This window comes from Rosa chinensis, chromosome 4 (genome assembly GCF_002994745.2).
Source record: "Rosa chinensis cultivar Old Blush chromosome 4, RchiOBHm-V2, whole genome shotgun sequence".
In the NCBI taxonomy this organism is placed as follows: domain Eukaryota; kingdom Viridiplantae; phylum Streptophyta; class Magnoliopsida; order Rosales; family Rosaceae; genus Rosa; species Rosa chinensis.
In genome coordinates this window covers 23448715-23519025 of record NC_037091.1, presented here as the reverse complement: position 1 = coordinate 23519025, position 70311 = coordinate 23448715, and the positions used below count along the sequence as shown (strand labels likewise).

The 70311-nt window shown below is 42.8% G+C and overlaps 5 protein-coding genes and 2 long non-coding RNA genes across 18 annotated transcripts; all 7 read right to left on the bottom strand.

Annotated features, from left to right (window-relative positions):
- Positions 1–12932: 12932 nt before the first annotated feature.
- LOC121053011 lies at positions 12933–16275 on the bottom strand. Of its 3 annotated transcripts, none has more exons than XM_040519309.1 (3): positions 14851–16275; positions 14623–14766; positions 12933–14546 (listed from the first exon to the last, which is right to left on the bottom strand). In XM_040519309.1, the coding sequence occupies exons 1-3, from the start codon at positions 15371–15373 to the stop codon at positions 13417–13419; spliced, it is 1797 nt and encodes a 598-aa protein (XP_040375243.1). In that variant the 5' UTR covers positions 15374–16275; the 3' UTR covers positions 12933–13416. The 3 variants fall into 3 exon arrangements, with proteins under 3 accessions (XP_040375243.1, XP_040375244.1, XP_040375242.1); XM_040519310.1 differs by having other exon boundaries at positions 14854–16275; XM_040519308.1 differs by having other exon boundaries at positions 14623–15743; positions 16045–16275.
- A 1739-nt stretch (positions 16276–18014) lies between these two features.
- Positions 18015–19477, bottom strand: LOC121052752 (glutamate receptor 2.9-like). Of its 5 annotated transcripts, none has more exons than XM_040518578.1 (2): positions 18384–19477; positions 18015–18247 (listed from the first exon to the last, which is right to left on the bottom strand). In XM_040518578.1, the coding sequence occupies exons 1-2, from the start codon at positions 18690–18692 to the stop codon at positions 18134–18136; spliced, it is 423 nt and encodes a 140-aa protein (XP_040374512.1). In that variant the 5' UTR covers positions 18693–19477; the 3' UTR covers positions 18015–18133. The 5 variants fall into 5 exon arrangements, with proteins under 5 accessions (XP_040374512.1, XP_040374513.1, XP_040374511.1 ...); XM_040518579.1 differs by having other exon boundaries at positions 18926–19475; XM_040518577.1 differs by lacking the exon at positions 18015–18247 and having other exon boundaries at positions 18401–18813; positions 18926–19476.
- Positions 19478–31076: 11599 nt separating this feature from the next.
- Positions 31077–33056, bottom strand: LOC112197566 (putative clathrin assembly protein At5g35200). Its single transcript, XM_024338301.2, has 6 exons — positions 32623–33056; positions 32454–32528; positions 31819–31965; positions 31632–31707; positions 31375–31478; positions 31077–31194 (listed from the first exon to the last, which is right to left on the bottom strand). Exons 2-6 carry the CDS (start codon positions 32502–32504, stop codon positions 31093–31095), a joined length of 480 nt encoding a protein of 159 aa, XP_024194069.1. The 5' UTR covers positions 32505–32528; positions 32623–33056; the 3' UTR covers positions 31077–31092.
- Positions 33057–35424: 2368 nt separating this feature from the next.
- On the bottom strand, positions 35425–37349 carry LOC112197567. The gene is made up of 4 exons (XR_002935698.2): positions 37284–37349; positions 37057–37120; positions 35991–36107; positions 35425–35739 (listed from the first exon to the last, which is right to left on the bottom strand). It is a non-coding gene; the product is annotated as an uncharacterized LOC112197567 (long non-coding RNA).
- A 290-nt stretch (positions 37350–37639) lies between these two features.
- Positions 37640–39777, bottom strand: LOC112197568. Of its 2 annotated transcripts, XR_005810336.1 has the most exons (6): positions 39508–39774; positions 39282–39305; positions 38682–39060; positions 38247–38368; positions 38006–38071; positions 37640–37700 (listed from the first exon to the last, which is right to left on the bottom strand). It is a non-coding gene; the product is annotated as an uncharacterized LOC112197568 (long non-coding RNA). The 2 variants fall into 2 exon arrangements; XR_002935700.2 differs by having other exon boundaries at positions 38682–39305; positions 39508–39777.
- A 1221-nt stretch (positions 39778–40998) lies between these two features.
- LOC112197565 (nudix hydrolase 14, chloroplastic) lies at positions 40999–46004 on the bottom strand. Of its 5 annotated transcripts, none has more exons than XM_040518318.1 (9): positions 44890–46004; positions 44620–44703; positions 44278–44334; positions 43934–44174; positions 43731–43836; positions 43567–43644; positions 43376–43468; positions 43114–43206; positions 40999–41317 (listed from the first exon to the last, which is right to left on the bottom strand). In XM_040518318.1, the coding sequence occupies exons 4-9, from the start codon at positions 44125–44127 to the stop codon at positions 41204–41206; spliced, it is 678 nt and encodes a 225-aa protein (XP_040374252.1). In that variant the 5' UTR covers positions 44128–44174; positions 44278–44334; positions 44620–44703; positions 44890–46004; the 3' UTR covers positions 40999–41203. The 5 variants fall into 5 exon arrangements, with proteins under 5 accessions (XP_040374252.1, XP_040374253.1, XP_040374251.1 ...); XM_040518319.1 differs by having other exon boundaries at positions 43934–44146; XM_040518317.1 differs by having other exon boundaries at positions 43934–44334; positions 44890–45397; positions 45602–46004.
- A 289-nt stretch (positions 46005–46293) lies between these two features.
- Positions 46294–49658, bottom strand: LOC112199013 (glutamate receptor 2.9). The gene is made up of 5 exons (XM_040518780.1): positions 49313–49658; positions 48002–49198; positions 47561–47873; positions 47016–47422; positions 46294–46880 (listed from the first exon to the last, which is right to left on the bottom strand). Exons 1-5 carry the CDS (start codon positions 49622–49624, stop codon positions 46347–46349), a joined length of 2763 nt encoding a protein of 920 aa, XP_040374714.1. The 5' UTR covers positions 49625–49658; the 3' UTR covers positions 46294–46346.
- Positions 49659–70311: the final 20653 nt, after the last annotated feature.

Here is a 70311-nt window from a genome sequence, read left to right as displayed (position 1 = left end):
TTTAATTTTTTAACCTATCTAATAGGTTTTTATTTTAATTACAACCTAAAGATTAGACGCGTATGTTTAGCTAACCTCACTTTTAGGAATTTTCATATCAACATCTTTCTTAGGTATTCTATCATTGAGTTGACCATGTTTCTTAGGTCAAAAATCTCTAACTTATCCCTATATGCATATATCTATCGATTAGGTAACATTTGAGAATGAACAATGATGAAATTAATATGACAATATACAAAAGGAAAAGTTCAAATCTAGAACAAAATAATTTACCATAAGAAAATTCATGGTACAATGATGAGAAAATTAAAGAAAAGATCTGAAAAACTAAATCTCATGAATAACATACCTTATTGGTAAATACCATACTTTCGAAAGAGAATATGGTCATCAATGCATAGGTGACACACAAGATCACAACAACAAATTTGAACTTCTTTCTTATGGTCTACAGGAACTGAACTAGTATTTGTATAGTTTGAAATCATGGTGCTATATATAAAAGTTTTTCTCAATGAAAATTTGAAATCAAAGCATGCAAGAATTAAGCCATAAATCACATACTTTTCAAAATATACATCAACATTCTGTAAGGAAGATTGCCCAAGGGTAAATCAGGCATAGAGAAAAACAAGAAAAAAATATTAATTATACATCAATACTCTACAAGTAATGTTGCCTACGTGGGTTGGGTGTAGATTGATAGAAAAATATGCATGGGCTTTTCCTAGTACCTATTTAGAAAATTAAGTTTATATCTAATTTTGTCATAAAAATAAAAGACGTATCTATGACCCAAAATATATAGCTGTAGAGAATAGAGGCTTCGTATGTTACCTTCAAATGCTGCCGAAACAACATCATTCTTTGAATCCCTGGTGAGAAGGGAAAGCCTTGTTTGATAATGAGCATGCTTAGCATAAAAATCATCAAGTGCCATGGTCATGCACTTCTCTGCCATAGCTCCCACTGAGAAATTTAAGTTAAGAACAACTCCTACTGGTACTCGTATCACTTCTTTCGTCGTTGAAGGCTCGATCCCACGGCTCAACAAAATAATGAAGATGAACCAGAGGAAGCGCTTTTGGTTTGCCATGGTCTAGTTACGTGGAATTGTTTAAGTCTTTGCATTCTCATATATAGATACCTTTACTATTCCAGTTTTTCCACCCAACTGGTGCAAGTTTCTACACTAAGAAATGTCAATAAATTTAGGTCACAAGTCAATAGTCATTCTCAATAGGGCCCTGCCTTCCAAGCAAGACATGCAGAACACCCTTTTCCTTGCAGTCTCTACTTTCTAGATATAAACAAACCAACGTATCAATCTAGTTTATTACCGACAGCAACCCCATAGAAGTTCCAAAGAAAAGCAACCTATGCTTCTCTTGTTGGGGTGGGCTAATTGATAAAGGACATTCCCGGAAGGAGATAAGGTACTTCTTAACGATATGCACGGTTTCTCATGCAACGAACCTAGTAAACCAAGTCTTCAATATCCTAGTTCAGACTGATGTAGACCACAGTGATCAATATATATGTGATCAAAATGGGAGAGAAGTGAGAACAAGCAATTAACAATATACATATGAGACAAACATAAATATCTTTGTAATGTACGCATACCAGACAAAGCTTGAAATGGAGGTGTTGGTGGCCAAAACAGCTGCCATGGACGATGACCTCGCCTTTGCAAAGACACACCATCAAGGGGACCTTCAGCTCCATTGGTGCGAGGGATGGCTAGTTTTAGGCCTCATCTAAAAGCCCGCGGATCAAGTGGGCCGATGGAGGCCCGCCGGCCCGGAGGGCTTTTAGCCCGGCCCGGCCCGTCAAAAAACCCGCAAAAGCCCGCCTTGGTGGGCCGAGGGCCGGCCCGCCTAAAGCCCGCAAAAACCCGGCCCGGCCCGTAAAAGCCCGTAAAATATTATATATATATATATATTTGTAGTTATGTGTGTGTGTGTGTGTTTATATATATATGTATATATATTTATATATGTGTGTGTGTTTATATATATGTATATATATATATTTATATATGTGTGTGTGTTTATATATATAATATATATAGAGATATATATATATATATATGTGTGTGTGTGTGTGTTTATATATATGTATATATATATTTATATATGTGTGTGTGTTTATATATATGTATATATATATTTATATATGTGTGAGTGTTTATATATATAATATATATATATAGAGATATATATATATATGTGTGTGTGTGTGTGTGTTTATATAGAGGATATATATATAGAGATATATATATATATATATATATGTGTGTGTGTGTGTGTGTGTTTGTTTATATATATAATATATATATAGAGATATATATATATGTGTGTGTGTGTTTATATATATGTATATATATTTATATATGTGTGTGTTTATATATATAATATAATAATATATATAGAGATATATATATATATATATATATGTGTGTGTGTGTGTGTGTGTGTGGAAGTTCTTATACTTCTATTATTCTATATAGAATATGTGCATATATATATATTCTACATATCGGTAATCGGTTGACCAATTAGATCGGGTTCAAAACTATGGTGAAATTGACTAAATTTTTAACCACACGCATAATTTATTGTAATAAACTCATCCAACGGTCGGTTTTTCCATTTTCTTTGAATTGATAGGGGTTGCTCTTTGGAGTGTATGATATATAAATATAGGTTTATAAGAGTAACTAAATTTGACCTAGTTGATCGAATTCGAAACAATAACGAAATTGGCTAGATTTTCTACAATCACCATAAAACATTACAATCTCTCCATCGAGCGGTTGGTTTCTCCGAATTCATTTTCTACTTCATGGTTGCTTTAGAATGAACCTAAACAATTTAAATGCAATGTATAAGTCATACAACTAAAGGAATAAAATTGGTATACACCAATGTGTTTGTAATTAAAATTTTTTTTTTTTATCTTATGTCCACGCACATCCATCGATGGAATATATACAAACGTGATGTGAAAAAATAAGCACGTTTCGCGGTTGCCACGCCATCGGTCAACCAATAAAACATATAAGTGACTACGGTTGACCAATCCGATCGGATTCTAAAATATGGTGAAATTGGCTAAATTTTTTACCATACTCATAATTTATTGTAATAAACTCATCCAACGGTCGGTTTTTCCATTTTCTTTGAATTGATAGGGGTTGCTCTTTGGAGTGTATGATATATAAATATAGGTTTATAAGAGTAACTACGTTTGACCTAGTTGATCGAATTCGAAACAATAACGAAATTGGCTAGATTTTCTACAATCACCATAAAACATTACAATCTCTCCATCGAGCGGTTGGTTTCTCCGAATTCATTTTCTACTTCGTGGTTGCTTTAGAATGAACCTAAACAATTTAAATGCAATGTATAAGTCATACAACTAAAGGAATAAAATTGGTATACACCAATGTGTTTGTAATTAAAATTAATTAATTTTTATCTTATGTCCACGCACATCCATCGATGGAATATATACAAACGTGATGTGAAAAAATAAGCACGTTTCGCGGTTGCCACGCCATCGGTCAACCAATAAAACATATAAGTGACTACGGTTGACCAATCCGATCGGATTCGAAAATATGGTGAAATTGGCTAAATTTTTTACCACACTCATAATTTATTGTAATAAACTCATCCAACGGTCGGTTTTTTCATTTTCTTTGAATTGATAGGGGTTGCTCTTTGGAGTGTATGATATATAAATATAGGTTTATAAGAGTAACTACGTTTGACCTAGTTGATCGAATTCGAAACAATAACGAAATTGGCTAGATTTTCTACAATCACCATAAAACATTACAATCTCTCCATCGAGCGGTTGATTTCTCCGAATTCATTTTCTACTTCATGGTTGCTTTAGAATGAACCTAAACAATTTAAATGCAATGTATAAGTCATACAACTAAAGGAATAAAATTGGTATACACCAATGTGTTTGTAATTAAAATTAATTTTTTTATCTTATGTCCACGCACATCCATCGATGGAATATATACAAACGTGATGTGAAAAAATAAGCACGTTTCGCGGTTGCCACGCCATCGGTCAAACAATAAAACATATAAGTTACTACGGTTGACCAATCCGATCGGATTCTAAAATATGGTGAAATTGGCTAAATTTTTTACCATACTCATAATTTATTGTAATAAACTCATCCAACGGTCGGTTTTTCCATTTTCTTTGAATTGATAGGGGTTGCTCTTTGGAGTGTATGATATATAAATATAGGTTTATAAAAAATTAGTGTCTTTAAAAATTCATTTATCAATAAATTAGTATCTATATATAAATATAGATTTTTTTTGGTACAATATAGTTATATAGATCTATTATCTTTGGTTGTATTTGATCATTATCCATTGAATTTCCAAATCTTGATTAAAAAAAAAAAACTTGTGTCTTTAAATATTTATTTATAAATAAAGCCAGCAAGGCCCGGCCCAAAAAAGCCCGCAAGGCCAAGCCCGGCCCGGCCCGGCCCGAAAAAGCCCGCAAGGCCCGCTTTATATGGACGGGCTTGGATCCTTTGATTTTTAATAAAGCCCGGCCCGGCCCGGCCCGGCCCGCAATTATTTAAAAATATGGCAAGGCCCGGTCCGGCCCGGCCCGTTGACGACCCCTAGCTAGTTTGAATTAGGAGCAGTGGCATAGGCAGAAATCATATTAAGGAGAGTCGAATATGATCGAAATAGCTTTTTTTTTTTTTTTTATCAAAGAAGAACTTCATTAATAATAAACTACTTACAACGAGTTTTAGACGACATCTATTACACATAAATGACCACTAGACTTCACACTGGAAATCTATAATGACTGACTCCAAACTTGCAGTACAACTATATGGCAAAGACAAAAAGCACAGGAGCAGTGAATCATTGACATCTCACCTCTTGTCCAGCCAGCAAGAACTCTAAACTAGACGACTTACTTGTGTCAACACTAACTCACCAACCAGAATCCTCTTGACCAGCTTTGATCGACCAAGTCGACAATCGTTGTGACCTAAACTCGACCAAAAGGATTGCCAGACATTCAGACCTAAATAGCTTAGTGTCTGTATATACAAAAGAACTAAATTTTCGTGGTAAATAATAAATAATAGTTTTATGGTTTGTTCATATGTTTGTGGCTTAAATCTATTGGAACTTGGATGATTTCCTAAAATGTAAACATAAAAAATAATGAAAAGTGATAGAATTTGAAAGAGGTAAAAGAGGACCTCTTGAGTTTACAAGCTATGTGAAATCAAAAACATCACATAACGTCATAACCAGAACATAAAAGCTAAAGCCAAAGGGTTCAATTGACCCTCCTCTACTACCCCTAGCTACGGTTAGGAGGCAGGGGAGAGAAAAACAGGCCATTGGCAATATTAATATGTAGCAGTTATTTTATTATTATTATCATTTTTTTTTTTAGAGAGGGGACTGAATGCCCAAACAAAGAATACCAAGCCCGAACAGCTAGAAGCTTAGAATTCTTCCTTAGAAAAATACAAGTTCCTAAAGAATTGGCAACACTGATGTTCGTAAATTGTCGAAGAAACCCAGAATGGTTGCCTTAAACTAAATGCTAGTACATCGATCTTATGGTATTTTTGGGCTGGAATTATGCAACAAATTAAACAATTAATAAATTATCCACATGCATGTACTGATATTCTTGCTTTTAATTCCACAAGTTAAGAGCAATTACCCTCTGTCAAGGAGACACTAGCCCAACAAATAGAAACTAAATTCTGGGTAAAATGGCCAATGGTTCAAAACACTGGACAGAAATAAATTAGTAGAGGAATTTGAGAAAATAGCATTAAATTTACAACAGAAATGAAAATGATGCTTATGATGAGTCCAGTACAGGCATAGATGAATCCGTATGCCCTGATGAAAGATTTTCATTTTCATTCATGTCCAAGATTGTTCTCCACTGTTATGTGAGTTCCTGCTGAGTTGTTTTGCATATCATTAGCACCCGGTGCAGCTGCTAGACCTTCACCAGGAGTGTCTAAAGCATGTACACTTCATTCTCTTCGCTTAAATTGATGTGGATTGAGATCTTTCTTGTCAAAATGCTTTGCCACTTCAATCAATTTCTCCCAAAATGTGCTGTCAGAAGAACTAATGGTTTGCAAAGCTGGCCAATGAGAGCAAAGGAAGTGATACATGTACATCAAAAGAGCAACCATGGAGGCCACACCTGTGATGATGAAGAGGCCTCCGAAGCTGTAGACACAAGACTTGGACCCTCTGAAGAAATTTTGGCACTTTGATCGTCACAGGCAGGTTGGTTATCAATGTAATTGTACATACATGTGCATTTGCAAGCATAATTAGCTATAATGAGCCACGCTCATTGTACCGCCAGGGGTACCGACGCCCACCATATGAGTGACTGGCGTAAAGACAGCTAGCCGGGTTACCGCTTGAGCCCCGGATCAACCCCAAAGCACCGCCGACGCGCCACCACGCGCCGTGTCAAGTTAGCATCAGAAGCTACTGAAACTGGGAACTGAAGCACATCAGTCCCACATCGAAAACAAGGAGAAGATCATCCTCTTCCTCACCTATAAAAGGTCCTCTCCTCTCTCCTCATTAATTACGTATTTTACTACTCATTATTGTTATGCTGCCTATATGCATTGACTGACTTAGGCATCGGAGAGTTGAAGACCGCCCAGCGCGGTCTCCCTCTAACGCCCTGTCTTGTGTTTGGCGGCTAGCAGTAATCGTCAGAGCGGCAGAGTAGCGGTCCGCCTGCCGGACCAGCGTTAGACCAAGGTTTGGTTACCGCCAGACTTTTGAGCATTAACATTGGCACCGTCTGCGGGAAACCTTGAACAAAAAGTCATCCCATCACAATTACCATGACTAACGATAGCGGGGGAAATGTCGAGAAGCAGGCAGACCAGTCCGCCGTTCCCCAACCCGCCCACCCAGCGGTAAGCATCAACCGCGCACTATTCAGCACCCCGGTCAACCCTGGCGGTGAAACAAATCCAAGCGGCAGCCGCCCCCCAGGTCAGGACCTCACCGCCTTGTATGAGCTGGCGCTGGCGGACCTCCACAAAGCAAACAGAGAGCGCGAGCAGGAACGCAAGGAAAAGGCTGAGGCCCAGGAGCAGGTGGCCACGCTGATGACACGTTTCGACGAGCTAAAGCGGGCGCTGGACGCAAACGCCAACCCAGCACGAAGTGAGCAGTCACACAGCACCAGACACAGCTGGCCTACCGCTGGTATAGGACCCATTGTGCAAATGCAGGTACCGCTAAACCCACCTGAGCTGGCAGGAATGGGACCACCCCCTGTCCCCCAACTGTTGGAGCAGGAGGCGGAGTCATCGCTGCGCACCCACCCCTCGAGGACTAGAGCAAGGACTGAGGGCAATCTACCCATTCCCGGGCGAGGGTCAGTTCCGCGGAGCGCCCGAGCAGGCCCCGCTGGCAACGCAACCGCCCAAATTTTGGAGAGGATACAGCAGTTAGAACAGAGGCTAATCCTGGCGGAGGCAGGCACCCCGGCGCCAGCCCCAAACCCACTCTTCGCGTTCAGGCCAGGACCATTCACCGCTACAATTTTGCAAGCCGTCAGACCAGCGTTTGCAAAGACCCCAAAAATGTCACATTATAGCGGTAAGACCGATCCCTTCGTCCACATGGACACGTTCAAGAAGGTCACCAACAACAAGGGATTTGATGACGCCACCCTGTGCCACTTGTTCAGCGAAACGCTGGATAGTGAGGCAATGAGTTGGTTTTTCGAGTGTCCGCCAGGGTCCATCGGCTCATTCCAGGCGTTATCTCATGCTTTCCTCTCTCGATTCATCTTGTTGTCCGCCGGTCATCACAACACGAGCCAGTTGTTTGGCGTCCGGCAGGGAGAGGACGAATCATTGAAGGCATTCGTCACAAGATGGCGGGCGGCAGCATCTCAGTGCCGCGATCTCGACAAAACAATGGCTTCGGCGGCTTTCAAGCAGGGACTCCTCAAGGGACCATTCCTCTATCACCTCAACTACAATCATCCAAACGCGGCGTATGATCACCTTATGAGTGAGGCGGTCATTCATGCCCAGGCAGAGTTTATCACATATGGAGAAACCCCACCGCCACCAGCAACACCAACAAAATCATCTCAACCCTCCTCCAGCCACCAGGAGACCGCCAGCAAGGCCCCCACTGCACCGCCAGCTGACAAGAAGAGGGAGTGGCAACATGGCAGTTATCAAAGCAAGAGGCAGAAAGACAACCACTACAAGGGCAACCGCCCATCCCATGGGGACAATCGCAACAAGCAGACGGAGTCCTCTCAGCGGTATGCAGTATTCACGGTCCTCACAGCCTCGTACGAGGAAATTTACAATCAGTGCAAGGATCAGATACCACCGCCACCCTCACCGAAATTCCCCAAAAAGGGCAAGCCAAGAAACACCGGCATGTGGTGCAAATACCACGAGGATAGCGGTCACAATACCAACAGTTGCAACGCTCTCAAAACGGCCATTGAGACCCTGTACCGTGACGGCAAGATGGATCAATTCAAGGTGCGCCAACCGCCACCTGTAATTGCCAACATTGAGCCACTGGGCCGCATCAACACCATCGATGGCGGGGCTCTAATCACCAACATGTCTCACAGGGCAAGAAAGCGTTACGCACGCGCCAATCACCCAAAGGAAGTCTGTAACATCCGCTACGAGAGATCCGCCAAACTCCCAAAGTCTGGTTGGGAGCCCATCACCTTCTCAGAGGAGGAGGAGCGCGGAGTACATCTACCCTATGACGACCCATTTCTGATCGATGCCATTCTCGATAGATGGTCAGTGGGAAGAATCCTGGTGGATAGCGGATCTGCTGTCAATGTCATATTCAGCTGTTGTTACAACAACCTTAAGCGGAACAAGAAACTACTGCAAGACCATGAGCCATTGCTTAGCTTCTCCGGCGATATCACTCAACCGCTGGGTTCTGACTACATGCGGTTAACCATCGGCTCCAGTCCATGTATGGCGGAGGTACATACTGAATTTATAATTGTGGATTGTTTCAGTTCGTATAACGCCATCATAGGACGGCCGACACTCAACAAGCTCAAATGCATCATCGCCGGATACATGCTTCTCATGAAGTTCCCCACACCCAACGGCACGGGCTGTGTCAAGGGAAGTCAGCAATTGGCAAGAGAGTGCTACTCAACCACCATTGCGCGGTCAACCCGCCGCCACGAAATCCTAACGGTAGGAAATCAGGCACCGCAACCAGATATCTTCGAGGATCCTAGGGATGAGGAGAAGAAATATGTGAAGAAGGAACCGGTCAATCCAGAAACATCGTTGAAGGTCATCGGCATCTCCGACGAGCACCCAGAGCGGACAGTCCGCATAGGAGCTCAGCTAGACCCAGAGGTGGCGGCAGAACTCACTCAATTCCTACTGGACAACGCCGCCGTCTTCGCATGGTCATATGCAGACATGCCAGGTATCTCTCCTGAAATCATCACACACAAGCTAACCATCAAGCCATCCTTCTATCCTATCAAGCAGAAGCGAAGGGCCTTTGACGAGGAGAAATACCGCGCCATAGGAGAGGAGGTCGCCAAGCTCCAGGGCATGGGATTCATCCGCCAGGTAGTCTATCCCCAGTGGATCTCCAACCTGGTCATGGTCAAGAAGCCTAGCGGCAAGTGGCGGATGTGTGTCGACTTCAAAAATCTCAACAAGGCGTGCCCAAAGGACAGTTTCCCTCTACCACGCATTGATCAGCTGGTTGACGCAACAGCCGGGCATGAACTCCTCAGCATGATGGACGCTTTCTCCTGCTACAATCAGATCAAGATGCATCCCAGCGATCAGGAGTGTACCACCTTCACCACCGACAAAGGCCTGTACTGCTACAATGTTATGCCTTTCGGTCTGAAGAACGCCGGTGCAACTTATCAGCGGCTGATGAATGCTATGTTCGCTGAACATTTGGGCAAGATAATCGAAGTCTACGTGGACGACATGTTGGTCAAGAGTATAAAGGCCAGCGGACATGTGGCAAACCTCAAGATCATAGTTACCATCCTCCTGGCCTATGGCATGCGCCTCAACCCAGAAAAATGCTTCTTTGGCGTCACCGCCAGCAAATTTCTGGGTTATATCGTCAGTGAACGAGGAATCGAGGCTAACCCGGACAAGGTACAGGCCATACTCGACCTGGCGGACCCTGAGTATAAGGTACATGTCCAGTGCCTCCAAGGCAAGTTAACCGCCCTTTCTCGATTCATCTCCAGGCTCACTGACAGGTGTGCCCCATTTTTCAAACTCCTCAAAACGACTCACAAGAAAGTCATCAACTGGAACCCAGAATGTCAGACGGCGTTTCAGGGCTTGAAGGATTACCTAGCGGCAGTCCCACTACTCTCTATCCCTGTGCAAGGAGAGACACTGTTCATATACCTAGCGGTATCGATATCAGCGGTGAGTTGCACCATTGTCCGGCGGGAGGGACAGGATGAGCTCCCAGTTTTCTACGTCGGCAGAGGCATGAACGGGGCGGAAACAAGATACCCACCCTTGGAGCAGCTAGCTCTCGCACTCATCGTTGCCGCCAGGCGCCTCCGCCAATATTTTCAAGCACACACAATCCATGTGCTAACTAATCAACCGCTGAGACAGGTGATGCAGAACCCTGAACATTCAGGGCTCCTCAGCAAGTGGGCCATCGAGCTCAGTGAATTTGACATAGATTACAAGCCAAGAACCGCCATGAAGGGCCAGGCGGTAGCGGACTTCATCGCTGAGCTCACCGAGCGTCAGCCCAATCCCGGCACGGAGGCTGAGCCCGGGACGGAAATGGTAACCGCTGAGGAGCCAGCTCCCCTACAGTCAGATTGGAACCTGCATGTGGACGGCTCCGCCAGCGCCAAGGCCAGCGGCGCCGGAGTCATCCTGACAGGACCAGGGGGGCTGAACGTGGAATACGCATTGAAATTCAACTTCAAGGCCTCCAACAATATGGCGGAGTACGAAGCACTCATTGCCGGCTTACTCCTCGCCATCGATTCAGGGGCTGACAGTGTCAACATCTTCAGTGATTCCCAGTTGGTCGTTAACCAGGTCAATAGCAGCTTCCAGGCCAAGGACCAACTTGGGGTACGTTAAGACACTCCTCAAGAAATTCAAATTTCATAACATCACACAAATCCCCAGGGAAAAGAACGCCAAGGCTGATTCACTGGCAAGACTGGCAACCGCCCAGCCACATCAAAGTCCAGCGGACACAAGAGTGAAGTGTCTTGACAAGCCAAGTATCACAAAAACCCTGGCGGAGATCTTCAACATTGAGGTCAATACCAGCTGGATGGACGAAGTCATTGAGTACAAGCGCAACGGCACATTGCCGGAAGACAAAGTTAAGGCGCGACAACTCAAGCGGAGGGCAACCCGCTACAACATCCAGAACGGCAAGCTGTACCGCCAGGGATTCACCCATCCCAACCTCCGCTGCCTAACCCCAGAGGAGGGAAAGGTTGTTATGGCGGCAATTCATAGCGGAGAATGCGGAAACCACTCAGGCGCCAGATCCTTAGCCAATCGCACAATGCGGCAAGGCTATTTTTGGCCTACTCTCGGCGATGATGCCCGCCAGATGTCGAGATCATGCCACAAATGCCAACAATTTGCTGATCTCCCATATGCACCGGCGGAACCACTATCGGTCATCATCGCTCCATGGATTCACTCAACTTGGGGCCTGGATCTGATGGGAAAATTTCGAACAGCCAAGGGCCAGTTCAAGTACATCATAGTTGCTATCGACTACAACAGCAAGTGGATAGAGGCGGAGCCACTAACGGCAATAACTACCGCCAAGGTAATTCACTTCCTCTGGAAGAACATCTACTGCCGTTACGGTGTCCCACAGACAACGGCACACAGTTCAACAACAAGGAGCTCATCTCTTTCACCGCCAACTTGGGTACCAAGATGAGTTTTGCATCTGTCGCCCACCCCCAGACCAACGGTCAGGTCGAAGCAGCAAACAAGATAATCAAAAAGCTGCTGAAGAAAAAACTCGACAAAGCAAAGGGTCTATGGGCGGAGAAACTCCCGGAAGTTCTATGGGCCATCAGAACAACCCCAACTTCCGCAACTGGTGAAACTCCTTTTTGCATGATGTTCGGAACGGAGGCTGTCCTGCCTATTGAGGTTACTCAACCTACCGCCAGAGTCGAGGGCTACCGCCCAGAAACCAACACTGACGGCATCAACCTGGACAAGGACCTCCTGGAGGAAAAGCGACACAAGGCCCACTTATGCAACCTGCAAAACAAGCAGCGGGTATCGCGTTTCTACAACGCTAGAGTCAAAGCCCGGAACCTCCAACTGGGGGACTGGGTAATGAAGGAAGTCATTCCACCGCCAACAAAGCTTCGCCCAACTTGGGAAGGTCCATACAAAATTGTGGAAGTCGTTAGCCCAGGCACCTTCTACTTAATGGACAAGGATGGCGTCACAACGACCCACCCTTGGAATACCGAACACCTTCGGTATTATTACAAATAGTCATGCCGCTACCCAAAGGCATCTTGACTTAGCTAAATTTTTGTTCAATATTTAGCTAAGGGAAGCTACCCAACGGGTACTACCCCTCTTTTGTAAACGCTGATCAGTCAGCTATCAATGAAACGAGGAATTATTCAAACCATTGTTACCAAGTCTAGCACTGAGGGCAACTGGCAACGCCAGGAATCGTCAGCGGACCACGTCCGCTACGTTGTGCACTTGGACCAATTTTAATTCCTTTAATGTTTCATTGCTTGGCAAAAGAAAAATCTCTAAGTCAAAACTCTAGCGGTACAAACATATCATGACAAACATCAAACTTTGAAATTTCATTTCAGGGCTGAGACTCCCCACCCAAAGTTGTTCATTACTTCAAAATGTCGAAACTCAGCCAACAACAAAAAAAAAAAAAATAAAAAAAAAAACAACACATGTAGGAGCTCAGCTCTTCGGGTTGGCTTCAACATCTCCACCTTCCGCAGGCGGCTGTGGTTGTGCGCGGCTTGTCTGGTCAGACCCTCTGGCGGTAGGACTTGGAGTCTCTATGGTGCCATCCGGACGAGTGTGTACCGCCAGGAAACCGGCACGGGACACCTCCGACTGGGTAGGCAGAGGAGTCTGCTGAGAACCATCCGCGGGCTGTGCACCACTTTCCCCGCTTCCCAAGCGAACACCTTCAGGCTGGACAGGAACCGCAGCTTGCACCGGCGGAGCATTTTGGACTGGCAGAACAGGTGGCTGGGACACCTTCGCAAAGTCAATGGCGCCCCTCTGCTTCAGCATCTCCACGTTGGCTAGGGCGCCGGCCTTCGCCGATTAAGTCATCGCCTTTTTGTACTCCGCCGACTGTTTGAATTTCTCCACAGCGGCGGCAGCGGCACGGGTCCCTTCGTCCCGCAGGCGAGCTACCTCAGCCTCCAGTTTCGTCACCGCTGCTTGCTTGGCCGCAGACTCCCGCTGCAGGATATCAATTTTTTTCTCCTTAGCGGCCACCCGCTCCTGCAGCAGAGACATGTCTTGTTCCATCCTGGAGATGTGGTTGTTCCGTTCCACGTCCCGCCGGATTGCCACTTCCAACTTGCCGCGAGCATCCGCGGCGTCGCAATCCGCCTTCGTCAGGCGCCGCTCCACATCCGCCAGCCTGTCCTTGGCGTCCCCCAGCTCCCTCTCGAGACCGCTGATCTCGTCCCTGAGCTGCCGCTCAACCCCGAGCTGCTTCTGCGCCGCCATGAACATCTCATGCAGCCCAATTGAAAGGTGACCAAAAGCTGAACTGAAGGGTGACCCGTCAATCGCCGTTGGGCGGGAAATCCCCGCCAGACCACCAAACCCCAGTATCTCGCAGAGGAGGTAGAGAAATCCCCGTTCATTGTCAGTCATGAACTCGGCATAGGCGGCAAACGTGTCCAGGTCACTCGCAGGCGCCTCTTCTGCAGCGGCCACTGGCGCCTTCAGCGGAGCTTGGCGGGCCTTCTTTCGCTGGCGGACCCCGATAACCTCAGCATCATCATCATCCTCCTCGTCGGAGTCATTCTGCCGACGCTTCCGCAACAACCGCGTCTGTCCAGCGGCCGCAGGCCGTGGCCCCCGTTGTTGTTGACCCACCGTGGCGGCAGCCCCCGCCGGCCGCACCACCTTCTGTGGCCCACGTCGCACGTTGGGCACTCTCTCTGTCTGCGGCGCGGCGCCAGACCCCTCCTTTCCACCCCCCACATTGGCACCCGTCTGAGCAACGGGTAGGCCGTCGGCGCCAAGGTGGGAGTGCAGCGGCATTGGCAGCACCACCGGAACCTCGGATGGGCTCACCGCCAGTGTCACCGGGTCTATCACTGTCTTTTGAGCCGCATCCCCTAAGGCATACATGGCCTCCAAAAAGTTGTCAATCTCCGCGCGGTCCATGGCTTTGGCAAAGGCGTCACGGCTCCTAGCGTTACCTGGTGGCGTCTCTAAACAAACAGAAAGCAACTCAGTCAACCACAGGGCCAAATTAACTAAGTGTACAAGGTAGCGAAGATTTCTTACCAACGGCGCGGGTCAATCGTTGATCGACCAACAGCTCCCAACCGGTAAGTAGGCGAAAGTCCAACAAATTGCGATTCCACCAGCAACCTTGAATGCGCGCCACACGACACTCTTCTTCACGAGTCAGGTTGTAGCGCAAGCCCACTGAAAAACAAGGGTAAACGTTAGCAAGATTCAAGACTAGGCACAACGTAAACCGCCAGCAATATTCAGCGGAGACCGACAAACCACCTCGGATAGGTTGGAACTCTGACTTAATCCTAAACGCCTGTTCCCCGTCATTGGATTCCGCCTGATATTCCCACCCCGTCGTGGCAACGCAAAAGGTGTCCCGCCAATACGACATAGAATCCCTCAGGTTCTCTATCAACTTGGGGGCTCCCTGGCGGCGACTTAGGTTCACTTGACCTCCGCAGCCCTGACGCTTCACATACGTCAGCTCATAGAAATGCAGCACCTCCGCCACGGTTGGTCCCTCACAGCCGGACAACCGCCACAGCGAAGTCATCGCCAACATCAATCGCCACATGTTGGGGCAGACTTGCCCAAAGGCTAGGCCTAACTCGCACACCAAGATCTGAAGACTGGGCACGAGCGGTAGTGTTACTCCCTGGCGGAATATTGCCTCATGCACAGCGACAAACCCCGGGCGAAGAATTGAAGCCTTTTCATCCACCGTCGGTGGACGCAGTTTAACCGCGCCGGGCAACCGAAACATCCGCTTTATCCGGTTGACATTGGCAAGGGTCATCCGCCCTCCCGCCTCGTCAACAGGAATCCCATCCGGAAGAACCCATGCCGATTCGGTATCCTCCCTGTCGCATCTCCCCCGTCAGCGGAGCCACTGGCAGCGCTGTTACTTGCCAACCGCTCCTCACGCCTATTCTGAGCAGCGGCGGCCTCCCTGGCCCTAGAACTCTCGGGGCGCGAAGCACGACCCATTACTATTTCCCAGGGTATGGTTTGTAGCGGCTCGATGTCTAGCGGTTCTGGCAGTGAGGTTCCTGAACGGGCAGACGAACGCAACGAGTCAATAAAATTCCTATCCGTCGCGCTGAATGACACGTCAGACCCGGAATCCTCACTGCTCGAAATCTCTACGACGCTAGCCATCCCAAACCCTAAAACCCAAACCGGTCAGTTTACACAAGATTTAGCCTTTACCTATATTCGTTTAGTGCAAAAACATCAAGGACAATTACCCAGAAAAATACCAAAACAAGAACAAACGCACACTCAACCCAGATTTGACCATCTAGCAAAACCCCAACTCTCTGTCAAACACCATAACCTCCCTCAAATCTCTCTCTACACCCTCAGAGAACACCAAAGAAGCAACATCACACCATTAACAGAAGTAGCAAAACCCAGAAACCACCATCGCAGATTCAATGAAACAGGAAAAGGATTCGAAATACCAACCTCACATCGAACCTGTGGCGTGCAACTCGTCTTCACTGACAGATATTTCATCCTCTCGAGTTCGACAGCTCCACGCAAACCGGGGAATCTTCTTCGCAATTCACAGACGAACAAGGCTCGAAGGAGGCGACTCAGATTTGAAGATTTTCCAGAAGTGTCGAAACTCGCTGAGTTCCCTCCCTTTTATGTCAACATCAGGCAATCCTGAGCCGTCCGCTAGAAAACGACATCACGTAGCAACCGTACACGTGTCCCACGTCTTCACTAACTCCCCGGATTAACCGAGGCGTCGCCTCGGTTACGAAATCCATCATTACTCGCATTAATGACGAGAAGACGGCTAGGCTTAGGAGACAAGCCTCCAGACGCTAACCCTCTAGGAGTTGGCCACGTGTCAACCGTCGTCTCCTTTAGCTTCCAAGGGAAGTAACCACTTGAGAAGAAAACCCCCAACCAAGTGGAGTCTCCGCTGAGCGAACCCCGCCAGCGGATCTTCACTTGTCATCCTCCAAGTGGAGTCTCCGCTGAGCGAACCCCGCCAGCGGATCTTCACTTGTCATCCTCCAAGCGGAGTCTCCGCTGAGCGAAACCCCGCCAACGGATCTTCACTTGTCATTCTCCAAGTGACGGAGTCTCCGCTGAGCGAAACCCCGCCAGTGGATCTTCACTTGTCATCCTCCATGTGGAGTCTCCGCTGAGCGAAACCCCGCCAGCGGATCTTCACGTGTCATTCTCCAAGTGACGGAGTCTCCGCTGAGCGAAACCCCGCCAGCGGATCTTCACTTGTCATCCTCCAAGTGGAGTCTCCGCTGAGCGAAACCCCGCCAGCAGATTTTCTCACTTGTCATCTCCCAGGTGACAGTCCACTGAGCGAAACCCCGCCAGCAGATTTTCTCACTTGTCATCTCCCAGGTGACAGTCTACTGAGCGAAACCCCGCCAGCGGAACTTCTCTTGTCACCATCGAAGTCTCCAACGGAACTTCTCTCGTCATTCGGTAAACGGGGCGTCCTCCGCTACACAGCAAACCGCTAGCGGACCCCCCCTTTCTCATCTGACAAGCTGCGTACTTTATTCAGCGCAATACCGCTCAATAAAATACCACCAAGCACGTCTACTTGACGCTGCTTCCTGCTACATCTAGCGGGGGGACTTTCGCCAGCGGCGGATCCCGAGGCCACGCCTCTCTGACAACGCCGCCACGCGGAGTTACGGTCAGAATGTCCCTACGGGACACGGGGACTAGTCAACAGTCTACGACAGCCCTGATCAGGTACGTTGACCCCCGTCACTTGGGTGCTAAGATTGGGCTCGCAACCCAACACCCTCTGCTCCGTGCAGCTCCCCCTCAACAAACAATAATAGCGACCATCCGGAGGTCCATCTTAGCCGGGGAGTGGGGGACTCCCTAGGGGGCCTAGCAGGGGCCCACCCGAAAGGGCACAAAGCGTTTGCTCAGTAAATCCATGGTTGACGACGCACTGACGCTAATTATGCTTCTGCAAAGTCTAGCGGGAGAAACGCTTCAAACCGCCGATCAACTCCCCAACCAAGATTGCCCTCCTTGACTGGGGATTTGGGGGACTTGTACATACATGTGCATTTGCAAGCATAATTAGCTATAATGAGCCACGCTCATTGTATCGCCAGGGGTACCAACGCCCACCATATGAGTGACTGGCGTAAAGACAGCTAGCCGGGTTACCGCTTGAGCCCCGGATCAACCCCAAAGCACCGCCGACGCGCCACCACGTGCCGTGTCAAGTTAGCATCAGAAGCTACTGAAACTGGGAACTGAAGCACATCAGTCCCACATCGAAAACAAGGAGAAGATCATCCTCTTCCTCACCTATAAAAGGTCCTCTCCTCTCTCCTCATTAATTACGTATTTTACTACTCATTATTGTTATGCTGCCTATATGCATTGACTGACTTAGGCATCGGAGAGTTGAAGACCGCCCAGCGCGGTCTCCCTCTAACGCCCTGTCTTGTGTTTGGCGGCTAGCAGTAATCCTCAGAGCGGCAGAGTAGCGGTCCGCCTGCCGGACCAGCGTTAGACCAAGGTTTGGTTACCGCCAGACTTTTGAGCATTAACAGTAATCAAAGTAAGTCGACTGAATTTTATCCATCTCATTTTTATCTTGAGTCACGTTGAAGATTGCCCTTGACATGTAGGATACCAGCGAGGACCTTGATGGGAAAGCCTGTTATGCAAGAAGACATGTTAATAAACTAAAGAAAAAGAAAACATTAAACATTACTGCACATATCATGTTTAGTTTATTATAAAAATTATCTAACAGGAAAATGAAAATCCAAGCAAATTAAGATAGAACTCACAAAGCCAAATCCATCAGTTTTGTAGGTTGGTCCAACCATGGTGTACTTGGAACAGTTCTTTTTAAGGAACAACTTGAGGCAAGGGACTTCATCTAAAATGGCAGCAACTCTATTCTTGTTTCCTCTAGATAGTGCCTCATGATAATCCGGAATGGTTACCAATGGCACCAAATTGGCCTCAGCAAAATGCAAATGTTCCACGAGAAACCCTTTAATAAAGGAACTATTTTGATATCCTACTTTGTAACCATTTCTTTGTATCTCTTTTCTATCAGTGAATGCAGGCTGCAACTTCTGTACTGTTAACATTGAGGCTAATCTTGCAGTGTAACTCTGTTGGGATCAGTACCACAAAAACCCATATAATCAGCACAAACCTTGACCAATTGTTCACCACTTTCACTCGTATGACATTGGAAATAGCATCGATCTTAATTAGTATACATAATACATTGTTAAATAATCATGTTCAATCACATATTCTGATTTGCTGTTGTTAAGAAAAACTCACAGAAATGCTTGCCAAGGACAAGAGAACTTACTGTGTGCAAAGACGAGGGTTGAAAACGAGAACCAGAATATCATGCCAAGTTGTTGCTGTGCAGGACTTCTGAACTCGGTGTTTTCCCGGTGCTCAAGAAGCCATATTACAAAACCTGTAAATATGAAGGCTACGCCGGTTGTCAACCAAAGATCCAAGCTTAGTGGCTTCAAGAAAATCCAAAGACTATTCCTCTCACTGTCCTCTGTCAAAACTATCATGGAAACTCCTGATTCAGAATAAGGCAACGTAAAATCTACATATAATGAGCAATCAGCTATAATTGTTGTGTCTCCCACCACAGCGTCATATTTCTGCATTTCAACTGTTAGAATTTGTGGCTTTGATACCACTGTTGGAATTTGGTGCGGAAGCTTTAGTATTAGTGAGTTAGGGCAATGTGTTTAGGACTTTAATTTTGGGAGCAAGAATTTGGGAGGAGTTAAAAACAGAGGAGGTTGTTCAATTAAAACAGAGGAGGCTTGTCAACTATTGATTGATTGGTTAATTGATTGGCTGCTTAGTTTATTGCTTAATTAGAAGAGTACATGCAGATACATATTTATAGAGATGGTCAGCCGACTTCATTACTAGCCCACCGACTTTCTTTACTTCCACCGACTCAACTTACAATTATCAATTACATTCTAGACTTTTCTACAGCTTGATTATATTCCAACTTGCATGATTCTTCTAGATACTTGCTGTAATAACTTGATAATTCTAGATCAATCTAGCAACTCTTGAACTTCTATTAGTTGCTCTAGACTTCTCTAGATTGATGTAGATTATTTTAGATGATCAATGTGCATTAACTTTCAACATCAACTCATGAAAAAATAATAATAATAAGAGACATTAACCAAAAAAATAAAGGAGTATGAGTGTTAGACAGACATGATTAATATCGTTAATTAACTCAGTAGTTTGTAATTAAAACTTGCCTGAAGATAAATTTGATAAAGAAGTTCATCATAAGTCCCCGAAAAGTTAGAAAACTCATATGAAAGGGAAAATGGCAGTTGCTTTACTGCAGCAAAGAATATATCAGCAGAGAATCCTGATATATGGTGGTTGTTTTCGAATTTTAGGAATTCATTAAAACCCTGTTTCAAGGGAACTCCAATCTTCAATTTCTTTGTTGGAGGGATGTCTGTAGTGTACCCTGGCCAGATTGGTTTCTCAAGTGTCTTCCTTTTATCCAAGTCTGTTGCTCCATTCAGCTTTCGCGAAAGTCCTTTCTTTTGGTTCCAATATCCAATTATTCTTTCTTTTCCGCCAATCACATTAAATACCTCAAAGGTTGAAGCTTCCTACTGTCCCTTAACCAACCGGAAATTCCCACTGAGGTTTTCAAATTTTAAATCTAGGATAGCTTCAAGAAGATTCTGACCAGTTCCCAAACTTGCAGGATCAACGCTGCTTGCTATTCCAACCTTCTCCACTGCCATTGCTAATGCCCAAACTGTATCATATGCCCACAACCCAAAGAGGTTTACACCAGAAATCTTGCTTGATTTTCTGAACCTGAATCTTTTCATTCGCAACACCAAGTCTTCAAGTTCTTTTGACATTGGTATATATGGCCTTACCATTGAGTCCATGGTTCTTGAACCCACAGGATCTAATAAAGTCGATAACCCTTCTGTAACAATCCATCCTTACCCTTCGGTCATCATCCCTGGCTTATTTGCTAATAAAAACAATTTAGACCCGAGGAAAGCAGTCATATGGACCAAAAATATTCTTGCTCGAGTTGATTTCAAGTGGTTAAGCTCCTTTAAAATTTCTCTATCATTATAATGAGGAGGAATGACACTTCTATGAGGTACTCGAGCTCCCACTTATCATTTTTTATTCCTACTAATGATCGAGCTGTATTCAAGAGGAATTCGAGGTCGAGTTCTTGTCAAGTGGAGGAGACTGATGTAGGACGAGATTTCAGCCAATTTCAACAAAGAACCTCGAAAAGAAATAAGCGTCTCTACATTAAGAAGAATGATTTGAATATTGGAAATTGGTATTCATAAATTACTCTTTTAGATGAACATTGCTATGGATCCCAAATTATTATACCAAAATTGTATCCCAAATGACATGTCAACTGCCATGTAATTACTTTTGACTAGATAATTTTCTATGTGTATTTATGAAAATTAAGTCTTCAAGGAAAAAATTATTAGAAATAGTATTGTGAATTAAATCTCTAATTGGCCAAACGAAGAAGATGAAGAACTAAATATGCCCTGCTATCAAGTAATCAAATTCCCCACAATCCCAATACTCAACCCTAGAATCACAAGCCATCATCATCCGTCTTTGATACAACGTACTCTTCAATTTGGATTGCCTCCAATAGGAAGAGATAACGTGAAAACCACATTTGGGATAATTAGATCTAAAAGGAGACTGATCTCACTGGGTATTCCAATGGTGAGACCTAGGTCTATGAATTCTTTGGAAAGAGAGATTGGGTGAGAGATTTTCCTTTATTAGATTTCTTTGATGGTTTTCACTCACTTCAAGGAAATTTTAGTCTCCTTCCAAAATCAAGTGGATTAATTACCTGGGAATGTACCGGTAATGATGGCTTAGGGTTTCAAAACAATGTTTTTTTATTTGTTAAGAAAAAAATAATAATACAAACTAAAAGTAATTATTGGAGACAAGTGGAAATTACAAAGTGATGATATGGCAGTTGCCATGTCATTTGGTATGTGAGTTTGGTAGAAAAATTTGGGATCTCTAGCATTTTTCCTTTTGGATATATCGGGATTTTCGAGCAAAATTTTGGTTGGGATTCCAAATACTTATTTGCGTAATATTCTTTAGTATCTAGGATTCTATTTTTGATTTTAATTTAATGAGGTGTAATTAGGTTTCCTAGTTTTAGTCTATAATAAATTGTTCTTTTTGTTTTCTAGTTGCATTAGGTTTATGCTATGTATCCTATAAAAGGCACCTCTTAGATTGTAATTTTCATTCAAGTTATCAATAAAAAAAAAATATTAGAGAAGTTTCTCTATGTTTCTTACGGCTGTGCTCGTAATTGCAAGTGGACTCTAGCTCATCTCATATGGTTTTTGATGCTTGACAGAACCTCTTACCATCGTGTTCACGCTTCCCGCATCAAAAAGCTGTCTCAATGAAATATGAGCTATTAGATGGAGAAAAATATGGACTAGTGGCAGAAAATGAAATAATCGGAACATGATTCCTTCTTCCCAGCTCTATCACAAACTTTGCTTCTGCTGAACTTTGAGGTCTGATAATGGCACTCACTCTTTCGATGTTTATCAAGTGTTGTGTTGTTTCAATAGATTAATGAGAGAAATATATTACCTCATAGATAAAAATAAAAGACGTGTGTGTGACCCAAAATATATAGCTACAGAGAACAGAGGGTTTGTGTGTTACCTTCAAATGTTGCTGAAACAACATCATTCTTTGAATCCCTGGTGAGAAAGAAAAGCCTTGTTTGATAATGAGCATGCTTAGCATAAAAATCATCAAGTGTCATGCAGTTCTCGTCCATAGCTCCAATTGAGGAATTTAAGTTAAGAACAACTCCTACTGGTACTCGTATCACCTCTTTTGTCGTTGAAGTGCCTGAACAACTCCTACTTGTACTTGTAATTTCTCAAAATGTTAGTGAAAATGAGATTGTTGAAGCTGAGCAGTTTAATGCAATGTAATCACAAACTTCCACCAACACTATTCAGCAACTAGAGGTAACATTTTGTGAGATTTTTACTTTATGTCAAGCATCAGTTTCAACAAACATAATGAATAGCTCTAAATGTTTTAGAAATGTTGTTTTCATTGTAATCCACAGCCATAGGCCTCTTCCAAGCCTTTGTTCTCATAAAAGAGGTACAAATCGTCAGTAAGAAGAATCAAACCACCAAAGAAGCTTGCACATGGTTCTACTTCTGGCACAAGCTCTGGGACTGCAGTTGAAAACCCCACAAGGAAGTACTAAGTGAAGCCCTTTAATTTATACCTTGCTTAGAATGTGTTATTGCTGAAAAACAAAAAAATAAAAAACTGAGTTCAAACATATGTATAACTAATTGTTTGCTTGGCGTTTACTTTTGCTTTTGAAATATTGAAAAAAGTCATACATGTTGCTTCTTATTGACTTATTGTAAGCATTTTGTTGTAACAAATGGTTGTTGGATTTTGAGCATGTTTAGGATGCAATAAGCAGGTTTATTTTGTTAGCAATCTATTGTATTTTTCCCTGTTGTGGTAATTTAGGATGTGCAATTATTTTGGATGGAATCAGTTGTGGTAATTTATCATATTTTATTATTATTGTTGTGTAACTACTTTGGGAGGGAATTAGTTTTTGGCGGGAAATGGCTCACCTGAAGAGCTGCTAGTTAACATTGACAACAAAGAACAAGGGGATGGAATTACCCCTTAAAGTATGCCATGTGGCTACCTAGTTGACGCTGTTATGGATGCATATATGAAAGTTAGGTCGGGTTGGAAACTCTAGGTACTAATGTGATAGTTTCAAAAATTCGGTCAAGAATGCTTAGAATGCGTCTTACTTCGGGTATTGTTTGTAATTTTTTTTTGTCAATAAATTATATCAAAATATATCACCGAAACACATTTTCACTATATTTTGTCTCAACTAAACTGGTATTTCCCACCTGCCACGTCACATATGTATCAACACTATGTCACACACTCTTATGGATAGGATATATATATATATATATATATAGAGCGGAGCTCCGCTTTAAAATTAAAGTGCGGATTTAGAGTTTAGGGTCACTTTTCGATCGCATATCCATATCTCAACCATTCAATTTTTAGGTACTAATGTATAGATCATGTATGTAAATTTTCAGCTAAATTAATTATTTTTAAGGTATCTAACTCGCTTAAACCAATGGACGAACTGAATTTGTTCAACCTACGAACCGTACTAGCTAGATTTAAGACAGTTATCAATACCATATGAGAGGGAAAAACAAAAATTGAGAGAGAAATGAGAACATGCAATTAACTATATATATGAGACAAACAAAAATATCTTTGTAATGTACATACTAGACACACTACTACAATTATGGCCCCAGACATCGGCCAAAAAAACCGATGAGAAACAAAAACCCGACCGATGTCTTTGTGGGTGATGAGAAAGATCCGGAAAATGCAGACATCGGTTTTTAGCCGATGTCTAGTATTCGTGTAGACATCGGTTCCTAATTATAAATCGATGTAAATAGGTTTAAATGATAACAAACTTACATGTTTTACTATTGTTAAACCCACATTTTATTGTATTTAATGCTTGAAGAAATATAGATTACACAACACAAGTTTGCGTTTTAACATCGTTATTGATTTAAGAACCGATGACTGATACTGTTAGAGACATCGGTTCCCATTTTGGAACTGATGTCTGGTACTCAGTAACATATCGGTTTCGATAAAAAATCGATATCTGTATATTTTAGTAACATCGATTTCCATTTTGGAACTGATGTCTGGTACTCAGTAACATATCATTTTTGACAAAAAATCGATGTCTGTATATTTCAGTAACATCGATTTCCATTTTGGAACTGATATCTGGTACTCAGTAACATATCGTTTTCGACAAAAAATCGATGTCTGTATATTTCAGTAACATCGATTTTCATTTTGGAACTGATGTATCTGTATTACTAGACATCAGTTTTTATGGTTAAAACTGATTTCAACTTTATATCTAGACATCATACTAGAAAGTACGTCCGCGCGATGCTGTGGGTTTAGGCGATAAGAGTAGTAGTCACAATCTTATAATGTTTGCCGAATATGCTATCGTTTTACATATCATAAAAGCTGGTTCACAAACTTTTTCACTAACTCTTACAAACTCTCTCTAATTCTTCCATTATCAAATCTATACATTCCTCCATTTCTGCCTTATAGATCACCAGCCTCTTCCACATTGTAAGTTGAATTAGATGCAAGAGAATACTTCTGTGTGGCTGAAAATTCCAGCATGACCAACCTACACAACTGCAAAATTCAAAAATCAATGATCAATGATCAATTCATGACAAAACAAACATAACAAAAATCAATCACTGTATACAAACACAACAAAAATCAATCACTGTATATCACTAAAAATACAATATTCCAATTACAAAAACACGTCCAATTTCTGAACTAAATGACCACTAATAAATTTCCAAAAACACCTCCAATTTATGAAGCAAACACCTGATTTACAAAGCTAATTACTAATTGCATAGTCCTCCAATTTACTCTAAAGTTTGTAGGCTAATTCTAATCTAACAAAAAGAACGAAAACCAACCATAAACTCAGAAAATACTTGATCACCCTCCAAACCATTTGACCACAAACCTGAAAATGGACAACAAAAGAAAACAAAAGTGTAAGACCTACTCAAGCAGCTTCGTGGCTTACCACTTGGTTGTTCACTTGTTCTTCAAGGATAGAAGTTACCTCTCAAATGAATACACCTATAACCAATTCAAGCAATATATACTTAACTGTAGATGATTAAGAAGACAACAAACATTGGGAGGGCAAGCAATGAACAAAACCCTCAATAGGCAATGAAAAGAAAAAAATAACTGAGAAAATTATAATCCTGTATGTACTAAGGCTACCCTAGGAACACTTGTTCACTTCTCAGGATGTGTATTGCATATTTCATTCTACTCATTAAAACATATAAAGAGCTGAAATATTAAACCAACCTTCGTTGAGACACAGTGCTGCTGCTGCACTCGGAAAATAGCACTTGATGACAGGATGCAAAAATTAGTACTTTTGGTATTGCCCTGTGTTAATGCTTGGATCCGTTGGGATCTAATTAACGATAAGTAAAGAGAGAGAGAGAGAGAGTGACACGAGATGTATAGTGGTTCGTCTCCCGCCTTAGCGGGAAACTACGTCCACTTGAATGTGTACTAGTGTGTCGAGCCTTGCGGCCTAACAAGATTACAAGAGATGTAATGGGATTGAGATGGAATGAATGAATGGTGTTTAAGTGGGAGGAGAGTTCCTTTTATAGGTGAAGGAATGCTCTTCCTTTACATGGTTTTCGATGTGGGACAAGCAACCACACAATTCTAGCTAGTCCAAGAAGCATGTAGAAAGCCATGTTGTGGAGGCATCTTGGCAAGGGCGGGAACATGGCTTCCCGGCGACGGATTTGCCTCTTCCGGATACCGTGGCGTAGCTTGAACATAGGGCTACACGATGGATGTCGCGGTTGGGCCTTGCCATGTCTCGTGGATGTCCCAAAGTGGGTGTTACTTATGCTTGGTGATGTAGAGAACTAGCTTGCTAGTGTAGGTATAAACAAGTCCCCGAAGTCCCCGAGTAAGAGTAGCTTCTTGGTTGGGGAGTTCAAATCATGAAGTCATCAAGCATAAGTAATATCCGAGAGGCGCACGGCCCCTACAAGTCCCCGAGCTCGGCAAGCAAGAAGGGACTCGCTATCCTGTATCACAAAAGACAAAAATTCGTATATGTAGTTACATCGAAGGTGCACTAATGTATGAAGTGCATGAGATAATGGGGTGTCGCCCTGCCGCATGGCGGTAGGTTGTAGACCATAGACTCGTGGAGCCCGGAGGCTAGACCATATGTATGAAGCATTGTGAACCGAGAGCGTAACTAAAGCATGTTGGATAAGTGGAGCGAGTTAGGTGTTCGAGCAAGTTGGGTGTAGGCGCTGTATGAGCGTGCGGGGCGTAGCCCAAGCGAGTCGTGGCCATGCTTTGATACCCAAGCGAGTCGTAACTGTTTCGCAAGCGTTTATCCGAGCATGTTTAATTGAGCTATAAGTGTCACAAGGTTCTAGATGAATGTCACATGAAAGTGAATTTAAGCATGTATGTGTGTAGCGTGTACTTGTAGGAAAGTTGCTAATAACATGTTGTAGGCATGCTTAAGGGTTATAGAGACATGTATAGTCATGGCATCGGCGGTAGCTTAAATTGCCAGAGCGTAAAGATAAGAGGAAGGCACTTATCTTGGGCCGGTTTGGAGGTTCATTTGCTTGTGGCGGATAAAGTACTCCGATAATGTACGTCAACTTGTAGTTGCGGTTGAATGCTCAATAGAAATAGTTGAATTTCCTTGAAACAAAATAGATGATTAATATGTAGATTTGTAAAATCAACATAAATAATTTGCATATGTACTTTGATAAAATTTTAAGCAAAATGTATAAGCAATATTGTAGTTGACATCAAATGACATATTTAATTACATGTATCCATTATGGAATGTAATAGATGAACGTGACATAGTTACTCGAGCATGAGGTCGTAGATAATTTAAAGTAATTTAAAATTTCGACTTATTCTTGCTGGAAGAGTAAGATATGTTTAGAGTCCCTTGTAATTTATAATTAAAGGCCTGGATACGTAGCACATATGCATGTGCAGTCATAATTGAATATTTGGAAACAAACAAATAAGTTAAAAACTTGCTTGTACTATCAGCCAACTTATCAATTAAGAGTGTGTGCTGCAGGTGGCTGCAGGTCATGCACATGGAACATATAAATAAGCAATAAGTGTGTTGTACCCTGACTTGATAGCACATCACGTGTATAGAAGCAAGTATAATGGGCGTGGTGTCATATGGTCCGCACACGTAGGCACATATTGCTTGACTGACTCTTAATATGATTATTCTATAAGTCAATATAGGGGAACAACGAGCAAGTAATTAACTATTTGGTTTTTAAAAACTTATCTCGTTGGTTAGCTGCGTTGAGTAGTGTTCTCGCCCTGAGTTGAGGATTCTAGTTCTTGGGCGAATTGCAGGGGCTGAGCACTGACTTCCCTCAGAGTGCCAAGCGCTGATGATGATCGAAGAACTCCCAAAGAATAGGAGGCTGGGTGTCTAGATTTTGGCGGTGAGTGCTTGGCTGGCGGAGGGGTGCTTAGCGGTTGGCTGGGCTTTGCTCAGCGGAGGAATTTTGGCTAGCAGAGCGGAGGCCGGCTAGCAGAGATGGCCAGCGGTGGTGGCTAGTGGTGAAGTTCGGCGGTGACCAGTCCAGCGGGAGCGAAGGTTGGGCGGCGGAGCCTGGGCAACTGATCCCTGGCCAGAGGAGCTTTTGGCCTGCGGAGGATTAGCCGCTGGCTGTGGTCAGCGGAGCTTTGGCAGAGATGGTTCTTGGAGCATGGGGGAACTGTTCAGCAGAGGAGAAGTCGGCGGAAAGGCTCGCTGGCGGCAGAGCCTTGCTGGCGGAGGATGCTGGGCTGGCCGCTGAAAGTTAGCCGGATGCTTAAAGAGATTGCAGATGAATGTTTTGACAAGACCGTTAGATGTAGGTGAGAGGGAGATTAAGCCTCCGCCCAGAAGATTGAACCTTTTGCTCGGAATATTGACGAGTATGGCCAGCGGTGGTGCCTCAACGGAGAAGCTCAGCGGAGAGCCTGAGCGGTGAAGTCCAACGGAGGGGACCAGCGGAACATGGCCGGCGGTGGGCTGTGGCGGTGTGTGTTCAGCGGTACTCAGCTTTCAGTGGAAACACGGTGCTCGGCGGAGACTCGCTCAGCGGAAGTTTTGCCGTAGGAGGAGTTGTTCGTCGGAGGCATTGCTCAACGTAGAAGCTCGGCGGAGGTTTTGCCATTGATAGTGTTAGGCGGAAGATGGCGGCGTTGATGCTCGGTGCTGGCAGGTTGGCCGGCGCTGCGGGTGGGCTGGCTAGCCGCTGGTGTTGGGGAGCGCCGCTGGTGTTGGTGTCCAGCGAAGATGGTGCCAGCGGAGCACTCAACAGAGCTGGGCGGAGCGGAGCCGCTGGCTTGGCCTCCGAATGGTAGCGGGTTTCGTCAGCGGTGGTGTAGTGTGAAGCTTGGTCAGCGGAGGAGCTGGTGCCAGCGGTAGCTTGTCGGCGGTGTACAGTTCAGCGGGATGAAGTTCGGCGGAGCTTCGCAGCAGGCCTGGAGCTCGGCGGAGTTCGGGTTCGGCTGTGCTTGAGCTCAGCGGAGGTTTTGTTGGTCAGCTGAGGCTTGCTGGTGCTGGTGCGCGCTGGGTTGAGCTTAGGTGTCGCTGACAGAGGCCCAAAAACCTGTTCTACCACTGACGGAGATTGGCGGAGGCCCGCGTTCCGGAGACTAACCTTTTGGCAGTGCTCTGCCTAGCGGAGCAATGAGTCAAGGACAAGGCTGGGTGCCCAGTGCATATTTCTGGGTGTCCAGAGTAAATTGGCACCCAGTTTGTTTTTTTTTTTTTTTGGTAGTTCAGCGGTGACTGCTTTCATCAACGTTGACTGATGAACATGCTAAAGTTGGTCGGCGTTGACCGAACTTGATCAGCTCTGAGGGGTGTTGACTGGTTCAAGTGCAGTGTTGACTTTTCTTTACCTTGAAACCTTGTAACTTAGCCAGCACTGGAGACAAATTTATGTTGAAAAATTTTGCTACCGCCAAGGATGGGGCTGGGTGCAATGCTTGCTTAGCGGTTTATATAATAATTCGAAGGAAACAAGAAAATGGCAGTGAGCAATTTTGATAACTCAAAGAAGAGAAGAAAGAACTCTTTTGAGCTTCGTTAAGATGACTTAACTCAATGGTAAGTGACGAAGCCTTTGTGTGTTCGCTTCCCACAGACTGCGCCAATGTTAATGCTTGGATCCGTTGGGATCTAATTAACGATAAGTAAAGAGAGAGAGAGAGAGTGACACGAGATGTATAGTGGTTCGTCTCCCGCCTTAGCGGGAAACTACGTCCACTTGAATGTGTACTAGTGTGTCGAGCCTTGCGGCCTAACAAGATTACAAGAGATGTAATGGGATTGAGATGGAATGAATGAATGGTGTTTAAGTGGGAGGAGAGTTCCTTTTATAGGTGAAGGAATGCTCTTCCTTTACATGGTTTTCGATGTGGGACAAGCAACCACACAATTCTAGCTAGTCCAAGAAGCATGTAGAAAGCCATGTTGTGGAGGCATCTTGGCAAGGGCGGGAACGTGGCTTCCCGGCGACGGATTTGCCTCTTTCGGATACCGTGGCGTAGCTTGAACATAGGGCTACACGATGGATGTCGCGGTTGGGCCTTGCCATGTCTCGTGGATGTCCCAAAGTGGGTGTTACTTATGCTTGGTGATGTAGAGAACTAGCTTGCTAGTGTAGGTATAAACACCCTGTGTGGCCAAACATGACCACTGCCAAACCAAGAATTTGTATTTATGACATGAGAACAATTTGCAGCATTGGAGATCTGAGTTTCAGGTCCCTAACCACGGCCCTAAATGATAATTGATCTTTTGCACATTCGAGTAGCTGGTTTGCAAACATTCTCTCCAAGGATACTTCCTGTTCCATGAAACAAATTAAATGAATTAAGCTCATATCCACCACATGAATATTTGAACAAACTGCAATACTATATAGAAAAGAAGACAAAAGCATGATTATGAACCCCACAGTAGACATACCTGGTTGTCGACGCCATCAATGTTAGCTAACCTTGCTTTGGTACATGGCCTTGTTAAAGAAACCTTTTTTATTGCTTGATCACCACAACAGCATATCTGCAAAGAGGAAACTATTGATGTATGTGTGCACTCACCTCCCACTTGTGCCTACATAAACATAGGTCATCTTAGTTGCAAGCATGAAAATTTCAAATCTGTTTGTTTGAATTGTGAATATGTAGCATACAAACCCAAACTCAAAACCAACTACAAACTGAATCGAATGAAGTGAAGTTTCAAACAAAAAACCAAAAACCCAGAAATGGAAGACTGGACGTATCGAATGAAGTCACTAAACCAAAAATCGAATGAAGTCATTGTATCCCTGCCCCTCCGAGTTTGTAATGCTTTAACCTCTAAAACCGACTTTTCTCATGTTCCTTTCTTTCCCGTATATGGATAAGTGTGTGTTTCCTTGGACATACCCATCTACAAAAGGCCTGTGTATGGATTGTATGCTTGGACAGGCATACCTGCTCCATTGGGGTGCGCAGGTGCTCCATGAGGATTCCTAAAAGAATTCAAAGATTGCGGTTATTGTTGGCCCATCATCATCATCTGCTGTTGTTGATACATGAAGGCCTGTTGCTGTTGGTTGGCCATTGCGGCCATCTGTACAGAGGGTGGTGCGGCCACTGTGTTGGATGCATAAAAGGGATCATGAATTATTTGTTGCATCATGCCACCATTCATGGGGCCTGCTCCCATGGGTTGTAGCTTACATTTTGATTGTTTCTTCTAATTGCATCATCATATAGGCTGTCTAGTGTAAGCAAGTCCAACCCTCCCGCCTTCACTCAATAGATAAAAGATGTTAATAGTGTTCTTGGTCGACAGAGAGATAAAAAGAAACAAAGAAAGGGAAAAAAAAAAACAGAAGCAGAATCATGTGAAATATAAAGGAAACCGACTATTAATTGCAATAAAAAGTAAACATTAGGATACAGGGGAACTTAGTAAGGGAAGTATACCAGTTTGCTAGCAGCTGTAGCACTCTCATTTGAGCTTGGGGCTGTAACAAGTGCCAATTCCCAACCTGTTCCATTTGCTTGAGGTTGAGCCGCAGGTTGATCAGCTGCAAGAACCACAAAAGCAAATTTAGTTACTTTTAGAGACATACAGAGGTCTTTCATCAAACACAAAGGCAAGAAGCTTCAAGCATATTTCTTTAATGATTTACAAGAAATTATTTATTATTATATCACGCAGATAGAGATGGAACACTTACAAACTAGAACAATAGCTAAAGCCATGGCATTCTTCTCATCTAATGCTGCAGTATCTGGAATAGGATCATTCAAACCCTAGCAACAAAAGAAAGCCAACCAATTTAAACTTCAAAAACTTATAATTTTAAAGACTAATTCAAGAAACAATAGCAAAAAAAAAAAAAGGGGGATTATATTGAGAACTACTAGCAAATCAAGTGGTTCAACTACAGGTGCTACCACTTTTACTGGTTTAGGTGGAGGTGGGGAAGGTGGACGTGCCTCATCGTCTTGGGTCTTTTTGTCCTCTATGGCCAAGATTTCCTTGGGGGCAGAAATTTTATTGTCAATCACCTGTCAAAGTAAAGATCGAAGTCGAAGGAACTATTACAAACTGTATCGATAAAGAGAAACAGTAACTACAAAGCAAAATGGAATACAAAGACAATGAAAACGAGATGTACAAAATCAAATATCAAGACTATAATACCAGAACATTTCATATAACATACCACCTTAAAATTCATTGAGGGCCAATATAAAAGGTACAAGATAATCCAGTATTAAACATAAAATCAAAATCCATAACTCCATTAACCAATACACTGTGATTTGTTATCAACTGGTAGATACTTCACTAAAGTTTATATTTGTCATAAGTGTGCTCATTCATGTGATTGCATTGCATAATCTTTACAAGTGCTGCACTAGTGTCAAAAAGCAAAGATCGGATTTATCTCATTTATGATTGACTCGAATTGATCCACTATTTTCTGATTGGGAACGACATTGGCTTGTTTTCTCCCAAAATAACCAAACTTACAGGAAGAGTATTTTCATACCTCCTTGCGAACTATTGAGACACGGGGAGCTTCTCTGACGTACTCTTCCATGGCTTGTAAAAATGATGCAGGGGGCTACATTATAAACAAATTATTATTTCAACATGTATAGTTGCAAGGAATCCAAATCCGAAATCGAACCCTCAAGTCTGTAAGTAAAGTGAGTAACCAAGCAACTTACCCAGAAATCCGAAATCGAACCCAGCCTTCAAGCCTTCAAGAATCTGAAATCAAAAACTGAAATCGAAGTATCGATTGAACCCAGCCTTCAAGCCTTCAAGTAAGCCTTCAAGAAGTATCCTAAGAGTTGCATAACCAAATCTTGTAGGGAGTTCATGTCGGAGATTGACGAGCTCATGTCGGAGAATGAGCTCGAGGTAAGGTTGGAGAAGGAGCTCGAGGTCAGATCGGAGAACAAGCTCGAGGTGGCTCGAGTCGGAGAAGGAGCTCGAGAGGCTAGGGTCGGAGAAGGAGCTCGAGCATCTCGGATCGGACAACGAGCTCAGGCCAGGTTGGAGAACAAGGTCAGGGAATCGGGGCAGGTCAGGTTGGAGAGAGAACGAGGTTGACAAGGTTCGAGAGTTTTCAGAAAAGTGAGAGTTATTAGGGTTTGATAGTTTCAGACAGAGGGAAAAAATACTAAGTGGGGGAATGAAATAATTGGTCCCTCGTTTCTCAAAAGTTTCAAACTTAGTCCCTCCGCGTTTTTGAAAATTTTTCGAACGAAACTTTTCTCATCGTTTTATTTGGTGACTGATGTCTATAATAACAATAGAAATCAGTTTTTTCACAAACTGATGTTAACATGTTTTTTAACATCGGGTACAATCCTGACCGATTTAATAGTGGCGATGTCTAATGACATTATTCTAGTAGTGACAAAGCTTGAAATGGAGGTGTTGGTGGCCAAAACAGCTACCATGGACCGATGGACGATGACCTTGCCTCTGCAAAACTCACCATCAAGGGGGCTTTCGGCTCCATTGGTGCGAGGGATGGCTTGTTTGAATGAGGAGCAATGGCGTAGGCAGAAATCCTACAGGAAAGTCAAAAATATGATCGAAATAACTCAATGCCTTTATATACAAAAGAAGTAAATTTTCATAGTAAATAATAAATAATAATTTTACGGCTTTTTCATATGTTTGTGGCTTAAATCTATTGAAATTTGAATGATTTACTAAAAAGTAAACAAAAAAAAATAATTAAAAGTGATAGAATTTAAAAGAGGTCAAGGGGTCGATAAAGAGTTTACAAGCTATATATATGAAACTAAAAAAGTCACATAGCTATAAGTCCATAACATAAAAGTTAAAGTCAAAGGGGTTAGAATTGACAGCCCTACTGCAAACCCAAGCTACCATTTTTTTTTAATAGGATTTGATGTTATTAGATATCAAAACCATGAAAACAGGCCAGAGTCTAACATGCACTTACATAAGAATCCGGTAAATCGGATAAAACCTATCTAAGCCAATACTAAACTCATTAAAGTCTAAGGGACACTCGCCGGACAGCAAGCCTAAGACGAGCAAGAACAAACTCGCTATTCTAAGGAAACATCATTCATCTAGTCTAATTTTGCAGCACGCCATTGTAGTACAAATAACAACTAGCAACATCTTAGAACAACTCATAGAGATTACTCCAATTCTAGAAGGTTTGTAAACCGGATGTCTAATAGTAGAGACTTAAGAAAATACTGGCTCCACCCCTTAGGGTTGGAGCCAGCGCTCTCCTTCGCCTCATTAAGAGCCAACAACCTCGGCAACAGGTTGGTCTTGCTCTGCTTGTCCAACACTATTGTAGCAAACTCAACCAGCCCAAGCTTGAGCTCAAGACTAGGCCTGAAGGCCCAAACATCCCTCAGACCAAGTTTAAGCCCAGGCCCACTGGCCCAAGCCCAAACCTGATCCAGAGGGAACGAGAACCTGATCCTCTACCTCCAGCCATCCTCTGTCGCCGCCAGGCCATTCGGCAGCCGGCTATTCCACCCATTCATCAAGCGTTGACCACCCTGGCCAAGTCTTCCGGTAGAAAACATGCGATCGATTCGTCCGTTGAAGATCACACATATCAAACTATCATACACCCAGCCACGACGTTGCACACCAAGCTTCATTCGCATCTGCATCTCCGGTATCGTTTCGGCCCACCACAAGACTCGCAGCTAGTCGTCGTCGTAGATTACCAGAGCAAATCCAACCCCAATGAAAATCCACCAGATCGAACCCAACCCCAACTCCGGTGTTGCCTGCATCAATGCCATCCACCAGTGCAAACACCAACACCTGCTCTGCAAGAGAGCAACTAATACACCAGTTCCACCATCGAAGACCCAATTACGCCGCCCGGTCAGACGCCAGAGCAGCCACATCAACACTGTCCTCCAAAGGCTGCCTCGTCATCCCTCACACCAAGGATGAAGGCAGTCATTGGTGAAGCACGTTCGCCGAGGCGAACACAGATGCGGAGATGACGGAGATCTCCATAGAAGCAGCCCATTGAAGGCAGCGACGCTAGGGTTCCGAGTGAACTCGCTCTCCCTCTTGACTCTCATCTCTTCTCAATAAGGTTATTTTTTACAATGTCAAATTATTGTCGGAATTAGTATGATCTAGTGATTGCATGGTTTGAACTTTAACCCAAGCTACCGGTAGGAGGCAGTGCGAGAAAAAATTGGCAAATATTAATAGTAGCAGTTATTTTATTTTATTATTATTACTAACTTCTTTTATTTTTTTGTTAGAGAGCGGACCGAAGGCCCAAACAAAGAAAGAAAAGAAAACCATGCCCGGACAGCTAGAAGCTTGGAATACAAGTTCCAATTCTTGAAGGAAAATACAAGCCCGAACACTGATCTTCGTAAATTACTAGCAATGACACCCGCGCTTTGCCGTGGGATTTGTTGTTGCTAACAATTTATAACAATAACAAATATGAATGAAAATGAGTTGATTCTTGATCAAAGTGATAGAATAAGAGTTTCTTGCCTCTAAAAACGTTTTCGAGTTTACAAAGGATATCAACGCTGCAGGTTTGCTTTTTTCTGTTTTCTCAAATGTCGTATGTAAAACAGCCACAATCATAAGCTAAAAACGTAAATTGAAAATGTTATAACCGTACAAATTACAAAAGTTGATGTTTAAACCAGACGTATATTTACAAATTGCAAAATTGAAGTTAATCTCTGGAACTGCAGGGAGGTGACTTATGACTGACCATCACTTGATGTGCCTTTGGCAATGATTTTAAGATTCAAACTTCCCATTGAAGCTCCAACAAACTGTGAAATATAAACAGTTAAAAGTTTGAACTGAAATTTTTTTAATATATGGAGAAACTACAGTATTTCATCTTAGCTTGGAAAAACTTTTGGGAACGACTCTAAAAGGCCAACATTAGAACAGCCAGAAACAAGTTTAGTCATATGAAAAATGCATCACATTTATGTTTAGAAACTGAAAGGGTGTGTGCTGTTATATGACATTGCATCATATATTCTGATATGAAAATTCAATATCATATAACTTTTACCTTCGAAATATCTGGATGGTCAAGCTTATGCCAAACAACAACAACTTGCTGAAACAACGCCCCAGGAGCAGTAGTTTCAGCAGCAATGGCAATATTGTTCTCACCCCAATCCAATATCTATAAGCGAAATAGCTCATCATGAGAACATTATTAAAAACAAACACAATCACCTGGTGCCTGAGGTTTCAATATATAATTCAAATACGACCACTTTCTTGCATATTTTAAAGCTGGTAAATGAAACATTAGACACCACACACAATCACACAAAAGAAACATCTTGGATGGCTGTAATCAAGACTCAAGGTACACCATGCAATAATAAATATTAGGAATATGCAAACAACCTAGTTCAATATGTTCTTCAATGGAATCCCACAAAGTTATTTGCTTATTTACTGGAAATTAAAATTTCAAGGCTTTCTTAATCGGAAAATCTAACAAACCAAATCTTCTACTAATCCTAGCCTGATAGAGATAATTTGACTCAATTTGGAACAAACAGACCAACAATATATCTATCTTTGTATTTCATCTTTGCTTTGATTTGTAAGAGCACCCTAAGATGGTTGCTGAGAATCAGAAGTTTAACAGAAGTGAGAGGCTAATTATATAGGGTTTGGGAACTACAGACTTACAAAATTAAAACTAAAGTATCGCCAAATCCAAACAAAGGCCTGCAAATCGCAAAAACATAGATGTAACTCAAAAGTTTACTCATTTTAAATACCAAAGAAAATATAAAAAAATAAAAAATAAAATAAAATAAAAAAACCATGAAAACAAAAATATGACAAAGCTATGGTTTGACATGAACAATGTAACAAAAAGTGTGAATATCGATCAGCATTTGGCAAATCAAAGAAAAAGGGATAAAGAAAAGCAACAAATTTGACGCAGAAACTAAAACTAAAACCAAGCATAAAATCAAAGTTGAAAGACAATAAGAATGAAGACCGTCCATACAATTACTAAAGCATTAACAGTTCCACACCCAATAAAATCTAAGATATCAGTAAAATCCTGAAACAGAAAGAAGCAACAAACTTTCAAGTTAAAAGAGTACCTTCTGAAGCTGAAGAAAAGCTCCTTTTCCTACTCATGTCCTTGAATCAGCAAAGCTAGGTGCACTGCAGAAAACACTACATTTTTTTTAGGGAAATCAGATAGAGAAAGAAAAATGCCAAAGAACCAACTATCCACTCACCAAAACTCCAACACTGAAAAATTTCAATCAACAAAGCTGAGAAGTATCCAAATCTACACAGAATACAGAAATCCATATCAAAATACCTTTCTAGGCCAGTAGAACACCTTGGTATCCACGATCAAGCCTCCGATGGCAACCCCCCCCCCCCTAGTGATGGACCTCGACACCAAAGGTTGAAGCTTCAACGTCAGTTCAAACCTAATGTCAATTGTGAAGCTGAATGTTAATGCATCATTTTGTAATGAAGTGATGTTCTGGTGTAAGTGTTACTGGACCAAAACTAACAAACTAATAGGCAATGAAATTAGAAAGCAAAAATGATTACACTTTGAGAGCCCGCGCTTTGCTGCGGGTAGTATAACTGCATTAAGTGGTTCTTGTCACTACTTCCAAAGCCAAAAGCCACACTGGTTTTGATGTGTCTGGATGTTTGTGGACATCTTTAGTAGGTTTGTGCTTTGGGTTAACTGTAGGATGGCCTTCAGAAGGTGGAGCACCATCTATATATAACAAACAAAGAAAAGGTCACTAAGTAATATGAGTGAATATCAAAAAACGAATAAACCATTGAGATGACAGAACTTTTAAACTACATTTTCAAAGAAGCTACTTTAGAATCACCAAATTACTATGATTAGATATTAGGATGCTCAGGCTCATTCAAAAAGAGTATACAACCCTGTTCACACTTTTAGCATATATATTTTGAAGCTGATCTGGGACACAGAAAAAATGGTTTTAAATTTTTTCTTTCTACTTAGATTACTATAATTTTCAATGAAAGGGTCTATGGAAAAAATAATACCTTTTTTCATATCTGCTAGAGCATTAGCCATGCCTTTTCGACCTGCTGTGCTACTCCCAGCTCCACCTACAGCAGCACAAAAATGAGCCTATTTATATTTTGGGTGAGAACTGAAAAGGCCAAACAAAACAATGATGAAATTCACACATCACAAAGCTAGTTACAGATAGGTGTTCAATAATCAAAAACCAAGATATAAAAGCTCTTTTGGGCAAAAAATCTAATGAACCATATAACTTACCCTTCTATATACATTAATATCAAGGCCAATCTTGAGAAGATCAGCAGCATGTATTCAGTACAGCGTTCCTCTTCTTCTTAATTGCCCCTAGCCTCACCTTTATGCTCTTTATATCAGATTTGCTGCAACAAAAAGACCCAAAACAAAACTTAAAAGAAACAGAAAACCAAACTCTACATAAACTTGGACAGAAAGACGAACTGGGTTTAAATTTATCATTAAAAACCACAGTCACAATATATGCTGACGAATAACAAAAAGAAAAGGGAGTGTGTCAATAACATCTATGAGGTTCCAATATCTTATCTAATGCATACGCAAATCACTATGGTTGAAATTTAAACTGCTACACATATTTACCTCCTTATGATCATAAATAGAAGCAACAAACTTTATTAAGTTATTATTAAGGGTAATAGGTTTCAGAATGTATACCACATCAACTGGAGACCCAATAAATACCAGCAGTTGGGAGATTTTCGGCCAAACCTGGAATTTTTGAAACTATCTGCATAAGCATGAAGAAAACAGGGCTAATCTAAACAAAATTGAACATCCCAAATTCATTTGCACCACCCAAAACTGCATGCACTGAAATTCAAAACCAATCAACCAAATAAGAAGTTTATCTGGAGCTCAATCCATCAAAGATCTCGGATTGCTCAAACGAATCCCCCGATTTGATCAAAAGGATGCCAGCTCAATCAGATATTCCAATTTGATCAAATGAGCCCAATTTCTCAAATATCACTTTCTCTATGGGTGCCAGCAATCTCTCGCTTTCTTTATCACTCTGTCCAATTCGATGGAGAACCTACATGTGCGAAGCAGAGGGAGAGCGAGAGACAAAACAAAGACTGAGGGCCAATGTCAAGGCTGTAATGATAAAGAAAGCTTTCGAACGGTACTTGAAACCGGTCCAATCGATCATCGAGGTCTCAGACTTCAATGTCGTCTACCGGGTTAAGACCAGCAAATCGAACTTCTCATTAAGCAGCCCGTAATTGAGGGAATAGATTATAGAAGGAAACGTACAGAAGATTATAGAATGATGGCATCCTGTAATTAAATTAAAAGAAAACGGGATACCAAATTTCAATTTGTAAACCGGATTCGAATTTTTCTTTCTAATTGAAAATATGTGTTTATGGGTTTACAAATCCTATTCAAGCTTAAATTCAATTGAAATAAGAGACCCACAGTTTATCAGATGCATGTTTTAAAGAGAAAAAGCCGAAAGAAAGTGATTGATTGATGATACCAACTCAGTTTCTATGGACGTTGATGTTGATCGGAGATCGCAAATAGTGGAGGAGCTGGAGTCGACGTAAATGGAGAGTTCCCGAAGCCACTCGTGAGCCGATGTTATGGGTTATATACCCAGACTACGAATGGTACAAAGGTAGATTGCCAGAACAGTGATTAGATAGATCTAGAATCTGATAGATATTCTTGGCCTTTTCACTCTCTTCTACTCAACAACATGAGTTTGAAAGTATAAAAAGACCAAAGCATAAGAACACAATCAAACGATGGAAACATGGCAACCCGTAATTTTTTTTTTTTTTTTGAAAATGAAGTTCAGAAGCGTCATTTAATTCGGGCTCGAATGAACAGTGAAACACGAATTAACAGTGATGCGCTGGTGAACAGTCCACGCCCTTTAGATTATAGATCATTGAAGAAACCCAGAATGGTTGCCTTAAACTAAATGCTAATACATCTTATGAGACTTCTTGGTGTTTTTGGGCTGGAATTATGCAACAAAACAATTAAAAAAATTTCCACATGCATGTACATGATATTCGATTTTGCTTGTAATTCCACAAGTCAAGGAGACACAAGTCCAACAAATGAAAACTAAATTCTTAGTAAAATGGCACTACTAGAATTTTGTTCATAGACATCGGTTCTGGACCGATGTTAAACTAATTTTCGACCGATGTCTTAGTGGGTGTAGAGAAAAGTATAGACATCAGTATAAGTGCGTTTTCAACCGATGTCCCAGACAACAACCAACATCGATTCTAAAAAACAAATCGATGTATAATCGTTATAATCATCATATTTTTGTATGTTAGGTATGTCTAATTCTTCATATTTTCACATTTTATGCTTAAAAAAATATATGTCGAACAATACCTACTTGAACATTTGCATCGATTTCTATTCCAGAAGCGATGTCCAGTACACTTGTAGACATCAGTTCCCATGAGTATTGTTTGTTCGTGGTCATTTTTACATGTAGGTTGCTACATTTTTTCCTAGGAACGATGTCTGTATCTTTATTCTACATCGTGTTTTTATTCAGAAATGATGTTTGTTTTGAGACTGAACATCGTTTTCAATTAAATAAACCGATGTTCAACGGTATTATGTACGTCGACTATGTTTATTCAAACTGATGTGTTAGTTCATTGAAGACATCGTTTATTATTTCCAAAACCGATGTTCACCTTTTGACCACACATCGGTTTACTCCATGGTAGGTGATTTGTATGTTCATAATAGATTATGGTTTGGTGATTAGAAATCGATGTGCAGTAATTTTGATTACATCGATTTTGAGTTACAATTCGATATATTGATAATCATAGGACATCGATTTCATTTTTGATACTGATTTCTAATCTCTCAACAGACTTCGTTTTCCTTGGCATTACTGTTTTATTATGCTTTAATACACTTCACTTCACTTTGACAAGTATGATGTGAAAAGTTTGCATTTAGCTATTGCTGGGAAAAAATTGCATTTCTCATCATCCAAAATAAGGGGCTTTCCCATTAATTTTCTTTCCAAATTCATGATTCAACATAATTCACAAAATAAACCCCTAAACTTACAAAAGCTAGCTTGGAAACATACGAGCAACAATGTACAAAAGTTTCACACCAAGCTTTGCTTCAAAGCCAAAACTAGCTAGCCTTACTAAAAAAACATCTTGGCAGTCACATTCCTACATCAAACTCTGTATATAATCAGCCACTTCAATGTGCACCTCGTCAATTTGATCAGGGGATGTGACACCATTGATAGGGTCAGAAAACTCTGCTACAAGTTCATCTGCAACCTGGAATACTCTAAACTCTTAGACTTGCAATAAGATTTCAATCAGAACTTGTATAATCTGAAAAATTGAATGGCTGTAACTGAGCTAATAGCACTTGCATGCCAATAATACAACTCCTCAAAGGATTGACCATGAAATGAAGGTATATTATAAGCTATAACTTCATACAGCTTATCAGTTAATAACAGGCAGCAGACAACTTAACACTTAAACAACTGGTTATCTTTTGAAAATGACTGTTCATGCACAAAGGGACACAAAACTTGGATAAGATGAGTTTTTGTATCCTTAAAACCACGGATAACTCCTTGAAGAACCAAAGATGCTACAACTGCAGAAGCACCAACTTTATGAGTAATCAAACAGAGAGCTCAAAAAAGAGCAATCTCTCGCTTCCCTATGACCTAAATTGATGTAGTTTAGTGACTTTATATCTTGAACATGTGGTTTGGTGTGAGTCTTAGTGACTCCCAGATCAATCAATGAGTTAGTCACTTTCCTGTTATATGGAAGATGCTACACTTTAGCAAACCCCACATTAACCAAGTGGGAATGCAATGGTGTGGTGCATATACTAGCTCTGCTTGGGCCACTGTGACAATAACCAAAGGAGAAACAGACAAAAACATTACAAATTTCCCTTCTAGATATCTATTCCAACTTTACATGATAACACAGAAGCAATGCAAATTTTATCTTAAAAAGATAAGAACAAAGGTTTTTGAGATTTGTTCAAAACAAGCTAGAGAAACAATTGGAGAAGTGAAGCAGGTTGAAAGATTTAGAATAAAGCAAATACAAGGTAGGGAGGTTCAAAATGTCCTGCTCTGGATATACAAAACAGAGGAACAAATTAGCATAACAGGTCTTACCAAAGTTCAAGCATAAAATGACACAAGTAGCTGTCAAGTGTTTACAAATGAACAACATAACTGAACAATGCTCTTGAAATGAGGATCCTGAAATCCAGCTTACCTACCAATGTTGGAATAAAACACATACTACTTGTTCGTTACAAGAGTTGATTAGTCTGTAAATGTGAAAAATTAAGAAGACGTAACTCAAGGCTACAAAACTGAATATAATCATTACAAGAGTTGATTAGTCTTCTTGTTTTAGGCATATGCCAGTCTCTTCTTCCACCTGGAGTGTTATAATAAGAATAATGTAACTTAGCTTTAGGTTAAAGTTGTAAAACTTGCATCTTACACTTAGTACTTGACTGTTGATTATCAAAAGAAGCAGAAAACAGTCAAACAAATAAAATTTCAAAAGATTCTAAAAAGCAACATACTCAGGATCGATAGAAATATACAAAGACAAGTAGGAAAAATAAGAGTATTGAACAAGGCATATTTGCATAAGCAAGAACAAGCAGTAATGAATCTCAAGAGTACCTTGTAAAGAAACTAGATTGGTTTTTCTGAGGACGAAACAAAAAGGAGAAAACCAGTACCAAGTTAAAGAGAGGAAAAATATATAAACAAGTAATAAAACTCTCCAAGACACAGGGGCCGGAGGAAAAGCATATTATTGATCACTAAAAAGCTTATGGTTTTGTGGTGATGATGGATATGGATAGCCATAAACTATAACCAACCACCCGTCTTTTTTGGCTCAAGCAACCATCATATATTATTGGAACAATAATCTTTTTAATAACCAAAACACAAGCTGAATCTAAATTAATTTTCAGCTGATTACATGAACTTTCCAAAATACAAGCAGAAAGAGATATGACACAGCAAATATACATGGCATTATACATATATACATATTGAGAGAGAGAGAGAGACCTCACGGATTGCGGTGCCGAGAAAATCACCCTTGTCATCATCCAACATTCCAGCAGGCAACTCCAGTATGATCCTTCCAACAGGTACTCTAACCTTCGATATGCAACAATTTTTAATAGGGTTTGATTACATGGAAGTACAATGCCGTAATTTCTTTTTGTGATAATATAGGAATTAGGATGAACATGATTTTCCGATTTAAGTAAAGCATCATAATGTCATAACAGATACTCTAAAACACCAAAATGAAATGAAGAGCTACCTGTTCAGTAAGAATAGCATAAGCCTTGCCCTCCGATTCCAAAAGTATAAGCACAGCTACAGCCGGTCCGCGTGCAAACACAATACCTGGAACCTAAATCTGTTTTAGTTTCACAACAAACAAATCAACAACTATGGCCACCAAAATATACCATTAGAATAAAAAAGACAAGTATGTATATGACTAGATACCTTTTCCCCTGTTTCTTTATCAATCACATCTGCTTCAAACTTCAGAAACCCAATCCTCTTTCCAAACATATCCACACCCTATTATAACCCAACTGATCAGTTCCAAGACTAAGAACTTATCAAAACCAAATCAATTCAACCACTTTAAAGAAGGACTGGATCACCTGAATTAGAACTCGTTTCAGAGCCAAAGAACCGTCGCGTAGAATCCCAGTTTCACTCTCCATGTTCTTCAGCCACTGCTTAAACAAAGACGAATCAATAGCGCTCCTGCAACGTTTTACCATCATTATGAATACTTGGGTTCAGTTTATATCCGAAGTTTTAGACTTTTCTGAAGAACAAGGAAGGGAAAAGCGTGACTGGCCTGAACTGGGAGGAGGAGATGTGGGGGGCGGCGACGATCTGGACGGGCTCGGCGGCGAGTTGACTCGGGAGAGTGAGGGAGTGAGTCAACAGTGGCGGGTCGGATGACATTTTGCAGGAGAAGGATCGAAGGGCGAGGAGTGTTCTGGGGAGTGTGAGTGTGAGTGTGAGTGTGGTTCTGGGGATCAACGACATGGAAGCTTGAACGAGCTTGCTACAACCAACGGGGAGCAAGTGCCCATCTCAATAACAATGCAACACCCAAAACAGATCACAATGTTGGCCAAACAAGATCATAACTTAGTCCAAAAATGTCAAAATAAAACTTGGTCAGAAGAAACTTACTCGTAATCAATCCCAACCAGCACAGAGGCTCCAAGAGATACGAATACCCGCCATGGCCTACAAAAATTCAAAAGTAAATAAATAATCTAAAATTAAATAAAAAATCCAACTATAAATTACAATTGGGACTATGTATGACATTTCTGGAGTAGCCAAGTTCTTGGTAGTTATGTGTATTCAACATATATAATGGTCTAAAGTATCTAAAACTAAAAAAAACCTGATATATAGAAAAATACAAGCAGTTCAAATAACAAATCTAGATTAGTGGTACCTGCAGATGTAATCAAATTTTGAGCATATATGCTTTCAATTAAAATGACCTGAGAAAAGGAAAAGTACCTGAAGAAGCAACTCGAGTTGCACAAAAAGACACTGAAGCTTTGTGAAGTAGATTTTCAAATTCAATCTTTTCTATCAAGTAACCTGCAGTTGACAAAAGAAAGTGCTAAAATAATGAAAGAACAAAACATATGTACAAATAACACATACAAATGAGCAGCTTAATCCAGCATCCTCACAATCAAAACAAAACATTTGAAATAAAAAGATTAGGGTTTTGATTCAATTGAGCTAAAAGAAATCAGAAACAGAGAGAGACAGAGCCATTACGTAGTCCCTGAAAGCCAGCCCAACTTCCATGCTTCGGAGAATCTCCTCTGTCAGCTCCAAAGAGACCTTATCTTCTCTTTCTGGTCCACCTTTTCGCACCCAAAATTGGAAAATCAAATCCCCAATTCTCTACTGATTGAGATCAGATTTGAAGACGAAAGCTTTGAAATTTCAGTTATCTGCAATTTGGGGAATGCTTGACATTGCTTATTGCTCCATCTTATTTCGAGGAATCGGAAATTTCAGAGCAGCCCTTCGTCTCCTGCCACAGTCCCGCCGTCTCTAACCTCTAGACAAGGTTGGGTTTCTTTTGCCTTAAAACCCCGACTTAGCGGTTTAAGGCTGCAACGGCTACAAGCCAGGAAATCTATGTAGGTCCTCTATGTTTTCGCCCAAAATCAAACAAACTTCACAAATGAAAACATGGAAGAGCAAAAAATAAAAAGAGGGGCTCGAGTAAATGACCTGCTTGTCGATGCTCAACTCCCCAAATGCAATCACTCACAAGCTAAAGAAGAACAATGAACCACAACGAACAATCAAGAGCTAAAAAGACTGAAATCAAATCCATATGAACGAACAAAAGCTATGAATAAGCTGAGAAGCCTATTCATAAACACAACAAATCTCCCACAAGCCTGATACCATCAACAAGTAAAACGACTGAAATTGACTCTATCATTTACATATATAGAACTAGAACAATACGCACTAAGATTACTTCGTCTCCGACCGGCGACTCCTAGAATCCTTCGACAGGCAAATCCTTTGAATCCCACAACAGAGTCGTTCTCTGAAGTGAGTCTCGCCGACTGGCCGCCGCTCTCTTGCTTCGATTCTAGAGGCTAAGACGGAACGGCGCTGTTTAGAAATGCTTCGATGAATAAGCTGAGGACGGACTGGACAGAGTCGATGCCGGACTGGACGGAGTTGATGCCGAAGAAGCTGAGGACGTAGATGAAGGAAGGAAGGGAGGAGATGGAGGTAGGGTTTGGGAGGAGATCCAGTTTGGGGTGAGTTCAGAATGAAGGCGAGTTCGAGTGAGATGGAGGCCGCGCGAGAGCTTAGGGTTTTCTGTCCAACTTTTGGGATCGGGCTTTAATTTTTTTTTCTAAGTGTGAAAGTTTTTAGATTTAGTACCCGCTTCTTCAATTCACTTAAAACACTTAGCGCGTTTTGCAAAAATAGGTTTCCGCAAATTTTCAAACAAAACTTTTAACACCGGTCATTTTAAGACCCGATGTTAATGATATACATTTAAATCGGTATTTTTGTAAAACGATGTTAGATTAGGTTTTTACATCGTGTACAAGTCTGACCGATTTAAAACATGCGATGTCTATGAACAGATTTCTAGTAGTGTGGCCAATGGTTCAAAACACTTGGGCAGAATACATTAGTAGAGGAATTTGAGAAAATTCCATTAAATTTATTACAACAGAAATGAATGATATAGCTTATGATGATGAGTCGAGTACAGGCATAGATGAATCCGTATGCCCTGATGAAAGATTTTCATTTTCATCATGTCCAAGATTGTTTTCCACTGTTATGTGAGTTCCTGCTGAGTTGTTTTGCATATCATTAGCACCAGGTGGAGCTGCTAGACCTTCATCAGGAGTGTCTGAAGCATGTACTCTTGATTCTCTTCGCTTAAACTGATGTGAAGTGAGATCTTTCTTGTCAAAATGCTTTGCCACTTCAACCAATTTCTCCCAAAATGTGCTCTCAGTTCGCAACGCTGGCCAATGAGAGCAAAGGAAGTGATACATGTACATCAAAAGAGCAACCATGGAGGCCACACCAGCGATGATGAAGAGGCCTCCGAAGCTGTAGACACCAAGACTTGGACCCTCTGATGAAATTTTGGCAGTTTGATCCTCACAGGCTGGTTTGTTATCAAAGTAATCAAAGTAAGTATTTTTATCTTGAGTCACGTTCAAGATTGCCCTCGACATGTAGGATACCAGCGGGGATCGTATTGGGAAGGCCTGTTATGTAAGAAGGCATATTAATAAACTAAAACAACGGAAACATTTAACATTACTGTACATATCATGTTTAGTTTATTGGTAAAGTTATCTAACATGAAAATATAAATCCAAGCAAATTAAGATATAACTCACAAAGCCAAATCCATCAGTTTTGTAGGTTGGCCCAACCATGGTGTACTTGGAACATTTCGCTTTAAGAAACAACTTGAGGTAAGGGACTTCATCTAAAATGGCAGCAACTCCATTCTTGTTTCCTCTAGACAGTGCGTTATGATAATCCGAAATGGTTTCCAATGGCACCAGCTTGGTCACATCAAAATTTAAATGTTCTATGAGAAACCCTTTAATAAAGGAACCATTTTGATATCCTACTTTGTAACCATTTCTTTGTATCTCTTTTATATCAGTGAATGCAGGCTGCAACTTCTGTACTGTTAACATTGAGGCTAAGCTTGCAGTGTAACTCTGTGTTAGGATCAGCACCACAAAAACCCATACAATCAGCACAAACCTTGACCAATTGTTCACCACTTTCTCTCCTATGACATCAGAAATAGCATTGATCTTAATCAGTATACATCGTTAAATTATCATGTTCAATCAAATATTCTAATTTGAGCTTGTTGAGAAAAACTCAAAGATCGAAATATATGCTTGCCAACGACAAGAGAACTTACTGTGTGCAAAGACGAGGGTTGAAAAGGAGAACCAGAATATCATGCCCAGTTGTTGCTGTGGAGGACCTCTGAACTCAGTGTTTTCGCGGTGCTCAAGAACCCATATTACAAAACCTGTTAATATGAAGGCTATGCCGGTTGTCAACCAAAGACCCAAGCTTAGTGGCTTCAAGAAAATCCAAAGACTATTGCTCTCACTGTCTTCTGTCAAAACTATCATGGAAACTCCTGATTCAGAGTATGGCAACGTAAAATCTACATATATTGAGCGATTAGCCACAATTGTTGTGTCTCCCACCACAGCGTCATATTTCTGCATTTCAACTCATGAAAAAAAAAAATAATAATAAGAGACATTAACCAAAAAATAAAGGAGTATGAGTGGTAGACAGACATGATTAATATCGTTAATTAACTCAGTAGTTTGTAATTAAAACTTGCCTGAAGATAAATTTGATAAAGAAGTTCATCATAAGTCCCCAAAAAGTTAGAAAACTCATATGAAAGGGAAAATGGCAGTTGCTTTACTGCAGCAAAGAATATATCAGCAAAGAATATATGGTGGTTGTTTTCGAATTTTAGGAATTCATTAAAACCCTGTTTCAAGGGAACTCCAATCTTCAATTTCTTTGTTGGAGGGATGTCTGTAGTGTACCCTGGCCAGATTGGTTTCTCGAGTGTCTTCCTTTTATCCAAGTCTGCTGCTCCATTCAGCTTTCGGGAAAGTCCTTTCTTCTGGTTCCAATATCCAATTATTCTTTCTTTTCCTCCAATCACATTAAATACCTCAAAGGTTGAAGCTTCCAACTGTCCCTTAACCAACCGGAAATTCCCACTGAGGTTTTCAAATTTTAAATCTAGGATAGCTTCAAGAAGATTCTGACCAGTTCCCAAACTTGCAGGATCAACTCTGCTTGCTATTCCAACCTTCTCCACTGCCATTGCTAATGCCCAAACTGTATCATATGCCCATAACCCAAAGAGGTTTACACCAGTAATCTTGCTTGATCTTTTCATTCGCAACACCAAGTCTTCAAGTTCTTTTGACATTGGTATATATGGCCTTACTCCCACTACACCTTGCATTGAGTCCATGGTTCTTGAACCCACAGGATCTAATAAAGTTGATAACCCTTCCGTAACAATCCATCCATACCCTTCGGTCATCATCCCTGCCTTATTTGCCAGTAAAAACAATTTGGACCCGAGGAAAGCAGTCATATGGACCAAAAATATTCTTGCTCGAGTTGATTTCAAGTGGTTAAGCTCCTTTAAAATTTCTCTGTCATTATAATGAGGAGGAATGACACTTCTATGAGGTACTCGAGCTCCAACTTTCTGGAAAGCGTCTACCAAAAATGGAATTAAGCTATTTCCATACTCCGTGTCTTCATAGATGAGAACAACTTCCAACCAACTATAAGCTCCGACAATGGCAGCTATGGCTTCTACTTGAGCAGAGTCACTAAAAGCCGTCCGAATGAAAAATGAGCTATTAGATGGAGAAAGAGAAGGACTAGTGGCAGAAAACGAAATAATCGGAACATGATTCCTTCTTCCCAGCTCTATCACAAACTTTGCTTCTGCTGAACTTTGAGGTCCGATAATGACGCTCACTCTTTCGATGTTTATCAAGTGCTGTGCTGTTTCAATAGATCGATGAGAGAAATATATTACCTCATAGATAAAAATAAAAGTCGTGTATTCGACCGAAAATATATAGCTGCAGAGAACAGAGGGTTTGTGTGTTACCTTCAACTGCTGCTGAAACAACATCATTCTTTGAATCGCTGGTGAGAAGGGAAAGCCTTGTTTGATATGAGCATGCTTAGCATAAAAATCATCAAGTGCCATGGTCATGCAGTTCTCTGCCATAGCCCCCACTGAGGACTTTAAGTTAAGAACAACTCCGACTAGTACTCGTATCACCTCTTTCGTCGTTGAAGGCTCGATCCCTGGGATGAACATAACAATGAAGATGAACCAGAGGAAATGCTTCTGGTTTGCCATGGTCAAGCTACCTGGAATTGTTGAAGTCTTTGCATTCTCATATGTAGGTACCATTACTATTCCAGTTTTTCCACACAACCAGTGCGAGTATTGGGTCTACACTAATAAATGTCAATCAATTTAGGTCGCAGAAGTACTCGGAAAAAGACAATAGTCATTCTCAATAGGGCCCTGCCTTTCAAGCAAGACAGAACACCCTTTTCCTTGCAGTTTCTACTCTCTAGATATGAACAAACCAACGTATCAATCTAGTTGATTACCGACAGCAACCCCATAATCATCCTAATAATAAGTTTTAACAAAACTATTCATAAAAATAACTATCCAAATATGCCCGAGATAGCAATCAAGTATGTCTATTTTTTCACATAAAATGGAAACGTGAAAGTAAGCACTTGAAGAGAGTCGGGAGTTGTCTAGTAACCAGTCAAATACTTAATGCATCTCTCTGCCCTGGAGAATATGTACTGTTGATTTCATATCCATTGATTTTGTTTGAGCCCAAAAGTAATTTTGGCGAGATCCTTTAAGTGAATTTAGCATAGCGGGCCGATACCTGCGGCCCAAAAATAAGCCTACTTGGATTTGGGTTACAGCTTCACTCATTCCGTAATCCATAAGGAAAATGAGCCCTTATTGGAGTCAAGTAGCGGAGATTGAATAGGAAACTTCAATCAATAATCCTTCTACGGCAAGGAACGGTCGAAATCCTAAGTATAAATACCAGGTTTCAAGGACGGATTAAAGACAACTCTCAAATCAACTAATCGCACAGATTATCAAAGCCTCCCCGGAGCATACCTTCAACTTAGTTGAAAACCCGGCGACCGTACTTCTAGTCCTAGTCTCTCCAAGAGCCGACTACTAGTGCTACTGCCACCGATACTATCAGCGAAGCAAGGGTAATGCCCTCGCAACCCAAAGAAGCTAAAGTCACGCTTTAGCAAAACCCGTGCTTTCTCCAAACTTCTCAGTGATTGCTCTGCTCAACCTGCAACGTTTGAGTCTCGATTCGGTGTCGCGAAGAGATCACAACCAAAGCCCTTACCCGTAAGGCAAAAAATCCTTTTCCGAAAGGAAAGAAAAGAACCCTGTGACGAGGTTGGTGCTCTCCCCGTCCACAGAGCTCAAGAAGAAGTCAGGTCAAGGGATTCCCCGACGACTGCTCCCCACGATGCTGACACGCCTGCGCAATCACATCAGCAAAAGAGACAGTTTGCAAGCCAACTGGTTTTGGAATCAAACATTTTGGCACGCCCAGTGGGACATGTGCATAGCGTTTCTTCGTGAACGTAACCATTGGGAAGTCAAGCGAAAACCCTTACCAAAAGGTTTACGCTAACTGCTCAAAGCATAAGACCTCCAGTTACAGACCACATTCTCGCGCGGACTATCGTGGTCTTTCTGAGGAACAAGTGACTCAAAGGTTTTCTCACCCCCAATCACCCGACATGTCGACTGAGCAGGGAGAGAATCACCCGCCCGCTACTAAGGGTCAGAATGTCACTACTAACCAGGCAAGTGAGCCTGTTAACACTATCGTTGTCTCCAATGCTGCGGAAAGTGAAGAAAGAGAGGCTTTCGTTCCGAAGCCTATTCCAGAGGGAGCGACCTTCGAGGAAAAGCTCGTGATCATCATGGAGAATAACGAGACACATCTTAAAAAGGTAGCTGCTGACTTTGACAGGGAAATCGCAAGGACAGACCAGCTCATACGCAAACTAGATCAGCGCATTACCCAGCGTGCTGAGGATACTAAGCAACAAATTGCACGATCTGAGAATGCAATAAGGGCCCATGCCAGAGGTATTGCTAATGAGCATAGTCAGCACCAAAAGGAAGTCATGGAAGCTATCGCGAGCCAAGCCAAGCAGATCGTGTCAGATTTGGCAGGTCTTTGTAAGGATGGTTCTAAACTTGCAACAGAGATCGCCATGCAGAGAGCCGAGTTGAACCAGGCAAAAGAGGTATTGAACAAAGCTTTAGGGGATCCTAATGTCATCCTCGGGTCACTTGGTCAGCCCTCTGGTTCTGGTAAATATATACCACAAATGCTCGGGAGAAGGCGAGCAGCATTACGGCCACTCCATCTGCAACGGCTACTGCCGCGTCAACCAAGAATAAGGAAAGAGCCTTGGTGTTCGGCGGAAACAAGTCCACTTCGCCGGCCCCGCAAAAGGATAAGATTCGGAAAACTGGTGATGATACTCCTGACGATCCTGTTGTGTTTACTCAGTACGACAGCGATGGGGTGGAGAATGTTTATCATGAACTCCCAGACAATTACTATGGCATTGATCAGACAAGCAACCCGGTCAAGAGAACAACCCTGGTAAAGGATGTACCCATGTCAGCGGTAACTCTTCAGCAATCTGCTAATCCTCAGACCATTCGCCTCGGAGAAGGAACAGTGACTGCCAGCCAGGCTATACCCCTGCAGAATACCCACCAGAACGTGGCAACACCTCCCCTTCATCCGGGCTATGTGAGACGGGAAGAGGTTGAGGAGATGATCAGGCTGGCTAATCCTAGGGCCCACCTAGATGGGGTCTATGAGGGACCGTTCCCGCCGCATATAATGCTCGCGCCTTTTCCCAGAGGCTATAAAAATATCATATTCTCTACTTTTTCAGGAGAGGATACTGAGGACGCGGTAACCCATTTGGCCAGGTTTATGGTACAATGCGGCCAGTACCAGAACAATGATGTCCTCAAGTGTAGGATCTTTGGCACTTCTTTGTCCGGCGCGGCTTTTAGATGATTTTCTAAACTGCGACCAGGGTCAGTGATTGATTGGCCAGCCATGGAGAAGCTCTTTCGAGAGACTTTTGGAGCTATTAAACCGGAAGTTGACTTAGCATCTCGCACCCAGATGGCCCAACAGCCCATCGTGTCCGCTTTCTCTTATCTCCAACGCTTTCAGATCCAGAAGGCCAAATTGAGCATGATATTGCCTGAAATGGAGTAGGTTAAACTGGAAATCAAAGGTCTGGGGCCGCGCCAACGAAAGAAACAACATGGCAGCATGATTCAGTCAATGGGAGAGCTTATCACAGAGGTCGATAGCTTCGAGCATCTCCTCAGAGAAACTGACGCTAGGAAAAATGCGTCCAAAGGGACATATGTGCCAGGCAAACACCACACAGTAGCAGCGCTGAGCTACCAGCCGAATACTTATGATCCCTACTACCACTGTCCTAGTAAAGAAATGTTCCAGGATGAAGAAGAGGAAGAGGAGAATGGTGTCTCTGCTTTTGAGCTGACAGGAAGGAAGAACACAGGCTTGAAACAACTGAAGATATCCAAGGAACCTGTCAAACTCAAATCTGTGGCTTTCACCAAACCTGAATTCGCGACGTATACATATGATGCCAATAAGGCACATGAGATTTTAGATGAGATGATCACCACGAAGATGGTGAAGACAAACTTTGGACCTTTTCCTCATCCAGATCAGCTAAAGGGTAAAAAGTACTCCAAATTCCATAACTTGTGGAATCATAACACAGTTGATTGTGTGAAACTGAAGGATCAGATTCAGGTATGGCTCAATAATGGTAGTTTGCAGGTGGAAGCTCCAGTGACCGCGGTAGCGCTTGTAGATCTGAACCCTTTTTCCGACACCGGAGTCAACATGGTTGATGTGAACTGGCCTAAGCAGAACTAAAGGAAACCAACCCTAGACTTGCCCACCAGGGGAAAAGAAGAAAATAAAAACGAGGTCTCGGGGAAAAGGAAGGCCAGACCGGTCAGCGAAGCCTCACTAATCGTCCTTTGTTTGTGATGCAAACAGGAATGTGGCATCCAAGTGTCACATGAAGAGGTCGAGCAGACATTTCGTTTCGGTTCATTCCCGCCAATCCAGTGGGCCTCACCGTCGCGAAATTATCAACCTTCGAGCCCAAGACCAAGAGACAAAATTGAGTCACCGTCATCCCTAAGGGACTCCAACTTGTTCACAAAGCTGAAGGCAGCTGCAGCAGATCAGAAGAAAAATGACAAGGCTAGGAATGAACATAAGGAGGTCTTGACCAAACCGTACATTCCACCTTCTTCAACGTCTTGCATCAAGGAAGGCAAGTGGTATACCAGAGCGAAGGGGAAAGCAGTGGAGATCAGCCCTTCCAAGAAAAGAAAGCTGCAGCGCAGGTTTGGAGAAGCCAAGCGAGCATTGGAGGCTCTGGATCAGGGTCTAATCAAACCTTCGCAACTGGTCAAATCTCCTAAGCAATATCAGAAGGAGATGGAGGCATTAGCCGCTAAGCCATTGGTGGCTCCCCGCAGTTTTCAGAAGCAAGCACGCTCGGAGTCAAGGGCCCCTAAGCCTAGTATTTTCTGCAGGATCACTAAAGAGCGAACACCTCCGCCAGCTAGGAAGGCAAGCTCACCAACTAAGCAGCCACATGTCAGGCGCAGGTTGTTTCGCGAGGAACCAGATATCAAATCCTCGGTCTTTGAGAGACTGGGGGGGGGGGGGGGCAAGGACAACACTGCAGAATCTCTACAGTGAAGACCTAAAAGAGCCTAAAGTATAGTGGTCGCGCCCCCAAAACAGAGTACAGCAGGGGAGGCGGTGCAGGAACACAAGCAGTGTGAGGTAAAGGGCCTTACAGAAGAATCATTAGTATACCGGTTAGCTAAGTAATTCAACACCGACATCCTGCTTGATGAGCCCAAGCTCAACCTTGAAGAGGATATGGACGAGACAGATACAGTTGATACCTCTTGCAACATGGTTTACATGCTTGTAGCAAAATACGCACTGTCAGTCGCTGCGTAAGAATGTATTGAAACTGAGGAGAACAATGAACAGCCTCTACAGATTACTTCAGCGGCAACAACACTTGTCGAGGAGGTTGTGTTACTGGAAACAGAGGACGCCAACGGCAAGGAGTTCTTCATGAGCTTTACAAGGCCAACCCCAGCAATGGTTCAACACATGAGACCTCTGTACATCACGGCGGAGATTGGTGGTACCAAGGTTGGTAAAATCATGGTTGATACTGGAGCAGCAGTCAATGTCATCACGACAAGAACCATGCATTTACTTAGGCTTAAGAAAGAAAAGATACAGTCTACATCTCTCACGCTCAAGAACTTCGCGGGGACTATAATGAAAACATTGGGTTTATCATTCCTGAGCGTGAAGGTAGGCCCCGCAGAGGGTGTTTATGCTTTCTTCGTGAGCTTACAGTTCCATTCTAGGCAGGGACTGGATCCATCGGAGTTACTGTGTTCCGTCAACTCTTCATCAGGAACTGATTATGTGGAATAGGGTAACAAACAAAGCTGAGGTGGTCAAAGCGGATACTCGCCCGTTCTCTGTTTCCGCGAATTATGTTGATGCCAGGTACTACTACTCCATTGCAGGTCAGTGGCATCGATGACAAAGGCCGCCCCACAGGGGTGACTGCCTCTGAATTGGCACAGTGGGGGCTCACGCTCGCAAAGGAAGGCTTGGAAAGGCCTGGCCATGCTGTACCCAAACCCTTAAACGAGTACTGGATTACGACCTTCAAGAGGAAGGCGTAGAGGCCTTCCACTCATTGTACGAAAGACTATCCTCGTACTTAGTGGAAAAAAAGGCCTATGATTGAATCGTGACCTTAGAAATTGTCAACGAAGAGTTCTCTGACCAAGAATAAGAAGACGAAGAAGAGATTCAGCTGGCTCTGGCAGCGCTAGACGATACCCCTCCAAGGTCAGGGACCCTACCGAGAAGGTCAATCTTGGAACAGTAGATGAGCCTATGGAAGTGGCTATTAGTACTTATTTAGAGCTTAGCGAAAAATAGAGGCTTATTACTTTATTACTGGAATTCAAAGACCGCTTCGCGGAGAAATATGAAGACATGCTAGGCCTGTCACCAGATTTGGTATGCCATCAGCTACCCACACTCCCTGACAAGAGGCCTGTGAAGCAAGAGCCGCGAAGAATGAACTCTGAGACCCAAGTCCTGATCAAAGAGGAAGTTGAAAAGATGCACAAGTCAGGCATCATCTGGGTAGCCAAATACAATGAATGGCTATCCAACATAGTGCCAATCCGCAAGAAGAATGGCAAGATGAGGGTTTGCGTAGACTACAGGGACCTTAATGTCGCTATGCCTAAAGACGTTACCCCATGCCGGTAGCGGATATGCTGGTAGACGCAGTAGCGGGACACGAGCTGTTGTCCTTCATGGACGGAACTGCAGGGTATCACCAAATTCCGGTCGTGGAGGAAGACAGACTCAAGACCGCATTCCGTTGCCCAGGGTTCACAGGTGTTTTTGAATACGTGGTCATGCCTTTTAGACTGAAGAATGCGGGGGCAACATATCAGAGAGTCATGAACCTGATCTTTCATGACATATTGGAGGTTTATATCGATGACGTGGTTATGAAGTCTAAGATGAGAGGAGACCATATCGTAGATCTCAGAAAGGTCTTCGAGCAAATGCGGCAACACAAGCTCAAGATGAACCCCACCAAATGTGTTTTCGGAGTTCAAACTGGTGACTTTCTAGGATTTATAGTCCACCAGAGAGGAATTGAAGTCCCTGAGGACAAGGCCAGCGCAGTCATCAAAGCATCTCCCCGCGAACAAAGAAGGAACTACAGTGATTGCTGGGTAAGATCAATTTTTTGAGATGTTTCATCTCTAACTCTACATGTAAAATCCAGCCCTTTTCCCCACTGCTGAAGCTGCAGGGACAGAACGAGTTTGTGTGGGAACCTAAACATCAAGAGGCTTTTGACAAAATAAAGGCCTATTGAGCGAACCCGCCAGTACTTGTCCCACCTAGAGCTGGATTCCCATTGAAGCTGTATATTTCAGCAGCTGAGGCTTCCATTGGAAGCCTACTTGCTCAAGATGACGAGGAAGGCATCGAACATGCTATCTTTTACCTCAGTAGGACACTTATAGATTACGAAACAAGGTATACTCCAATGGAGAAGCTGTGTCTTACACTATATTTCTCAGCATGCAAGTTACGGCACTACATGTTATCCTTTACTGCTTGCATCATTGCTCAAACCGACCTGGTTAAATATATGCTGTCGTGACCTATTCTGAGAGGTCGCATTGGCAAGTGGGTGCTTGCCCTTATCCGAATTCTCGCTACAATACGTTCCACAGAAAGCAGTAAAGGGACAAGCTATCGCAGACTTCCTAGCACATCATCCTATGATGGATGTACCTGCAACGAAAGAGTTAGAGATAGCGACCGCCACCACTCGACCAGATTTGGCACGCATTCTAGAATATGCTGTATGGTATCAAGCCACAGTCTCCCTTCGACCTTGGGTTTTTTTTTTTTGATAGCTCACGCACAGAAACCCTAGCAGCGGCAGGAGTGGTTCTGGAAAACCCAGCAAGCGATCGTTTTTCATATTCTTTCCAGTTGGAGTTTAAGTGCACCAATAACCAAGCAGAATACGAGGCCCTTATTATTGGCCTGGAGGTATTGTTGGAACTAGGGGTGAGAGACATCTAGGTTCGTGGTGACTCTTTGCTCGTGATCAATTAGCTTCAAGAAAAGTTCATGTGTGTCAGTTGCTTGCTCGTACCATATTTGAATCGCGCCGTTGAGCTCCTAGACTAATTTGATGACGTGGGTTTGGAGCACATTCCTCGCGAGCGCAACTTTGCGGCCAATGAACTCTCTCAACTGGCTACAGGAATTACATTGAAATATGGGGTTTGCGAGCGCATTCTGAAGGTTGAGCAAAGCACGCTGCCTTCGTGGCTTGTGCGACCTGACCAGCCTGACGAGCCTGTCGTCACGGTCCTGGAGCCCATTGACATCGATTGGCGCATCCCTTTGATAGATTACCTCAAGCAGCCAGACCCCATTGCAGACAGGAAGATCCGTTTCCTTGCTTTAAATTACTTCCTCAGAGGTGAAGAGCTACGTCGACGCGGTGAAGATGGCATCGATTTTTCAAGTGTGTCTATGGCCGCTAAGCAAAATGATTAATGCGAGAAGTACATGAAGGCGTGTGTGGCGCCCATCCAGCGGGTCCAAAGATGCACTGGCTTATCAGGAGACATGGCTATTATTGGCCCAGTATTTTGAAGGACTGTTTCGCATTCGCGAAAGGATGCCAAGATTGCCAGGCACATGGACCAGTCCAACACATTTCTAATATTCCCATGCAGCCCATCATTAAACCGTGGCCTGCGCGAGGTTCGGATTTGGACTTGATCGGCATGATTCACCCGCATTCTTCACTCCAGCACAAGTCCATCATCGTCGCTACCGATTTCTTCACTAAGTGGGTGGAAGCCGAGCCTTTGAAAGAGGCTTCCGGTGCCACTACTCGCTAATTCATCTTTCACAATATTATTTGCAGGTTTGGCATTCTACAAGTTTTAGTGTCAGACAGGGGGCAGCGTTCATGGGTGGCGATGTTGAGAAGCTTGTCAATTCTTATGGCATCCAATTTATCCATAGCACGCCTTATTATGCCCAATCGAATGGTCAAGCAGAGTCCAGTAACAAGATCATCATTACTCTATTGAAAAAACTGCTCGTGGAAAACCCTTGTCAGTGGCATGACACATTGTTTGAGACGTTATGGGCTTATCGTACTTCTAAGCGGAATCCTACGACCACCACCCCCTATGCATTAATGTTCGGCCACGTTGTGGTTCTCCCTTTGGAGATCAATGTTCAATCTCTGCGCGTCCAAGATGAACATCATCTGATTGGTGAAGATTATGTCCAGGCTATGTGGCAAGAACATGAAGACCTTAGCGGGAAGCGCTTAAAGGCTTTGGACACCCTAGTCATGGAAAAGCAGCGGATCGCTCGCGCCTATGGTAAGAGGACGCGTGGTGGCAGTTACAAGGAGGGTGAGCTCGTGTGGAAAGCAGTCCTACCGTTTGGCGAAAAGTTGACTGGCCGCAGTAAATGGACTCCTCGCTAGGAAGGACCTTTTATTATTTACCGTATTCTAGAACGCGGGGCTTTTCACCTCAAAGATATGGACGGCGACCTCCACCGCAACCCCATTAACGGCAGGTTCCTCAAGAAATATTACCTCAGTGTTTGGGAATTTGAAGACTCACCGGCTCCAGCTGTCCCTGAGATTGGGGGGCAAACATAGTCTTCTTTGGCTTGCTCCATCCGTTCCATTTAGGCCAATCTGTGGCCTCATCCTCATGCATTCACTCTACCTAAGAACACTAAGGGGGAAACACTCTATGCATCTAGGCCAAATGTTTGCGGCCATTACATTGTGCAGTAAATTAAATTTTTCAATTCTTTTCTTTTGAGACTTTTCTTTCAACTTTCTTGACAATATGTGTTAGGAATATATGTAAGGGCCTATACAGAGGCCCTATTATTTTTCAACAAATGACAAGATTCAGCAACTTTCGTACATAAAGTGGCTTTGTGGCCAAAAGCAATACAATGTGTTCAAAAATTACATTTGCAGTTTACAAAGCCAAAAAAGTGGCTAAACATCATAAGGATTTCAGATCTTCTAAGAGTGTCTGAATCTTGCGGCAGAGGCAGTGAGATGATCATACTTACTCTTCCTCTCTTCACCCACATTTCTTGACTCCGGGTTGTAGCTGCTATCGCTTGTACTGGAAGAAAAGGGAAGGAAATAATCCATCGCGGCCCTTCCAGTTGGCTATCCTCCGGGATGGAGATGGAATCAGCGCGTCAGTGCAGCCCAGTTGCCTCATCTACCTCCAGGGAAAAAACAGAAGCCTGTGCGTCCGACCCCGAAGGTAAGCTGCGGAAGAAGAACGGTCGGCCTCGAGTGGCCTTCCGCCCTTCTTCGTTTTGCTCCGCGTAGGGAAATCTGAGGAGAGGGAATCCCCAGAATATGGTATCCCGCGCTAGGAGCCCCTCGTGTTCTTCAGTCTAGGTGGAACCGAAGAATCCCATCCGGAACTACAGAGACCAAAGACACGAGATTGAACCTAAGATTAGGCCATAAGGCCTACCTAGGCATTGAGATTAAGCCATAAAGCCTAAAAATTAGAGGCTAAGGGTGAGATCGTGAGGAGAAGATTTCAGAAACATAAGGAAAAGGAGCAAGGTTTGCAGAGTTATGTCTGGGTTAGCCATGTTTGTGTATGTGTTCGCTTCTCCAAAGTGTGACTATTTATAGGGCCAACCTCAGTGGCTTCAACCTTTCGATGGGCAGTTGAAATAATTCAACACCATCAATGGGAATACCGACTGAATTGAGTGCTATGATCTCAGAAAGGAGAGAAATTCGAAGACGCGTGGGAAGCGGAGCAGTCTTCGAGGAGGTAACCGTTCTATTTCGAGATTATCTTTTCAAACGGTTTTAATATGCAATAAAGGAAAAGTTGAGCGCTTAATTGCCTGTAATTCCAAAATATTTAGGCCAAGAAATGTGGGCTGAATATTTCACTAAACCATAAATGATGATGTTAATATTAATATTGTTCATACAAAATAATGGGCCTAATATTAGAGGCCTAAAACCCTCGGCCTGCATAAGTTAGGCGGAGGAAATGTTCATCCAGGCGAAAGCTGGCATCAGCAGAAGCTTCAGCGGCTTGTTGGGCCGCCAGGTGAGCTTGGGCCAGTTCTTGAGACAGGGCCTCAAGAGCGGCTAAGGGTTGCTCCAGTTGGGCTTCCTCATGGGCGAGCCTGGCTGTGACAGCTGTTAATTGGGCCTGAAGATCCTGAATCTGGGTTCTGAGATGCTTCCTCGTAACCGTCAAGTCCCTAATAAGAATGCCCCGGTCGCCTAAGAAATCACGCTAGGTATCTGCTTGTTGAGTAAGGGTCAGATAGTGGGCTTGGGTCTGCCTGGCCTGCGCAGTCACGGCCGCTTTCTCATTGAGCCATTGGGGGAGATCCTGCAGCAGTTGATCGATATCGAGGAACTGGGCTTCAGTGATGGCTCCCTCGCGGAGAAGTACCTTCAGATACTCCAAAACTCTCGCAGGCTCACCGGGCGTCAGAATATCGGGTCCCAGGAGACGACGTAGGCCTTCTCTAGCATCATCTATAACTCCAGGAAGAGTCACTTCAAGTACGCGAGCCAGACTTTCCAGTCTGGAGGGAGGCGCAGGCTGCGGATTTGGGGCAGCAGCAACAGGAGCCTCGAGAGGCTCCGCGATAAGAACCGCTTCCAGCACCGGCTCAGGGTTTACATCATCTTCTACTTCTGGTGCTTGGGGGCCATCAGGGATGGGTTCTTGGTCATCCGCGTCCGTGCCATCTGGTTCAGCATGATTTTCGCCAAGCACCTCTACAGCGGCCGTAGTCACTTCCTCGATAGGGGCAGGATTCTGTTTTCCTGTGAATAGTTACAATGTCAAAAGGTTAAGGTAGGAATCAGAATATATGGTGAGCAAGAAGGTATACCTCTGGGACAAGTAGCTCATGAAGGATTGCTACTGGCACTAGTTCTTGATTGACCTCACCAGAAACCGGAATCGAATCAAGCGCTACTTGTTCCATGATAGGTACTACAGTTTGTTGCTCGTGAAGGGTGTCCGCGAGAGGTATCCTTTCCTCAATCTCAGGCGAGCTATCGTCTATGACTTGAACTGGCACTAGAGCCAATTGCATATTTGCAACATTGGTGGGAGGTGAAAGATTGTTAAAGCCAGTCGGCGCTTCGGAGTGTGAAGCAGACGCGTCGTCGCCAGCAGCAGAAGATCCTTCCCCAGCTTGTCTGGAAGACCTACGACGAACCTGTAAAGGAGGAGTGTTATACAGTCACACATAATGAAACAAAGATTCCATTGCTCGCCTTAAATGTGTATTACCAGTCGATCAGCGATTGGTTCATCTTCTGCCCACGGATCAATTAGAGGATCAGCGCAACTGCGCTTTCGGGCTAAAGCAGCGGCAATCTGTCAGGATTTAAAGATTAGACTTGGAAAGAAAACGTCAAGACCTTATAAGGGGAAAATCCTTACCGTTAGTGGGTCATCATCATCATAAAAGGAGTCTTCGGCTTCGGGTTCCGTCACTATTGCTTTATGCTTCGCGGCCTGTCCAGTGGCCGGAGAAGCATTAACTATGCGACTGCCGGAAAGTGGCACACTTCCCTGATACAACAAAAAGTCTTAGTTAAAAGAGAACGCGATAACAGAAAATGAAGGACAATATAAGGTAATTACCTCTTGAGGAGGCGCGCGGATTACTATCCCAGCTTGGACCGGGCGTGGAGTTCTCGCGGGTCGCTGAGTCGTTTCAGGGGGCGGGGGTTGTGCCTCGGCTTCAGGAAAGCGAGCAAGCAACTCAGTATCAGTACCTTAGGGGTATCTCAGTTCTGCAAAGATGGTCGCGAAGAGTTCATCATCCTTTTGTCCCCAGCAGTTGATAGAGACTTCTGACCACCACTGCTCATACTCTTCAGCGTTCCCATCCACGGGAGCGATGTCATTGGCCCAGTCAGGGAGATCAACCAGTGTAAGCATGCTTTGTGTCGGTGGAGGCCCACTAGCGGGGCCAATTCTGCTCCAAGAAGTGTTGTAGTTCCATGCAGCATAGAAGGAGAATGTTACTAATTGGGCGAGGCCAAATTGGCGAGCAAAATGGTTTGGCGCGTAAAGCTCATAACTAAGTTCATCAGCAGCAAGCCTAATATCTGAACAGGAGATCGCGCGGTGAAAAGCCAAGTGCGAGCGATCACTGTAGTTAGGAGCCCCGGGAAGGAACCCATTTTCAAGTGGAGGTGGGAATCTTCTACCAAGCATTAGGTAGCAGTAGGGCATTTCGTGTAGGAGGTACAAATATTTGAAGCACTCAGAATAAGGAGGGGATGTATACCTTTCCTCGCGGCTAAACCATTGGCCCAAGAGTTGATCATCTGGTGGAAGCAGTGGAATATCGTCGCGACGAAAATATGGAAAATAAGTTTGAATCCAGAAATCAAGGATCCAAAAAGGGCCAGAAATGCTAGTCTCAAAAGGATGCATGGTGGCCTGGTATAGAGTGCGATAGAGGGCGCCCAACACTGGTTGTCCCAGTCCTACGCGACGGCCGTTATAGAGGGTCGTTGCCAAAGAAGTCCAAGTACCAGTGGGTTTGTTGGCAGAGGTGCAGAAGATGAACTTGCAGAGCCAGTACTCCAGAAAGGCAATTCCACCTGTCGCATTATGTTCTCTGTGGTAATAGGCCAGCCACCGCGGATAGGAGCTGCTGTGAGCTCTGCGACCGGTTTGGGCCATGGTGGAAGGAAAGGTGGCAGAGTCGAATTGGCCATGCAGATAGGGCTCGCCATCAATAGGTAATCCAGTAATGGTGAGGATATCAAGCAGGGTGATGCTCATTTGGCCAAATCGGAAATCGAAGGTGTTGGTGGCAATATTCCAAAAGCAGAGAAAGGTGGCGAGCGGTGAGCGATTGCCACCGCGGGGGAGGCGAAAGCATAAATCAATAGTATGGGTAATACCTGCCGCGTTCCAGTGAGCCAGATCTCGCACTCGCACTTAGCGATACCAGGAGAGCTCCACTGCGCTGATCGAGGATGGCCAGTGTCCTATTTTCGCTCGATGTTTTTGCGCACCCCAACTGCTGAAGTCTCCAGGGGTCCTTCGAAGGACCGGAATGGGTCGACGGATGGGTAGGCCGTAGAGGGAAATAGCATCGCCGGGGATGGAATCTCGCAGCGCCGGACCCAGCCCGACATGGTGATTTGGGAGCCTGAGAAGCAGAGGTCTCTGGATAGTAGTGTGGATGTGACAGCGGGTACCGATGCTGGTTCCCCAAATGTGGGGGGCTTTGTCATTGAGTTCTTCCTCTTGATCAATAACTATCTTCTTTGGGGGAGCCATTTCTGGGTTTCTGAGGAGGATGTTCAAAACAAGAGGGTTTCTAGGTTTAGGAGACTAAAAGAGTTTCTGATGTAACAGATTCAAAATGGCTACGGGATTTAAATAAGAGATTTTATGAGGGAAACTATACGACGAAAACACATTTTAGCTAAGCGAATGGACGCAACCCTCATTAATGACCTCGGTTCGGTCGCCAGGCATGTCGTTTTAACCCCCTTCAATCAGTTACATTTTCGCGGGCCTGATTTCGGGGCATGGGGGGCAATGTTTGAGCCCAAAAGTAATTTTGGCAAGATCCTTTAAGTGGATTTAGCATAGCGGGCCGATACCTGCGGCCCAAAAATAAGCCTACTTGGGTTTAGGTTACAGCTTCACCCATTCCATAATCCATAAGGAAAACGAGCCCTTATTGGAGTCAAGTAGCGAAGATTGAATAGGAAACTTCAATCAATAATCCTTCTATGGCAAGGAACGGTCGAAACCCTAGGTATAAATACCAGGTTTCAAGGACGAATTAAAGAAAACTCTCAAATCATCTAATCGCACAGATTATCAAAGCCTCTCTGGAGCATACCTAGTTGAAAACCCGGCAACTGTACTTCTAGTCCTAGTCTCTCCAAGAGCCAACTACTAGTGCTACTGCCACCGATACTATCAGCGAAGCAAGGGTAACGCCCTCGCAACCCAGCGAAGCTAAAGTCACGCTTTAACAAAACCCGTGCTTTCTCCAAACTTCCCGGTGATTGCTCTGCTCAACCTGCAATGTTTGAGTATCCATTCGATGTCGCGAAGAGATCACAACCAAAGTCCTTACCCATAAGGCAAGAAGTCCTTTTCCGAAAGGCAAGAAAAGAGCCTTGTGACGAGGTTGGTGCTCTCCTCGTTCACATTGCTTGATTCAAGAAGTCAGGTCAAGGGACCCCCTGATGACTACACCCCACGGTGCTAGCACGGCTGCGCAATCACACACTCAAAAGAGACAGTTTGCAAGCCAACTGGTTTTAGAGCCAAACAGGAGGTTCTGCGAAGGAAAAGATGAGGGTAGGCGGTAGAGAAGGATGTAGGAGATTAGGAAACAGGTGAAAGAGGGCTGTGAAGAATGGAGAAGTGGCCATGGTGGACACAGCGCAGGAAATTCTGGTCGAGAAGGAAGACAAATGGGAATTAAATATTCTGTTTCGTTGTAGGGCTAAAATAGCAACCAACTAGCACGTGGCTCAAAAGTCTAAATAGACCCACCCTTAAATAAACTATATCAATACGTATCATCGACACACTTTCACTACATGTTAACAGTACCCGAAGTATGGCCATTCTAAATTTTCAAACCCGAACTTTTAAAACTATCACATTAAAAACTGGAGTTTCCAACCTGACATAACTTTCATACATGTCGTCCATGATGGAGTTAACAATCAAGCCACGTGCTATTTTTTATGGGTATTTGGGTCATTTCCTTACCCAGACCTTATCCATAATGCGTGGACCTGATATGTGTCATTACTTTTCTTACTTTACAATTTCTACAACCGTATTCTCTCACCCCTTTTCTCTCACATAGTGAAATCTTAGAGAAACTAGGTGATATCATAGTTGAGTCACAAAGATTTTACACTCAAATTAGATCTTTTGCAGAGATTCATCTGACTATGGCGAATTATTAGCGATATTTCAGGCTTGATGGGGATCCACCCGTATTTGGAGGTAAGAAAATTCCTCTTCTATGACTTTGTCTGTCTTTTATGGTTTGTGGTCTAGAGAGTATTGTTTGTTTATGGGAGTCAAGGTATTTTGTCTAGGGTTTGTCTATTTTAGAATTTCATTTTGTCGTCACACTACAACAACACTACTTATTGATAGCACTTGATAATAATGTTTTTTAAGAAAAAATTATAGATTATATGTACCTTATTCTTTGATAGGGTTTGTATATTTTTAAATGTTGTTAAAAAATCGAACGGGTAACAAAAGATCGAGCAGGCAATGAAAAACAAAAGCGGGATTAATTTTATTAACTGCGACACTTAAATGAAAAGCAATAATTTGACATTGACCCCAAAACCCCACATGCCATTCTTTAATTAGCAAATTACCACTACCTACACTTTTTTTTCATAAATTACCATCAGCAGGCCTGTTTTTTTAAATTCCCATGAGCTAGTGTGTAGGGCCCATGCGTAAGGTATTATATCTTGCTGTCAGATTTCTTTCATTTTTGAATTATTTCTATTGACAAGTAAATTACGAATCTGCCCTTGTGGGTTTGATAATGTGAATTAACACTGCTGAATATCAGTAGCATTATGAAAAAATAATATTTCTAGAAACAATACATTTGAATAATAATTCCAAAAACTATTTATACATATTACAATATGAAACTTGAACACTATATCATTTATCTCTGGCTTTGCTGCTTTCACATACAAGTTGCTTTGAATTTCATATCTTCTCATGGTGAAGAAGTTTCTCCAGCAGAATTTTCAGGAGTACTGACCCTCAGTAGTATACTAATCTCCAGTAATATACTAGCCTTATCAGTAGTGTACTGATCCCCAATAGTATACTGACCCCAGTAGTATACCATGGCCTTCTTGCGTTTGCTCACATCAACATTGCTTTCATTAGCTCCATCCTGTAAGTCAACCGGCAACACAGAACATAAGGGATGACAAAACACAAAACTAAAGCATTACACAACACCAATAATCCCATAAGAAACTAACATAAACACAAAACTAAAGCTACTGACCCTCAATACAAAACTAATCATCATACTATAGCTACTAAACACACAATCCATTATAGCTTACCCATGCCAAAACCTGTGACAACATGAGGTTAAAGGTACTGACCCTTAGAATTTCTCAACCAAAATTTCTCAGCTAAAGCTACAAATTTCTCTACTGACCTTCAAGCCCTAGTATTGCAGAAGCCTCGCCTCCGGGGTCACGCCCTCTCTTCGTTGTCTAGCTTCGCAGCCTCCCTTCGCCGGTTGCTTTACAGCCTCCCTTCGCCGGTTGTTTCACAGCCTCGCTTCGCCGATCACTTGGCCAGTTGCTTCGTTGCCTAGCTTCGCCGGAGTTTCGTCGCCTAGCTTCGCAGCCTCACTTGGCCGGCTGCTTCGTCTCCTAGCTTCGCCGGAGCTTCGTCGCCTAGCTTCGCAGCCTCGCTTGGTCGGTTGCTTCGCCGCTTACTTGGCGGGCTGCTTCGTCACCTAGCTTCGCCTGAGCCCTAGATCAATTTAGGGATGATCTAGATTTTGGGACGGTTTTGATTTTGGGATCTGGATTTTGGGACTGTTTGAATTTTGGATCTATTCTGATTTTGGAAGAGTGGCATGTTTGGTAATTTTTGTAATATTTGAGTGTTTTTCTTTATGATGGGCTAACAGGCTATTGCAATTGTTGGCCGCATGGGATATTAGTTTTAGACTTTGCTATTGGTAAATAATAGTGTCATTTTGTAGTTATTGTTAAAAAGCTCTTCTTTAATAAAGGGTCTAGGGTTTGATGCCGTTGGGGATCCAATTAAATTTAGGGTTCTAGGTTGGTGGTGATAATAAATTCAATTTCAACCTTATGAGCTAGTGGTCAACCCAATTGCTGGGGTTAGGGAATGAGAGATGATTCATAAGCCAAATCAAATGCGCCACCCTTATATAGGGCACAACTAGGAAGGCCCAAGATAAATAGAACCAAAGCACTAGGTAACCTATTTTTATAACTATCTCTTCAGTATCAAGCATGCTGTTAATTCTTCATATTGTCTAACTATAATACATTTAATCACAAATGTGTGTAGGTGAATTACCACTAGCTCCTGGTACTGAAAAGTTGCCAATGAGTTATTACTCTCAAGTCAAGTGTGGCAGATGCCAAAAAAAGGGGCCATAATGTTAGGACATGTCTGAGAAGAAATCAGGTAGGCCATATGCATTCTGGATACATTTTACCAAAATTTAGACACCATTATGGACTATAATAATTGACTCAGTCTTTTGTGTGTACCCTCAAGGAAATATGGAAAATCAGCAACCCCAAGCTGAAGATGACAATGTTCAAGTTCCTGAGAACCCCAGGTTGCAGAGGAGAATATTCATGTTCTAGAAGTACTTGAGCAACCACAAGTCATTTCTCAAAATGTTAGTGAAAATGTGACTGTTGAAGATGAGCAATTTAATGCAATGTAATCACAAACTTCCACCAACACTGTTCAACAACTAGAGGTAACATTTTGTGAGATTTTTTCCTTAAGTCAAGCATCAGTTTCAACAAGCATAATGAATAGCTCTAAATGTTTTGGAAATGTTGTTTTCAGTGTAATCCACAACCATAGGCCTCTTCCAAGACTCTGCTCTCAGGAAAGAGGTTCAAATCACCAGTAAGAAGAATCAAACCACCAAAGAAGCCTGCACAAGGTTCTACTTCTGGCACAAGCTCTGGGACTGTAGTTTAAAACCCCACATGGAAGTACTGAGTGAAGCCTTTTAATTTATAGCCTGCTTAAAATGTGTTATCGCTGAAAAAAATAAAAATAAAAAACTGATTTCAAACATGTGTATAACCAACTGTTTGCTTGGCATTTACTTTTGCTTTTGAAATATTGAAAAATGTCATACATGTTGCTTCTTGTAGCATTTTGTTGTAACAAATGGTTGTTGGATTTTGGGCGTGTTTAAGATGCAATATGCAGGTTTATTTTGTAAGCAATCTATTGTATTTTTTCCTGTTGTGGTAATTTAGCATGTGCAATTATTTTGGATGGAATCAGTTGTGGTAATTTATCATATTTTTATGATTATTGTTGTGTAACTAATTTGGAAGGGAATTAGTTTTTGGCGGGAAATGGCTCACCTGAAGAGCTACTAGCTAACATTAACGGCAAAGAACAAGGGGATGGAATTACCCCTTAAAGTATGCCATATATGGCTACCTAGTTGATGCCGTTATGGACGCATGTATGAAAGTTAGGTCAGGTTGGAAACAATAGGTACTAATGTGATAGTTTCAAAAATGCGGGTACGAATATTTAGAATGGCTTCAGGTAGGCTGGACACAGGCCGGGTTCAACTAAAATTTTGCTGGGCCCGGGACCGGCCCGTTTCTTACGGTTCGGGCCCAAAGCCCTTTTTGCAACCAACAGGGACCGGCCCGTTTCAATTCGGGCCGGGTTTTCGGGCCCAATCTCAACTCTACTCTCTCTCTCTCTCTCTCTCTCTCTCTCTCTCTCTCTCTCTCTCTCTCTCTCTCTCTCTCTGGCCGCCTCTGTTAACAACATTGCAGCTACATTCGTAATTGCTAAATTTAAAGCTATTGATTTTTCTTATTCTCCTGCAAATATGTCGATTGTAATATAGGGAAATAAGGGTCTCCCGCAGAGGATTAAGTTAAACTAAAAGCTTCAACAAAAGTCACAAAACGTGACTGCAGTTCCTACTGAACAGCAGTCGAAAAACAAACTAAGAATCTAACCAAAACGACCCAGAAAAATACGAAAATTTACAGAGACGTACTAGACACACAAAGCATCCAGAACAAAAAATTTGGTGAATTTAGGAGTTGATTTGCTATGGAAATAAAATACAGAAAAACAGAGAATAGAAAGAAAAACAAAATTGAAGCAGATTTGAAGTTGGTTGATATCAAGATAATGAAACTAGCTAGGAAGGAAGTATCCACCCCCAACAATCACACACAACACACTTTGTCCAATTTTCTACCAATTAGTTTAGTTGAAGACGCTTAGATTGGCTCGGTACGCTTGAACACAACCTATTACTCTTTCTTACTTTGTACGCTAGGCTGGAAGTGCTCTACACCTAGACTATTCCCAAGCAATGCAACCTAAAGGTACGTTTATTAGATTAAACATGCAGAGATCATTGAGTTTGAAAAGAGTTTGAGCAATCACTAGGCATCGTAAATAACTTAGAGCCTCGCTAAACCTAGGGTTTTGTTTACTTGCTAGTGAAAACTACCAATTACTTCTCTAGACAATTTGAGGAATCCAACTATTGATCCAGGCATCAAACAATCAAAGTATTATAACCCTAGCATGCATAATAAGTAGGCCTCCAAAGCACACAAACATAGAATTCATCAATGAGAAATCGGTAAACAAAACCTCAACTTTATTAATTGGAAAACAAATTGAATGTCAAAGCATGTTATGGATCATGCCTAGGGGCTTCAACTGCCCCTTAACTACTGGAAATTTAGTTACACATAATGGGAATCAAAAACACAAAGGAGTTCATGGAGAAAGAAGACAACAAAAATAAAAAAATTGGAAAATAAGGATCAGCGATCGATCTCGGGAATTCCAACGATCGATCGTTTATGGTGTGATTCTGCAGTCTTGCTTCTTCTTGAGCTCTAGTGCGTCTCCGCTTCTTCGTATGTGAGATCCCCCTTTCTTGAATGTCCAAGGAGAGATTTTATTCAGTTTGTAACTCTTTCCTTCTTTCCTTTTGGGACTCTAACTCCTTGATTAATGTTCTGATTGATTTAGGATTCATTGACATCCTTCTACCCAATAGGAGCAGCCAAGAGAATTAATTGCTGAATATCTTTTTCTCCATGTTGCCTTAAGCTTCCTTGATTCATCAAGAGTCCACAATTCTCCATTATTTGCACATATCTCCTTCCTTTTGCTCTTATTTCTTTCCTTACTTCGGAAAACCTAATAAACATAAAAACAACTATTAGTATTAGACACATCTATAGAGAAGCAAATGGTGTCGCAGATCGTTTAGCGCATCTTGCTAGTTTGGGTATGCTTGATAATGTATGGTTAGAGGAGACTCCTGTTATTATTCAGGACGTTCTCTACGAGGATATTTGTCATTCTTCTTATGTAGCTCGGGATTCTGGTTTATGTCCCCCCTAGATGCAAAATTATGAGTTAATAAATGCCCTTGTTTGGCTTAAAATCCCCAGGAAACCACCTATCATCAACACTCACAC

Excerpts from the sequence above, each read along its gene's own strand:
- LOC112199013 (XM_040518780.1), bottom strand. The coding sequence starts at position 49,624 with ATGGTACCTACATATGAGAATGCAAAGACTTCAACAATTCCAGGTAGC. Across the intron at positions 49,199-49,312 it reads TGTTTCAGCAGCAGTTGAAG|CACTTGATAAACATCGAAAG; the intron begins GTAACACACAAA and ends GAAACAGCACAG. Across the intron at positions 46,881-47,015 it reads AAACTGATGGATTTGGCTTT|GCCTTCCCAATACGATCCCC; the intron begins GTGAGTTATATC and ends CTTACATAACAG.
- LOC121052752 (XM_040518576.1), bottom strand. The coding sequence starts at position 19,244 with ATGCAGAAATATGACGCTGTGGTGGGAGACACAACAATTATAGCTGAT. Across the intron at positions 18,780-18,925 it reads AACCCTCGTCTTTGCACACA|TGGTGAACAATTGGTCAAGG; the intron begins GTAAGTTCTCTT and ends TACGAGTGAAAG.
- LOC112197566 (XM_024338301.2), bottom strand. The coding sequence starts at position 32,504 with ATGGAAGAGTACGTCAGAGAAGCTCCCCGTGTCTCAATAGTTCGCAAG. Across the intron at positions 31,708-31,818 it reads TTGAACCACTTGATTTGCTA|GGTTTGAATGATCCTATTCC; the intron begins GTAGTTCTCAAT and ends TTTTGTTGCTAG. Across the intron at positions 31,479-31,631 it reads TTTAGCTATTGTTCTAGTTT|CTGATCAACCTGCGGCTCAA; the intron begins GTAAGTGTTCCA and ends TGGTTCTTGCAG.
- LOC112197565 (XM_040518318.1), bottom strand. The coding sequence starts at position 44,127 with ATGTCGTTGATCCCCAGAACCACACTCACACTCACACTCACACTCCCC. Across the intron at positions 43,645-43,730 it reads TGAAACGAGTTCTAATTCAG|GGTGTGGATATGTTTGGAAA; the intron begins GTGATCCAGTCC and ends GGGTTATAATAG. Across the intron at positions 43,207-43,375 it reads ATGCTATTCTTACTGAACAG|GTTAGAGTACCTGTTGGAAG; the intron begins GTAGCTCTTCAT and ends TGCATATCGAAG.
- LOC121053011 (XM_040519308.1), bottom strand. The coding sequence starts at position 15,373 with ATGACCCTTGCCAATGTCAACCGGATAAAGCGGATGTTTCGGTTGCCC. Across the intron at positions 14,547-14,622 it reads ACGATTGACCCGCGCCGTTG|AGACGCCACCAGGTAACGCT; the intron begins GTAAGAAATCTT and ends CTGTTTGTTTAG.